Raw genomic sequence first — 60,133 nt, forward strand, 5'->3', positions numbered from 1 at the left:
ACAATTCAATGTAAGTACTGTCTAAAGAAGCAAAGAGTTATTATAAGACAACTAAATTCACCACTTCTGCTTGCATCCTGCCAAAAGTGTTAGGTGTTCAGAAATTCTTCATGTTGGCCTATGCTAGTGACAGATTTCTCATTGTTCTCAATAGCTGTTACAGAAAAAGTTGGGTATAAGCAAGTTAAAATTCGAAGGCCACATACTGAGATGATGCAAATACTTGTGAGGGAGGCAAGTGAAATTCAAGGAAGAAGAAAGCAGAACTAGTAAGATCCCTCTTTAAGTTTTCTTCTTTTTTTTTTTTTTTTCTTTGGTTGGGGGGGGGGGGGGTGTTAACAGATCCCTCTTAAAAGTTCAGAGAGACACTTAACTAAGTTATGCACAACCTAGAAAACTAACTGGATCAAGACAAAGTAGAGAAACAAAGTACGCAACATAATGCCCATACGATAGTAATGCTTTGGACATGCACCCGTAAACTGGTTGGCTCTACAGCTGCTTATCTGTGCTGCCAAGTTAATTTCAGAACGAATACAATAAAAAGCGGGAAGAGAGTGCAGTAAATGACAATCACATATTACAAATTGGGAAAATAACTACAAGAGTCATAGTTCTGTGGCAAGATACAATGAAGAATTTATCAAAGTTCCCACTGACAAATGTTTACGCTAGGATACTAGATATATTTTCTTCACAATCCAGCAAAAAGATAAACAACCCCCCCCCCCCCCCAAAAAAAAAAAAAAAAGAAAAAACCCTTGTCCCAACTAAATGAAGTTGCCTACATGGATTCTTGCCCTCCAATTAATTCTGTTTGAGGCCATGATAGATGCAAGACCTAAGCCATGCATATTCTTTCTCACCACTTCTCCTATGATCATCTTAGGTTTGCCCATATAGCTCTTCTAATTCCTTCAATTTAGATTATATTACTTCTCCGTCCCGGGGCATTTATATGCCTCCGTCAAACGTGACCGTGACCGTGACCATACCACCTCAAACGACTTTCTTATAGCTTATTGCATACGGACGGGAACAACTCCCAAACCAATTCTAATATGATCATTCCTTATCCTCTCCTTCATAATTTTGCCACTCATTCATCTTAGCATCAAAATGGATTCAACCAGCATCGAAATGATAAGAAGACCCAAATACTGCAGACAACTGGATTACTGCTTTTAGAATCTGCACAAAGAATAACTATGATATCCCTCCTCCATTGGTATATCACACTGTTGAAAGGTCCTTAACAAGTTGGATTTGGATTACATCCAAATGTATGTACACTCGGGCAGGGGTTAAACAAAGCATAATCTGAAATTAGACAGTTGTCAGTCTTGTCTCAGTCATGCATCATACAAGACACAATAATCACATTTCAGAGTAATTTAGGTTCTTTTCCTATGAGAAAGAGAAGAAACCATACTTGGGACCCCCTAATACTAAATCTTGTTCTCCTCCCACATAGAGGATAAGGGAAAATTTTAGCCAACTCAACCGGTAGCCAATTTGAGATCACACAAGCATGTGGGATGTGGGTTTTGTTCCACAGAACAGCAATCAGGTATACCCTTCCTGGGTTTTGTGTCAATATCTAGGCATCCTAGCATCTATTAATCACTACTTCACATAGATTTTTACCTCCTGAATTTTTGACCTTACCCATTTTCTAAATTCGAAAAGGCTACACGACAATTCTACGTCATTAAAATAGGTCCTCAGCACTGTGTGTCCCAGCCAAATCTTACCAAGAAGAAGGGGAAAAAAAAAAAGAGGGAGTAAAGAGAGAATACTCCCATCCACCAACTGGCAGTCATCATTGGCTCTTCAAAACATCACCAAAGTCGCTATGCAAATAAAAAAGATAACCATTGCATGAAAAATGGAACCACAAGAGACTAATAAACTGAATACACTACTTTTATCTGTTATTTATCTGGACCAGGAGTGGGGTGTATAGTCTAAGCCCGGAATCAGCATAACAAGCTCATGAACCATATCCAAAGTCACCAAGTTTATGCAGGCAAGCTAGTAATTATCAGTTTTACTGAATTAGCATCTAGAATATTCTAATGAAATGACTAACAACGACCAATATCATTGAATTAGCATCTATAAAACTCTAATGGGATGAATGCAACTACAAATTCATACCTTCTCAATAACAATAAAGATGCTTAAAGGCAAATGTCAAAAGTTTCCATGAAGCAGTATTCAAAATAAGATGGAAAATTATCCTGCCGCGAAGATAACCAGACAATGATGATCAGAGATGACCACTGTGACCTTTGACCCTTAACTATAAATTATGATAGGATATCTGCATCAAAAGCAGTAGGCGTAGGAGCAGTAACAGACATGGTAACAGCAGTAGTAATAGTAGTAGTGAAGATAATTGTGAAATCTAAGAAACAGAAAAATAGATCATGGGAAAAGCTTCATGTAATGCTTAGTAGGTGAGACTGATAACCAAAACTACACTTCTATAACAAAAGCAGCAGTTAAAGGATATAATAATCCTAAAATATGAAAAGATTCATCACGAAAAGAAAATATGCAATAACATCTTGTCTTAATATCTTAGGAAGAAAACAGGATCCACTATAGACAAATTATTACTGAATAGATCTCTACCTGGAAATGAACAATCGTTGATTTCACAAGCCTCGTATTGAACTGGAAATCATAGAATATGCTCCCCTTATCTATCTTCTTGCATTCCTGTCAATAATCCCAACACCATCACACAGGACCAAAATATCAGGCATCTGATACAGGATTTGAAAATGGGAAGTAGCCAATTCAGGCAGAGACGGATATGGTTCTTTATGAGTCATGACAAGCCAAAAAGAAATGCATTCAGGCACATTTGATGGGCAAATATGTTATATCAACTAAAAATTCACTGGAAGAGTAACAATGGAGGCGGCTGGGAATATATAAGGGATCTTAGGAGACGAAAGGCAGTGAACTCGCAATTCGAATTCAATTGGCCTGAATGAATTACACACAGTGAATCTCGGGGACCCACGGGAGAAACGCTAAAAACCATGGGATGACCAAAGGGTCTGTCGGTATAACCAAATTCAGACCACGTTGGATTAGAGGATGGCGCATTGGCAACAGACTTATCAATAAACGCTCAAGAACGGAATACCAGTCAAGACAAATGTTACTGTAGTTGAAATCCATCAACAGCTATGCAAGTCGAATTGTCATTAGGCAACTATCAGCCCAGCAAAAACTCATAATCAAGACCCACTCTGCATCTCAGACCCTTAAAATCACAGACTACAGGATTTTAAGTTCCAACGTCACTAGAAACATCACAAAGACACGGGTGGTTGAATGGTACACGACGAGAGCAGGGAGTGATAAAGATAATTCAGATTAATTCAATTTCAAAATTCAGTTTCCATGAACGACTCTCCTACTTGTTGAGGGCTAATACTAAGAATTAGGAAACCTCCACGAACAGAGTTTACAGAAGTTGGTAACAACAGAACTTTACAACAGTTAATCGTGGAGTACGGTGTCCTAATACTTAGCAACAACCCTCAACGTGAAGGAGACTCAGTCATTGATAACTTGAATTTTGAATTTACATTAATTTGAGTTATCTCTATCAGGAAGTACATGATAAGGTAAACAGTCTCCACTGCTGTCTGAAATCACTATCATCTCACATTAAAATACAAATTTAGTCGGGAACAGATCCAACCTTTTCAAGGTCTTCGCGAGAACGAGAAAGGTTCTCGTAATTCTTGTACTGCTTCAATCTCGTTTCACGGTACCTATACCTCGTGAAATTCAGCCTCTCCCAGGGTATTCCTTGAATATCCTTCCCATTCCGAGCCTCGACAGCCGACGTATCCGTCTTTGATTTGTTCTGCAGAGTTAGACCAAGCATTAAATTCCGTACTACAGTCAAATAGATTGATCTAGGAGATCTGAATAATCCTCTGAACATACCATGTCAAAATCGTCTTCCACATCCGAGTTTTCACCTTGTCTTTGCTGCTGAAATTCTTCGAATGGTTCGTCTTCAAAATCAGCCATGTCATAGTAGTCATCAACCATGTATTCCAGGTCGTCGTTCAGAAATTGTGCCATGATCCCTACAAAATCGGATAGCTCGCAATTATTAGTAAATAAAAGCGATCATTGTCACCATAAAATCTGTCAAAAAGAAGGAATGAGAACATGAAACCAAAGTTTCAACAGTAGCAGAAAGAGAAATCTTCCAAACTCGTCCACCAAACTTTACGCTTATCAAGATAAAACTGAAGTCTTTCAACTAAACTGAACTACAGGAACTGATAAAAGGAGACGGTAACGAATAGAAACAACAGAAAAATTAGCAAACAACTAGGGAACGATGACAGGATCCCATAAATACAACGGCAAATCAGTAACTGTAAACAACACCTCACTCAAAACTTGGCAAAGAAAAGGGATAATCGAACCATGAGGGGTACAGAGAAGCCTGAGAGTCGTCTAGCGCGGGAAATTACCTCCTAATCTCCAAGAAATAGCTCAAATAAGAAAGCAGTCACAAACAATGGATCTCTCGAGCAGAAGCTCAAATAACAAGCAAATGTTGACGGTTACTAAGTGTCCGATGAGTAGCAGAGCAGGTGAAGCTCACGAAAGCTTAATATTCGGAAAGAAACTCCGAAAGATCGAATGCAATAGCTGAAAACGAATGTAAACAGGCGAAGAGTGGAGAAGAAGAATCCAGAGGAGCGGTAAAGAGCGAAGACTGCTTAAACCCCAAGCCCTACTTATAGAAATGGGGGAAGTGTGAGCGGTCGAGTCTTAGGTGGTATCCGTGGGACCCTCACGGACCTAGAAGAGGAATCCGTGAGCGCTGTGGGGCTGACGTGAAACAAGCTGGTAGGTTACCGGGCCTACCGGCTACCGTTCGGTTCACCGGCTCAGGCGGTTTGGCTGGTGGAGTGTCATAAGAGTCTGGTCAAAAATAGCAGTTACAGTTACACCCCGTAATATTAGCTTCTCTTTTCCGCTAAATAAGTAGCGCCGACTGCCGCAGTGCCGCGTAGTTGCTGGTCTAATTTACTGAAATGGCCTTCGTAATGTTTAATCTAAGGCGGTACTATTCAATCACTGTCAAGTGCTAACGGCCCTGGGCAGTCCCGCACTGACTTGACCCACCCGTCTACAATTGTGTCGGGTTCTATAGCTGATTTTTTTCTGGTCAACGGTTCTATGGCTGATTAGCTAGCTGGGTTTGGATGCCGGGAAAGTGACGGGAAAAATATCTCTAAACGAGATAAGCCTCACATGGCAAGGAACTTGAAGTTCAGCTTAGTGGTGTGCATTTGATGCACAACCTTCAAATCTCAACCAAAAATTTGATGGGGTTTTACAAGGAATCCTAAAAAAGGAATAAAAAAAAGATTCAAGAGAAAAGGGAGGGGGAAAGCAAGAGAGAAAAGAAGGAAAAAAAAAAAGGCATTATGTCCTAATATTGTTATGGGTTTGGCCCCTCTCTAGGGAGAATATCTCTCAGGGAGTCCCCAGTAAACTCTAGGAAGATGCCAGATGTAAAATGCTAATCTGAAGACTTTGATAAAAACTTCTGTTTTTTACTTACTTGATCAAGCTATTCATCTTAGGTCATCACCACCTAATGTTTTCAATCTTTCTCCCTCTCATTCTCACTTTTATGTTTTTGCTCCCTCTCACGAGACGTGAGAATTGCAACGAAGACGAAACCTGGAAGCTAGGTTAAGAAGACAAAGGGAAGAAGCTTGAAAGAGAGAGAAACGTGGAAACAAAATCCGGTTTCAGGGAGACATTTGAGTCTCAACCTCTCAAGGTATTCGTGGATTTCAAGTAGGGTAAAAAGCTATAGATTTTAGCATAACCTTCAGATGAACATCTTACACGTGGCATCTTCTCAAAGCTCACTGGACACTTCGTGGGAGATATTCTCCTTGGAGAGGGGCAATACCCATACTGTTATGCTAGTGTGCAGGCTCTATCACTTACCATTGATTGGACCAAGTTGGTTCGTGAAGAATGGATTTGTTCATGAATGATTTTTTTTTTTTTTTTTTGGAGGGGGTTATTTCAAGGACCGTAAATGAGCTCAACTTGAAGTTCATAAGACTTAACATGAGGCCTTACCCAAAAAGAGGCTCAACCAAAGATCTCGAAATTTAGGATATATCATGACATATGAAGGCAAAAGTAAGTATTGTAAGAGACCACAAGTTGATGCTCCGGAACGTTAGGTTCTCTTGAGCGTCAATAGCTAAGTCTAGACCCCCTCCAATATAAACCACCTTCACCCAAGGCACTCCACAATCAGCCTTCCTTTAACATTTGAGAATGATCCTCATCCCCCTATTTGGGGCTTGTAGGATGTAATACGTTAACCTATCATCATATTTGCTTCAAATAGCGTATATGTTGGTAGAACCTGTCATGATGTTTCCATCGACATCGGACATGTCAAGTTGGTTGACATCAACATCCAACATATTGGCCAACAAAGAAATTAAGGCCAATTTGGGGTGTTTGTTGATCCACGTTTTTTCGGTTTGAATATAAGTATGTCTTGCAAACCTTATTTAATAATATATTCAATTACTCTCTCATTGATATTCTATTACCAAAGTTCATAGGTTTAATTAAAACTTCATTATTGGTGTGATAATATAATTGAATCTGACTTAAACTTTAGAGGCGAGTCAGACAATTGTCCAATTTCCCCTATGGGGATCCCGCTAGCATTTTATTTTTATGTACGAATTACGGATTACCGATTCCAGTCCGACCAACAGAGGTTCTACACTTCTACCAAGGTTCAACTAATGAATGGATCGGATTTGATCCCAACGTAGTGTAATTATTCTATTAAGTACTAGTGAATTGGAATCTACATCTTTTACTTTCCTGACACCCAAACACTTCGATTCTCCTACTAAAGGTAAAGGAAAAGGAAAAGGAAAAAGAAAAAAGAAAAACACTTCCGTTTGGTTTGGTCAGACAGAAGGGTATCCGAGTCTTTCTAAATTTTTACTGAAGAATGCAAGTGTCGTCTGGCCGTTATGCGTTAGGTTGACATTACCGTTACAGCGCAAGGTTGTAGTTTACTTAAAAGTTACGCAAATTCCCACTGAAGCCGCTTAAAGCGACACGTGCCAGTCCCAGTGCCGCTGACGCCACGACGTACGCAAGGGTAATTTCGTAAACATATGAAACCGCGGGAAGACTACAGAGTGAGTCTGATCATACCGTTTGACCGGAAACCGTCCAACCAGTAAAAGAGAACCACCTGAGTACCTAACCATAACTCTGGAAAAGACAAAGTTACCGCCAGCTGTAGAGAGAGACGAAGATGGGGTGGGGTCATTTACTTTTACTTTCTTTATTCATAAATTAATTGCTGCGGGATCCATTGATAGCACTTCTACAGTGCCACTACTCACTCCGCCGAGGCGTTTGAAGTTTGAACCGCAAAGATGCGTACGTGAAAGAAAGTCCACGTGGTTGGCTCTGAGGGCTCCTAGGTGCCAAATTATCAAAGCTTTGGAGGAACCTGGAGCAGTCACCTGGCCGACGCTAGCAGGAGCTGCTTCGTGGGAGAATAACCAAACGGCGCGTGCCTCGTTCGCGTGGACGCCGTTAGGGCATGACAAATAGATATAGGCACTAGGTAGTAACCGTCGTTTATTCAACTGGGGGGGGGGTTGAGGGTTCGGTAAATTTTTCCCCTTCTCCCTGTGGAAAGGATCCCACAGAAAGAAAAAAAAAAAGGTAGTAACCGTCGTTTATTCTAATTCAACTAGGGTTAGGGTTAGGGTTAGGGTTTAGGGTTAGTTGAGGGTTCGGTAAATTTATCCACTTCTCTCTCGTGGTTCGCAAAGTCGGTGGAGGAAAATGGGGCCAGATTCCAGAACGGCCACGGTCCCATCTGAGGATTAGCCACGTGCGTGGGGATCCGTTTCTATCTTACGTTTTCTTAACACTTCTCACCGTCCTCAATGAGTTCGGACTAATACGAAAATGTACCGCTACTTTTATTATATGCGTGTGATGTCTCTTAACATTACATTAAAAGATTGTAAAATAATTTAATTAAATACCAATTTTAGAAGTGGCCATATCAATAATATATACGGGTGCTAAATTGGTTAAGAATATTTTTCTTTGATACCTTACACTAGAAGCATGCTCGAATAAAAAAACTTATCAATATCCTTTTAAAGCAAACTTTTGTACAATAATTTACAACATTAATTATGAACATCATCTAAATTTTTACTTTAAGGAAAATAAATGCATGTCTCTAACCGGTCAACAATAGATTCAAGTTTGTTATTTGTCTATTCTTCATCTCTAGAGAATTCTAACATTATAAAATAAAAGAAAATTTGACAAATTTCCTTTTAAAGACAACAACAATAACAATAAGCTTTGTCTCAACTAAATTTCCTGAAAGACTATAATGCCTTTAAAGAATAGTAAATAAAAAAACAAAAAAGATGTTATTTAAAAAATGGTACTTCGAATAGATTAGATTTCTTTGTTATTGAGACTTGAAGTATTTTATTATGAACTAGCAAATACAATATCCTATGTTGCAAATATTACTCCAATGACTAAATGGGGTGAAACCTCGATTGTTCTATGAGTTGACAGTAGAAGGTATACTAATTAACTCTCTCTCTCCCCCCCCCCCCCCCCCAACAAAAAAAAAAAAAAACCTTCCCCCATTTTTCCATTTTCTTGTGAAAACAAAACAACTCATTCCATTTTATGCTCTATGTACTGCCATGGGACCCCATGCTGAACCGTTCAAGAAAATGGCATAAAAGATAAGAGACAAATTACCAGCTTGAGTGATTGAAAGAAACGAAGAGAACAATTTGAGATAGCTTGAGTGATTGAAAGAAACTAAGAGAACACTTTGAGCTTCACCTTATTATCTTCTTCATATTATTGCTGGTTTGAAAGAGATTTTGCAATGGGTAGATTCATTGGATTGTCAATTTGTCACCAATGGTCACTATCAATATAGACATCCCTACCTTCGGAGTGAAGATAATCCAACTCCCTCTGAAACTTCTACCCTTTCAAAAAAGAGATTGGAGAAAAGTGAAAAAAGAGATAAAGATCGCATTACAAGTTCTAAGATGGGAATGGTGTGTAAGTACAGAGTTCATAATAAGATAGGAATCCTATAGGAAAAAGTAAGTGGAGAAGGATCCAAAAACAGGGCCAATGTGTCCCTAGCATCCTGCATCATTATTTCTTTTGGTAGAGAGAGGGATTTTAAACCAATAAGGACCAAGACAATAGACAAAAAGCCAAGGATGAAGATAATGGCAATCTTGATTATAATAACATAATTGGTTCCTCTCAAGGTGGGAGATTATAATCTTTTAAGATTTTAACTTTGTTAGATGTATTGCAGATTAAGTAATTTTTAAGAACCTTATCGTTATCATAAACATTGCTAACATCATTATGATTATAATTTTCAATTTACAATAAAAAGATAGCACAAGCCTAGTCTCTAGAATACAAAGGGATCCATACACCCTCTCAAGCATGATTCATAAAGTCTACACTGCCACTTATTCTCTAAACATGCATCTGTTTCTCTTTTAACTAGATCAACATATTGCTGAAATGATGCAACAAAAACCCTAAGTGTGCAAAATCATAAAATAGTAATGTTGGATTGTTTTTTTCTGTCAAGAACAATAAATATGTCACATTTCATTGAATGAATGTCTCCTTGCCAACTCATTGATGGCAGGCCTTGGCTTAGGTAAATGGACATGGTTTTTTTTATATGCTTGTGTATCAATCCTTAAGAATAAGAAGTGGAGACTTCTGGAGGACCTTAATATCCAATTTCAGTTGTTTGGAGAAAATCAAAAGGCTCCCATTATTTTGTTTTGGTGATAGGAAAAAATAATATCAACAGTCTCCCCCCCCCCCCCCCCCCAAAGAAAGTGATAATAATCATAATACCAAAACTAGTCGTATAACTCTAGATTGAGAGGTAAGTTGCCTCCCTAGCCTGCCTGCAAGCAACTTTCCTTTTTTATCAGGGCATACATGAAAATTTTTGATACCCTCTAGCTAGTAACTTGGTCCACCTAAGTGTAGCCAAAGCTGAGGAGGTCTTAGCAGTGTAATTCAAATCCATTTTCTATTTCCACAGATTGTGTTGTTAACTATCCATAAGAGTGTTAATATTTGAATAATGCAGCCGTCCTGGTCAAATTGATTGATTTATAGTATGGATCAATGAGTCAAGTTTCCAGGATTTGAAGGTTTATCCAAGTGTTTGAAAATTTTCTTCGGCATATTTTATTGGAAGGACCAACAAGGATTTCATAGTCATTTAATCATAAGTTATCATGGTTTGACCATTGAATGCAACTTGGAAGTAAACCAAAACCCTTTCCTTTCACAGCTAAAATTAATCAAACTAAACCACAATTACTAAAATTCCACTTGGGTCAGCTAGAACTCCTTATAGTAAGCAAATTCAACAATCTAAAGAAACTCCAGATCTTCAGGAATAAAATCAGGGTTAATAATATGTAAAGGTCCTACACCTGCAAATCGGCCACCATCTGAACTGGGCCTAACCCCTAACCTAAAACAGTATATTATATCAGGCAAGAATAGAACTCCAATTGCATACCAACATACATGATGGATGTCAAGAATAAATTTCAGCCCCACCACCTGGAAACTTTTCAAGAGAAAAAAAATAAAAGGCAAAAAAGCCCACAGCTATAACTCTTACACTCAAATGTCACCGATGCTTTACTCATTGTCTCGGATGCAACATTACTTCTTATCCAAAGGACATGCATTAGTAATATCCAGTTCAGTCTTGCAGCTCCCTCTCAGTTCTTTCAAAGAGAAAAGGCTAGATTGCTGCCATGAAGAATATGAAAATTTTCATTCTTGGTAAACAAAAAGGATGAATAAATGAAAAGGAACAAAGCAGTAAAGCATCACTCCCTGTGGGTAAGATGGCCGAGGGTGCGTTTATCTAAGGAGGGAGGATTGGGGACTAGAAGGACAAAAGATTTCAGTAAGGCAGCTTCTATTAAATTAATCTGGAAGGCAGCAGCAAAGAAGAACACCCTGTGTGTGATGAATTTACTCTAAATATCAACAGAGGCTCCATCTGGACAGTTTGGTGATAAGTGAATTTCTCTTCAGCTAGGAAGAAAATGCTGAAACTCAGACACAATAGAAAAGGAAATGACAATAAATCTTGGCAATGGGTTGTCTACTAGTTTTTGGCTTAACGGTTGGCATCCTAAAGGTGTTTTGCAGGAGTATGGGGAGGATACTCGATTCATCCCGGTGTAGGGTATATTGGCTCTAGTGGAAGATATCCTGGACAGAGGTGAATCGGTGAGAACGTAACCTATTTCTAAGGAATTATGGGAGATTGTGGCAGGACTGGATCAGGTCCAGTGAGGGAGCTCTGTTGATGCTGATATTTTATGCTGGACCTGAGAGGGGTATGCTCTTTCAAAAAAAGCTTGGGAATATGTGCGCAATTAGAACAGTAATGTTTATTGGTGGAAGGTGGTGTGATTTGCTATGGAAAGTATTCCAGAAGGGTTTCCCAATTACTGATTTGCTCAACATAAGAAGTTTGGATGTAAATCCTAGATTCTCCATCTCTGCTGTAATGTTAATTGGTGGAAGGTGGCGCAATTTGCTATGGGAAGTATTCCAGAAGGGTTTCCCAATTACTGATTTGCTCAACAGAAGAAGTTCGGATGTAAATCCTAGATTCTCTCTCTCTGCTGGAATGGTATGGAACATCTTTATTTAGATGCCCAATAGCTGGCTGAACTTGGGAAGGTGTGGAGAGAAGATGTGGTGATGATGGTCTCAAGGTCATTTCACAGAAGTTGGAGATAGATCAATTGGGAATTTGCAGGTCATTCATTTACTGACAACGTTAGGAATTTAGCCTTAGCAGCTATAATTTACTACGCTGGCGGAAAAGGAACCTTTGGAAATGAATTGGGAAATCCAGGACTTTTGGCATGACTTGGGATTCTACTTCTTTTGAAATTGGAAGCCGTTTAGGTTTTCAAAGGGACATGTCCCTTTCTAACCCAAGAGACTTGCGCTGTAGGAAATGGCAGGGCTTTAATTTGTTGAAGGGGTGAGCCGGAGTGGACTTGTGTGTTGTTGCTGTTTGTGCGTTGAGTTTCTGCTTTAGAATCTTGAGGTTGTGGTTTCTTTTGGTTGATGAAATTATTGTTCATCCAAAGAAGAAAATGAAGAGAACAAATAACAAATTCAATTCAGTTAAAACAAAATTCCATAGCATGGCAAGTTAAATAAATTCATTTTGCATTTCTGGACAAACTGGGACTAGAGAATACAGGGAAAGATATGTAGACTCACAAGTTGATTGCTTTCACGAAGGAGGATGTTATCCGTAAGAAGGAAAAGTGACTTTGACCTTCCGATAAGATCCAATTCTAATTGTGGGGATTTGTTTAAGTTGTCCATGCCATTTTTGTCTGTCTCATGCTGATTCAAACTTCTATCCGCATGAAACTTAACTTCTTTTCGGCTCTTTTTTAATGCTGGAAAGAGGTGTGATGTTAATGAATACACATTTGATATTCTTGAAGAATTAACAATGAACAAACTATGCAGCTATTAAGAGTTGCTCTGAAAAAACACACTTCTGGAGGGCTTACCAGCAATCCGGCCCTTGATATCTTGGTAATGAATGTCCGACCAAATATATGCAGCTGTGATGATAGTGCAAGATGTCAGTATCCTTTGGGAAAAATCACTAGTGAAAATGCAAAATATCAAAAACTTAATCATACCTTTTAGACAGAAAGAACAAGAGCAAACACTGCGCATGTCTAACCCTTGATTGGCATTGAAACCATCTGCAACATCTGTTGCAGAATCGGCACACATCCCCTGTTCAGAGGCCGGGTGACTTGAAGACCCAGCAAGAGTATCCTTGATTGAAGCCACATCACCAGCATCCATCAACTCATCATCGTCCCCCATGGCATCAGCAGCGTCTAGTGCTGCATTTTCCAGTGTAGTTTTAGCGGCATCACTCCCAACACAAGCGTTTGCATGTTCTTCACCATTTTGGCTACCTCCCTCAACAATAACTGATGCAGAGTTCCCCATTTTATTGTACTGTTCAGATCCTGAAGACCCAGAACCACCAGAAATGCAACAATTTCTCCGCCCATCACCATCCAAATCAGTTGGCGGACCCTTATTTTCAATGGAACCTCCAACTGGACCAGTTCCACTATCAGATGATTTCAGTAAACGACAAAGCCCCATGGATTTCGCTAAGGGCAAATCCTTCCCATCATCATGATCAAAAACTTCCTGCTTGCATTTCCCTCTGACTAAATTCTCGACTCCCAGACAAACTTTCTGCACAAACTCAGAAACTGGTTCCTTGCCTTCCACATTGTCCAGGAATCGATTTTCCCGAACTAAACGGGGGCTGCTGGAGATGGATAATAGAGTTCTCTTACCGTGCTGGTTTGTAACATCAGCAAGAATGGGACGGTTCTTGTGCCATCGACCGGAAGAAGAGCCATTTCCATTCATTTTATGAAATAAATTCCAACTATAAAAGGCGGACTACGGGTTCTAGCAAATAAAATCAATTAGAAGACGATGATACTTAACAAGGGAGCAGAAGGGCAGAAGGGCAGAAGGGCAGAAGAAACCCTAAATAACCAGGAACAATGAGACCAATGGACTCAAAATAAGAAAAAGCTCTTAGATCACAGTGAAGCTGACCTTCAGAAGAACTAGTCTGAGAGTTTAATCTTTCGGGGAGAGAATTTTGGGTTATTTTTGTTTGGAACCATTCGGAGGGAAACTGAAAATATTTGCTGGGTTTCTCTCTTTGGATTGGCGCTTTCTTCCTGCAATCGCGTTTTTCCCCTTCTTTTGAAAAGGGAATCTCATTCAAACCGGCAAGCATGGTTTTTCCCCTTCTTTTGAAAAGGGAATCTCATTCAAACCGGCAAGCTTGCAAAAAACAAAAAAATCCGACCTGCCGGATTCGAACCAGCGACCTAAGGATATCTTTCGGGTTAACCGACTACAGTCCTCCGCTCTACCAACTGAGCTAAGATCGGTTTGTGAAAATATGCTGCATTTAATAATAAAGTAAATGTTGTTTTCTTCGTAATCTCAACCGTGACCCCAGTTCACAACCTGGGATCAAATTATCCGATTTTGGACGGAGAAAATGATATGTCCTATTTAATTCATTCTTCTTAATGGACTTATTTTGTCTCATTTTTTTAATCTGTTCCAAGACAAAAAAAAATTCCCTACACAACCATAGTTTTTTGAGTTTTGACCGATTCTAATTCATTTCAAGCAAAAGAGCGAAATATCGGCCACATTTCGCCGACAAATTCGGGGATAATTTCAAACTTTCGATCAATACACCGGAATGTAATTGCAGTTTGCAAGAGCTTTTCAGAGTTCACGTGAAGGGTATGGACGTATTATAGAAAAAAATATATAAAATAGAGTATTAAAAGGGATTTGTGGTGTCTATGCTTCCACACACTGCAGTGATGACATTATGATGTAAGCAACATTTATTGATTAATTTCAATTCATCTGTTGACATTTCTCCTGAGTGTTTAGAGAGTTCCACTCTTCCATACGTGATGATGTAAGCAGCATTAAATTCATTTGAACCATTTATAGACGTTTCCCCGGAGTTCACAAAGTTCGTCGGTGAGTGCTAAGGAGAGAGTCGTCGGTTTCCTTTCATTGGTATCCTTTCCTCGGCTTCCTTTATATAAGGGTGCAGTTTAATCCAATCAATTTGTGAAAGGAAGCAAGGCAAGGGAGGGGAAGAAAATAACATAAGCTGGTGGTGATTAGAAGAAAGTTGATCTTCTCGGTCTATTGGTTGATGATCGGCCTGAAATCCATTGTTCTAGTCTCTTACCATCTCTACTTATCTTCACTGATTCTACAATTCCACCTACTTTTACAGTTAAGAATGAAACTATCGAACTTGATTAGCTTCAAAAATAAGAAATTTATTTGGTTTCGCAAGGATATTTATTTTGCTAACTTCCGAAATGGAATTCGGTGATATTTCGCATAAATGTTTTACCTGATTTCAAGTCCAACTTGGTACATACCGATTCTACCCCCAATGCCAGGTTTAAGACCGTTGCGTGGACCACGGGAGAGACCCATGCCTAACGCCCATAACCTCATCCCTTAAAAGCGGGAAAATGATGGGAGCCCGAAACAAACCATTGACGTTGAAAGGCGCGGCAAGGAAGAGAAAGATCAAAGAGGGTTAACCGTTTGATCGCTACTCTGTCTTACCAATCTGAAGATGAGTTATCCACCTCATCGATTACTTTTTTGGAAATTATTTAAGCGTAATCGTATGTATCCGTAGAAGCTTTGTCGCTTTTGCGTGACTCAATCGCGCGAACTCTTTCTTTGTCTATCTTCGAGACCGCCATTACATCCGTCGTCGCAAGGGACGTTCTATCCTTCTCCGGCGGAATTCAGAGAATGCAGAACTCTAATATTGATCCCAATCTGACCGCCGAAGATGAAGAGGAGCGCATCTCCCGACGAGTCCGACGGCTCTCCCTGCACCTAACACCTCTTGTAGCTCGTCCGCTTCCTCTCGACGACAACCGTCAATTGCAGATGCTAACGTGTGCCAGGGCGGCGAAAATTAGTGTCAGTAAAGATGATCTCATTGATTACATGGGAGGAAACAACAGAGATATCCAAGAAAAGATCTTCGACTTCTTCAATTCCCGACCCGATCTCCAGACGCCGGTGGAAATCTCCATGCAAGAACACAGGGAGCTCTGTATGCGACAGATTCTCAGTTTAGTCAGGGAAGCAGGGGTCAGACCTTATAAATATGTCGTCGAAGATCCTGCAAAGTATTTTGCAATTATTGAAGCTGTTGGGAGCGTCGACACTTCATTCGGGGTGAAATTGGGAGTCCAGTACAGGTAACTTTATGTGATTCAGTAATTCAACTATATTTTGCATGAAGTTGGAAGTCAAGTACAGATAATCTTATGTGATTCAGTAATTCAATCATCCATGGTAACTTTCCTGTTGAGTTTCTTTTCGTTATTTTGCTCGAAATTGTGTATTGGTTACTAATTGGTGCGGACCAGCCTCTTATTTGATTGTGAGAAAGATCTCTTGGACTTATTGTGGACGTCTTTTGTACCTTATCATCTTGTCAGCTGTCAATCCATCATTTATTTTGAATGCTAAGTAAGGGCCGAGCTCTTCATCAATGTACTTAGAAATAGCCCCTCAATAAGATTGGGCAGGGAAAATTAGAATTTAAGATTGAGTTCCTCCATGGTTGACTTTTTTTTGGATGAATAAATAATTTAAATTACGAAAAAAGGAAAACAAAGCGGCCTTTAAGAGGAAGACCATAGAGAAGAGCTAAGACCCCAGGAGACAATTTCTCTCCTTTGGTAGTGAATTTAGTTACTCATCCCAAAATAATAATAATAATAATAATAATAATAATAATAATAATAATAATAATAAGACCCCCCCCCCTAGCAAGGTTTTGAGAATTCTCTCCTCATTTTCAAGTATTGTATGCAGCCCTTCTGATTAGGCATGGGATGCTTTAGGTTCTATTGATATGTGAGCCCATGTTCACTGTTGAATTTTAAGCTTCCAAGCAATTTCCTTTGGTCCATATCTGAACACCTTTTTCTTCTTCCCTCGACTTCCTCTCTTGGATAGATAGAAGAGTAATTTTATTGATAATGTCAGCATAAAGATCATGCATAGAGCATAAAAAGAACATAGGTAAAACCTACTCCACACTCCATAATGGTATATGTTGGGAAGAGGGTGCTATTTATGATTTCTGTTATACTGGTGATGTAACAAGAGAAGTGGTATTATAAATGTTTCAACTTCGGTAAAATCCTAGATTTCATTCAATTGGTCACTCAATGGACCTAGTATTGTAAAATATTAAAATAGTTTTGAGTTATTTATAACTGAAATGGGACTGTGAAGGACTTCTTATTCAAGATGTGCAGGAATTAGAAAGCTATATATGGACCCTGCATCTTTATGAATATAGAAAATAGTTTTTTTTAGTTTGTTTCTGATGATAAAGAGTGAGATCCATTAGCAGCTAATTCTAGATTATGTCAAGTTAAAAATGGGGATATGTGTTCATATTAGTTCTGGGTTTTCATTAAAGTCAGAATAAACTGAAAAGGGTATGCTTAGTGTTTAGACTTACTTATTCTTCTGCCTCTTAAATTTTTTATCGTTGTCTAACTTTGAAGCACTTTTACAGTCTTTGGGGAGGCTCAGTTCTCAACTTGGGAACCAAAAAGCATAAAGATAAGTACTTTGATGGGATTGACAACATGGACTACCCTGGGTGTTTTGCAATGACGGAACTCCACCATGGTAATCTTCTTCCCGACCTTCTGACTGTTACAATATTTGTTGAAGCAGATCCCACTGTTTTGTCTGTCAAATCAAGTTCCTTTGCACTACAGGATTTGTCTCATAAGAGCTATCACAAGTTATTCCTTTGGGGCAGCTGTTGTGTGCTCTGTTGCATTGTCGATTTTGTCTTTATTTGATTTCATGCGGCGTGTTCTTAAGGAGACTAAGATAGTTGTGGGAGTGTCTTCCAACAGTAGATTCTACAGATGATTCAAATTCTTGGGTGGCCACCTGTTCATTTATCCTGCCCCAAGGCTTTTAAGCCAAAAAAAATCCATCCAGATGATTGCACCATAGTTGCATTCATTTGGTCGGTCGGCACGAAAGGGGGCCAGGTCGTTTGTCTTTCCTACAGGACCCATCAAATAATCAGCCTTATCATCCACTGATGAGTGCTTTCAGTTTTGGTGGCGATCCACAAACAATTACTGATACTTTTCATCAGTTATTTCCTTCTCCCCCCCCCCCCGGCGAAATCACACTTTCATATTTGTTGTTACTTCATTAGTTTGTTCTCTGGCTGCTAACTGCTTCAGTTTGCCGGTTTAGGACTGTTCTTTCTAACCATGCATACACTTAATGGTCTTATTGTCTGTATTCACAAGGTTCAAATGTTCAAGGTCTTCAAACAAGGGCTACCTTTGATCCAATCACAGATGAATTTATAATAGACACACCTAATGATGGAGCCATCAAATGGTGGATTGGCAATGCTGCTATTCATGGGAAGTTTGCGACAGTTTTTGCAAAGCTGATATTACCTACTTATGATGAGAAAGGGGTTTCTGACATGGGTGTCCATGCCTTTATTGTTCCAATAAGGGATTTGAATACTCACCAGACACTTCCAGGGATTGAGATACAAGATTGTGGCCACAAGATTGGCCTGAATGGAGTTGATAATGGGGCTTTAAGATTTCATTCTGTGAGGATTCCTAGGGATAATCTACTGAATCGATTTGGAGACGTATCCCGTGATGGCAAATACACGAGCAGCCTTCCATCGATCAATAAAAGATTTGCAGCCATGCTAGGAGAACTTGTTGGTGGAAGAGTAGGCCTTGCATATTCTTCAGTTGGTATCCTCAAGATTGCTGTAACAATTGCTGTCCGTTATTCTCTGCTACGCCAGCAGTTTGGTCCTCCCAAACAACCTGAGATCAGCATTTTGGATTACCAGTCTCATCAGCACAAGCTCATGCCAATGCTGGCTTCAGCATATGCTTTCCACTTTGCGACTCTGCAATTGCTAGAGCAATATTCTGAGATGAAGAAGTCTCATGATGAAAGTGTGGCTGGAGATGTCCATGCCCTCTCTGCAGGCCTTAAGGCTTATGTAACATCCTATACAGCTAGGTCCTTGAGCGTCTGCCGGGAAGCCTGTGGAGGGCATGGTTATGCTGCTGTAAATCGCTTTGGTAGCCTGCGGAATGACCATGATGTATTCCAGACGTTTGAAGGGGACAACACTGTGCTGCTGCAACAGGTTCTAAAAAATCCCGAGCCTAAAATCCTCCTCTCCTCCTCCCCCTCATTCTCTTTTTTTCTTTCATTGGCAACATGGCCTGTACTCTATATGGAGCCTGATGGATCTGTAAAGACACTATACCAGCTTGCTGGGGCTGCTGCAAAGTAAATGGTGAAAATAGGGAAGGGAAGTATTGAATTGGAAGGATCTAATGATTGACCAATCTGAGTTAGGTTGGATGCTTGTTGTGCTAACTCAATTAAGCTTTGCTGGTTCAGGTTGAGCTGTATTTTGGGTCAGTAGGGATTAATCATGTCCCTGATATCAAATCGATCCTTGCAGTTGAAGCATTGTTACTGAGTGTTACACCCAGTGCTAAACATTCAACCATCACCTCTTGAGCAGTTGACCTTTAAAATATTTCCCTAGATTTGGCATGCAAGAACTTTAGTATCTATGGCCCTAGGCTACAGTTCCTTCAGTGTGTGTCGCTTTTACCATAGCATAGGGTTTCTTCTTTTGTTATTAAACTGACTGTGAGCTTGCTGATTTCATACAGGTAGCAGGTGACCTTTTGAAGCAGTACCAGCAGAAATTTCAAGGTGGAACACTGTCTGTTACATGGAACTACTTGAGAGATTCTATGGCTACATATCTTTCTCAGCCAAACCCAGTGACTGCTCGATGGGAAGGTGAAGAACATTTACGAGACCCCAGCTTCCAGCTAGATGCCTTCAGGGTGAATATCTAATCTATGTGATTTTGATGTTCGCTTTATCAGTGATCTGTATTTTTGGCCTAACTAATGTCTTCTTTCAGTATCGAACATCTAGGTTGCTTCATAGTGTTGCAGTGCGCCTCAAGAAACACAGTAAGACTCTTGGAGGCTTTGGTGCTTGGAATAGATGCTTGAATCATCTTCTGACACTTGCAGAATCCCATATTGAATCAGTTGTTCTTGCTAAGTTCATTGAAGCTGTGAGAAGGTACATCCCTTTTTATCTAGAAGCACTGAGTTTACTACAAGAAATGCAACTGCTACAACCCCAGGGGGTTGCTCGGTTGGTAAAACCAACGCATCATAGTATGAGATCAAGAGTTCAAATCTCCTTGAGGCAGGGACGAAAACCCGTATATAAAATAGTTATCTCCCCTTGTATAAAGCTACCGGTTCCAAAGAAAAAGGAATATAACTGCTACAATTACAGTTTATCTTGTCTGTTGTTTTTCTGATTAGAATATTTTGACCTGAGTTCTGCTGCAGGTGTCCTGAAGGGAATACACGTGCAGCTCTGAAGCTTGTCTGTGACCTTTATGCCCTTGATCGAATTTGGAAAGATATCGGGACCTACCGTAATGTGGATTATGTAGCCCCCAATAAAGCTAAGGTATACAAAATTGGAAGCTAACTTTTTTGTTGTTAAATCACTAGATATCTGGCATGGTGTAATTGGTGTCTATGATGTATTAAGATTGCAGTTTCATAATCCCTGCTTTTGAAGAGATTGTGATCTTTACCAGGCATAGCTTGCATATCTAGTAAAATATGGGGTCTGTGCCTCACCCTGGAGATTTGCCACACAATGATTCATGAGTAGCTGATGGTTGCTGAACCATCTATAAGGGGTTGCAGGTCTTTCTTCACAGGGTTTAGGGAGTTGTGTCCTGGACTCAGTCCTGACCTTTGGCATTTTTGCACAAATTAGCCTCCTCTTAAGGGTGGAAGCTGTGCATTTAAATTTGGTTTAGCTGTTTTGGTTTGAAGTGTGATGTGTCCTCTTCCGCTTTTTGCAGGCTATCCACAAGCTGACAGAGTACCTGAGCTTTCAAGTGAAACAGATTGCCAGGGAACTTGTAGATGGATTTGATCTTCCAGATTATGTCATACGGGCCCCCATTGCTATGCAATCTGAACCATATGCTCAATACACACAATATATTGGATTTTGACACCAGTATTTGTTAATGAGGTTCAGATGGACATGTTAGGAACAAGACTAATTTGGGGATATTGAATTGATGGGTGATGTTACTGATGTTGGTCTGTAAAATAGTGAATCTGAAGCTTCTGTAAGATCAGGAGAGCTGTATGCCCAACAATGGCGGAAAAAAAAATATTAACAATTATTTGACAAAGATAAATATAATAAATGACAATGAAGTCACCTTCTTTCTTTTTCCCCCTTCCTTCAACTTGGAGCTGCAATGTTTCCAATTTCTAATTTTTAGTTTTCTTGTGTTTTTGTACTCTGTTACCTTTTACATTGGAAGAAATTTGAGCCAATAGAATAACAACTGAATATATTATTTAGACAAAGAAGATTAGTTCCTACCTGGGGGGAGGTTACTGGTTAGGATCTGAGAGGGGGGATTTAGTCCACCAAAGAGGTACCCTCCAGTTGAAGAATGAGCCCTCACATTGGGAGAGCAAGGAATAAACAAAAACACGACCTGAGAAAAAGCACATCCAATGAACTTTAAGATCTCAGCAATTGCATGAGTCGCCCAGTGTAGAGAAGCTGGGGAATGAACTAAAAAGAGAAGATCACAGGAGACAGAACTCCATCCTGGATTTGTCCCTCAACTCCACTAGCGAATTTAGTATGAGCTAGCGAGAATATGAATTAAAGTTACTAATGATATAATACGAAATACTCTTGACTGTTGCCATGTAATAACTAAGCAATAGAGAACTTCTAAGCAATAGAGAACTTAGGAAGAAAAGGAATACAGTTTCTAGGGGTAAAATTGAAGGGGAATAAAACCTCAATGAACTTTATTAATCACAAAATTTTACAGATTCCTATGGTCCTACCAAAAGATGGATCTCTTTTATCTTTTCAAATTTCAGTTTAGAAACATCCTAGAAATCAACCCTTACTTTATTCAAATAATTCTCACAAGTCTGTTGCCCCTATAACTTAATTACAACACCCTTCCATAGTCAAAAAGTCCTGCAATTAGTATATGCTATCCTTGCTGCATCACTTTCCTTTCTGATGTCTTCATACATTTTCAGGGAATTCTCTGCAAACTTAGTCAGACGGTCAAGTGCCTTCATTAAACCTGAGTGAATGCAGCTGAGGTTTGAATTATTTTCATGCCTCTCAGACTCTCTATTTTCTGATCCACCACTGTTATCTGAACCCTGCAGCTCTTTTTTCTTTTGTTGATCCTCCACTTGCTGCTCTATTGAATTGTGCACGTCAGATGCTAAGGCTTTGATGGCATCAGTAAGCTCTCCAGATGGCAAGGCCTTGATCTTAGCTGACCAGTCAAGACACAGAACAAAAATCGGTGGGGCCAGATCCCGACGAGGGCAGAAGCCTCTCCTCACCCTGGAGCGCTCTTGAGGTAGCAAAATGCAGTTCTGGAGCCATCCATTGAGAGCTTCTACATAAGATCTGTGAGCTTCAATCCAGTCCACAAAGCTTGAGCCAAAGCACTCGATCTCATGTTGGAGGTGAGCCAACACCTGTCTGTGAGAATCTCCTCGACCAGGCCCCGGTGTTGAGTTCTTTGAATGGTAGGCAAGTGAAATTGTGATATACTGAGCATGGTGGCATTCAAGCATCGCTTTCCACATCCGGATCAATCTGTGCAGGGCCCACCAGTCATGAATCTGATTTTTGTTATAATTAGATACACATCTCATAGATGTCCAATCTATAATAACTAAATGCAGTTGGTTTGAAAAGCAATAGAAATAAGAGAAATCAACTTATGAACAAAAGCTCAAGATGAAAAGAGAATCAACTTTACCCCTGTATCAGCTCTACAAGCTGTGGTTGCAACTCCTCGTCTCTCAATTTCTCAATTCGCTTTGCTATTGAATCAACTGCATGTATAGCCACTCTAATTCGTGAATGAAGATCCTTTACAACTGCCCGAGTTGTGTCAATCACTTTGGGGCTCATATCTCTCGCAAATTGGTGCCTGAGCTGGTCACACTTCTGATCATACACCTTCTTGATGGATTCACTAGCCTACAAAGGACAAAGAGGTAAACTTGCTTATGTTCACTTTCATGGTGTAAATAATGTTGATCAAAGTGAAAACGGGATGGGGGGTTCAATCATTTGTACACCACAACAAAGGCCACAAACCTCAAGATATTCTACAATGATTTTAGCAATGGCTTTGGAGACCAGCAGAATTAGGATCAAGTACTCATGCAACCAACTTTCTTAATCCCAATATAGTAAGAATTGCACGGAAAGGAGGAAGATTTTATTTGGAACCCTCAAAAAATTCAGGATAAAGACTAGGTGTGTTTTTTTTTGGGGGGGGGGGGGGGTGTGAAATGGTTTCCAAGATGTAATCACTTCACAAATTGGTTAGTTTCTTGTTTCTATTGAGTGAAGAGATAACAGGGCCAGTTCAACCAGGTTGACAGAAAGAGCACCCTTGGAATGTCTACATGTCAAAATGTATAAGCCATTTCAACCATGACCCACCATTTAGTGATTTTCCCTCCTAATTTTACCCATGTAGGGTTGAGATAGCAATACCCTGTTATTGGGTAGGTAGAAGCAAAGGTGATGATGGGTAACAATTCAGCCCCTAAAAGCATACAAAAGGAAGCATTGTAAACTGCATGGCTCTAATTTTAATTTGACACCAATGTGAAGAAGTGGAGTCAACTTGGGAGACTGGGTGATAATGGGGTTTTCAAGTAGCTATTTCGTGGAGGGTATCTTTTTTTTATTTTCAGCTCAGGTATTTTGCAATTTTACTCCAGGTATAATCTTAGTATTACGCTTCTAAGACTTGAGAGTCCAAATAATTTAGAGGTCAAGTTTCTATTAGTTGCAACTTAAGGAAAAAATTGATATAGATGAAATGCTTCTCTTTCCAAATCTAAGACAATCAAAAAAAATTTGACAGGATATGGATGTATGATTACTTCCATTTCTAAGTGTGATTGCCACAAACTTACCCTGCTTCATGTGGTGGTGTTATAATTTTCAGATGGAATTCACCATGTAACTAAAGGAAACATGAGCAACAACTAAACTGCCACCAGGCAGACAGAAGTCTTATACTTGAGTAGGGGTGCTTGCCAAATGTAATTGCAATACTACAATTTAGGTGATATTCTAGAGCAATATAGTTAGGAGAAAATCAGAAATAGACAATGCAGCATACTGTATGAAACAGAAAATCCCACTATTCAATTCAGTCATGTCATTGCCCCCAGTGTTTGTTTCAAGGGTTATTGACTAAAATCAACTACTTCCCCCCCAACAAAAAAAAAACCACTGCAAGCCAATTACCCACCACACACCCATAAAGAAGAAAATGGGGTAAAAAGAAGAAAAAAGATACCAATTATCCTTAGATTTCAAGAAGCATTTGCAATGGTTTGGTCATGGAACTTATTTGTTATATACTTCTTTTTGTTTGTCACACACCAATGATCATTTTGACAAATACTGTGGACCTATATTCATGGCGAATTTTACATTACGAGCCATTTATATACTTCTGTTATCATTTCCATCTGTTCACATCTGCGACACATTGTTTACTAAAGTAGACAGTCCCCTTGGTGAGCAGAGCTCTTTGCACAAGGAAATGACATAAAGTAGCCAATTGAAGTGCACCCAGAAGAACTAAACAAAAAATGGAATAACTTGTGGACTGGATGTATCAAATCAAGTACCTTAACTTCATCATAGAGTTTCCTCTCCCATGCATACAGCCGGTCTAAGGTCGAGGAATGGCTACCTGAGATCATGCAAAACTCTTCGAGGGCTTCACTCCCACTGTCATCAATGTCATCTTTTGATGCCATTGCAAGAGGATTCCTAGATGACGATGATTGAGATGATATCAACCGGTTCCATGTAATAACTTTTGTTGTATGCCCTGTGGTTCCTACACAAACATCATGACATTAAGAGGCCAAATGAAATATAAAAGAAGCATTTTTCTGACATTGTTTGCATCCGTTAACCGTCCTTATGGTACCAATAGACACTAATACTGTGCAAAAACAACTCATAAGTAGTAAAATTCTAGAGCATTATTAATCCTAATGAGCAAGAAATATAATTTGATCGGGGCAAAGAAAACAAAAATAAAAAGAAAATGTCGCAGGACTATGGTTAATGGAAGATCTTCTGTCTATTTGTCAATGAAGACATACCATTAGTGATAAATGTGTTTTCACGCCAGCAACAAGCTAGATCAAATGCTGCCGTAAGGATAGAATGAGGTGAATTTCCTGCACATCCATTTAATTGTAATTAGAAAAGATATGGTAAATGTTTAATTGTAATTAGAAAAGATATGGTAAATGTTTAATTGTAATTAGAAAAGATATAGTAAATGTAACTCAACGGTATCCCAAAAAATAAATAAATAAAAATCCAAAGGAACATATTCTTTCAGCAGTAAAACAAAATTAGCCTATACGAAAACTTGGTGGAATACCTTTGGGCTCATAACAACTGAGACGGATTTTATTTGCTTCAAGCATTCTAGCGACCTCCTTGCCAGAATCAGATGCTCTGAGGAAACGATGCTCAATATCTTTTATGCTCGACAGAAAATCCTTAGCTCTGTGGGTGATGAACTCAGAAGGATCCTCCCTATCTGGACATAACCCTTTCTCTGGCTCTATTGGTTGTGCTTCCGAGGTAATACCATTTAAGGATCCTGCATTTTGCATTGCCAATTTGCCGGTAGACTGACTTTGTGATGGGGTGCCTGAAACACCACAAGTAGTTTGTCTCCTCTGTTCAATTCCTGGCATTATTGGTCCTGTACAGATTTCACCGTTCATTTTTGAATCAGCCTTCTCCGATGTCTCCTCTTCATCAATAAAAGGAACAACTTCCTCCCCCCTGGATTGTTTCAACTCAGACATGTAGAAATTCCTATCTATTCCAGTCTCAGCCATAAACCTAAAGCTCTCTGCTTCATCACCAGGATTAAAATAGTCCCACGAAAAGCTAACCCCGGGAGGCGGGGGAGGTGGTGGTGGGGGGAAGCTTATGGGCTCGTCCTCCGAAAAACCATTCAAGGACGGATTAATACTAACAGAGACTGGAGCCGTTCGTCCCAGTCTCATGTAACTCAAGTTGGAGACTGGAGGTGAAAAGGGACTTTCGTTGTGTAGTGGTGAATCTAAAGTCTCAGCAATGTGGGAAGGAGATGGAGAAGGGTAAGAGGAATGAGAAGGAGTTTTATCAAGTTCAGTTGCAGAAGTAGACAGGGATGATTCCATCGATACCTCGGACTCTGCATATCGGCGAAGAGCAATGCCAATGTTTCGGAGAGATTGAACATAGCAGAGGTGAGCGGCCGCAAGAGAACACCTTGAATCGATTGCTTGCTTGATAAATCTCTTCCGCTCTTTACAGAGCCGAAGCGCCTCGTTCTTATCGCTTTTAGAGCTTGAAGAACCCATCTCGCACTTGCAGAACCCCACTTCAGTAAACGAAGTCCATGTTCGAAACTTCCCCTTAAATTGCCGCTTTTTAACTGCCGTGTGTCGTGGTTGCTTCCCTCAAACTCGAAATGTCGAAATGTTGAAATGCTGAAGATTGAGGGCCAGTCAATCGTAACCAAACTCCGCAAACGACGACTCAAGTTTCTTCGACCCTTGACTCTGTACCGAAGGAGGCAATTACTCAAACAAATCAAAAGGGTGGGAAAAGAGACCCCAGCTGGACGACATTCATCTACAGAAACCCAACCCAGAAAAAGTTACGGGACATAAATAATCAATGCAAACGGATGGATAGCTGCGTATCGTAGCTTTGCAAAGTCTGATGTGCTGGGTGTGAAGCAGAGGAGATTAAGCTGAGACCCTCGTGCTCTTCAGCAAAGTAGCTGAGCAGTAATGAATCTGTTACCGAAAATAGACAAGCTGAATCAATGAAGAAAACGAAGTGCGGTCCCTGAAGCCAAGTCTATTTCCTGGTTAGAAACTATAGAGTTGCAGAAAGGGGCACAGCACAGCAGGAACAGAGGGGGGGAGAGAGAGAAGGAAGTGAGGGGGAATCTGGAGCAGGCGATTCTGGGAAGGACATCGTAATGTGGTCATGAAGTATCAGCTTGACAGCTTTAGAGTTTCTCTCTCTTCCTTTAGCTAAAAATAAAAGCGAAGAGAATGGGAATGGGGGGGATTGTCAAAAGCCAAAAGCGAAATAGGTTTCCATCGCATTCGCTTGCTTGCTTGCTAGCCCAGTCAGCGCTTCTTGTCTTTGGTTTTCCAAGTTCAAAGACCCTGTGCGTCCCACTCCAACTCCCTTGTCTTTCTTCTGTGCCAACACAATTCCAGCAATGGAGCTCTCAGCCTCTCACTGGGTGCGAGAAAAGGAGAGCGCGTTAAACCATTAAAAACAAGTAAATCCTCGCAGCAGTGGCGCTGTCAGGTCAGGCTCAGCTAAAGAGGAGAGACTGTGAGAGAAGAGAGAGATGAAGAAAAACGCGAGTGTGAACCACTAAACCCGTTTTCGGTGAAAAGCAACTTTTATTGAATGACAAAAATACCCTTATGTATCCCTGAGGACCGCACTATCGGCCCCTTTAAATCAATCTGGTCTGTTGGGGGAATGTTGGATTCTTATGTGTAAATTCCCAGCAGTGGAGGAATTGGTGCGTCTGGTGCTGCGGCGAGCGGAGGTTTATTTATTTATTTATTTATTTTTAGGTACGGTATATATTTATTTTCTGAAACCTTGCATATGCTTTAATACAAGTACAATTAATTATGCCATTTCTTTTTTTGGTAGCGGTGTCAAATTTTTCGCCAAACCGAATTAGCCCATTATAGCCCCGATAGAATCAAATCGGGACTTTTTTAGACGGATGCGCTAAGGCGGGTTTTGATTTTTTTTGGATAAATTTTCAAATAAGTGTCAAACGAATGATAGGATTCAATGAACATCATTAATTGGGAGATTTTTCCAAAGACCAAATGGTTTTGGGGTGGTTTAGTCCAATATATTAGTCGCCCATTAAACCAAACTAAATGCATCGAATCACTACCCAAAGCAAACCGTTATAACTTCGTTGTAATTACGTTGGTTTATTAACTTTGTTAATATGATAGTTTGTTTTTTATGTTTATACATTGATATCTAATATGTTAGATTTCTAATAAGATTTTGAATTTATTTAGTACTCTTTAAAGAGATCGGTTTGTTTACACAAAGTGTCTTGCACACATATTCCTCTAAAATTCTTTTATGGAAAACTCAAAGGGTTATTGATAGTGGAATCAAAAGAAACTAGAAAGTGAAGTAAAAAGAGTATACTTTCCGCTATCAATAACCCATCAAGTTTTCATAAAGGATTTTAGAGGAAAATGTGTGCGAGACATTTGGCATTTGGTCTATGCTTTTTGTTTGAAACATGTCCCATGTAGGAGCAATTACTCTTTATATCGTTATAGGATCATCAGCTCTTTTTCTAATGTGGGATTAAAATATAAATGTAACTTAATTTACCTTGTATAGATAAGATAACGGGAATGTATTAGAGCGAAATATTTCAATCCACAAGAGTCCTAAAGACAATCAGAATTGTAAAAATACATATATAATGAAAACCTTGAAGAGCTTTTTATATAAGGAATAGGGATATAACGTGTACCATCAGCAAGAACAAACTCACACAACCTATCTACTAAGAAGTGTTGATCATTACCAATCCAACAATTCTGTCACGGTTTAATATATAAATTTACAAAATCAATCGCTTATATACACTTGACCATTTTAGATTTGTTTTTTTCTTCTTTTAGAGAAAGATTCAAAGGTTTGAAGTATTTCTTCTCTGCCAACCTCATTCTATTAGTATTTTTTTTTTCTTTTTCCCTTTCTTTTCTTGGGAGATCCTCCTGCCAGGTACAAAATCCAACTTCCTTATGGATCTAATATTGTGACAATAATTAGAGTAAGTGTGATTGCAATAGAGATACATGATAGTTTTGTTATTAATATTTAATTTAATTTGTGAGATGGTGAGGTCAAGTCAGTCAATCGATTAAAAATGCCTGAGCCCCACTCTAAATAACTGTCATTCTTTTTAACCTAGAGATTTGAAACGTTAGTCAGGTCTCTTCCTTCATCAGTTCTTCTTCTTCTAGAGAACCTACAAGTCACGAATACTTGTAGAACCTCTAGTCGATTTCCACCGCTGTTCTCCATCTTTTGTTTGTTTTCTCATCTTCCATTCCTTCTATGAAATTAGTTGGAATTGCCAAATGGGAGGGTTCCTCTATTCATTTCTGCCTCAATTTGCAAAGCATTCCTATGATATATCCAACTAACACAGAATGATCCCACAACAACCTTAACGATGCATCTAACCACGGCTGCCGTGGTAAATATCTCCTGTGAACATGAGACTGACGAGTGATCGAATGAAGGATTGTATGATCACCATCACGATGAAAAGCTAAGCCTACTGACAGACAAAAGAAATAATAATTCAACTAAATCATTTTGACTTCTTGAGCATGAAACTCATTAGTACACATTCTCTATCAAACTTAGTAATTTGAGAATCTTTACCCACAAAAAACAACTATATACACGCCTTGATATCAAATAATTTAGTTGGCAATTCTTAAAAAGAAAAAACAATAATTTATCTAATAATTGACCCTTTTTAAAACTGATAATCTCTCTCTTTTTTTTTTTATTTTTTATAATGATAATCTCTTACATGATAAACACAACTTTTGTTTTTATAATAATATTCTCTTACATGATAAAAACAAAATCAATGGAGGATCCCTGCAAATGAATTCCTTTTTCCAAAAACATTTAAAAGCAAATAAATTCCTTTTAAATAATCACATTCTCATCCGTAATTTTTACATTTACACGCAATGACTCACTCACCACTATGAAACTGAATACCCAATCATTTTGGGCATGTTTGGTTACATGAGTTTGGAAATTTCAAATCTATGAAATTATAATTTATAAAATTAGATGTTTGGTTGTGAAATGAAATTTGTGGATTCATCCAAAAAAAAAAACTATTTGATTGACGTGATCTTTATGAATATGCAAATGTATAGCTTTTTTGAAATCTCTGGATTTCACCCCTTACCCATAAATCTACAGATTCATGTTTTTAGTGTAAAAATGTGAATATCTAGATTTCATGAATCTAGAGATTTTTACAACTAATCGAATATAATTTGTGGATTCATGTAACCGAACAGGCCCTAATAGGTATTATGTGACAAAAAAATTTACTCCCCGATAAAGGGAAGAAAATATTGTTAGACATAAGTGAAAGATAAGAAATTATTATACTTACAAAGGAAAAAAATCGAGGGTGATGGTGACCAATTTTTTTGCTATTTTTATTCGGTAATAAAGTGCAATCTTATCTTTCTTTTTTTCCTTTCGTTTTTTCATGGGATATATTCTAGCAATCACGTCATCGTTCTTACCCAGTCACTTGTTATAAGGACCAAAGCCAGCCCAGCTTTTCCATGCAGCATGGAGTGAGCTAGAGAGGAAGAGAGGAACTGAGAAATCCAGGCCATCACCATCATCATTTGCGATGTTCAGCAAGATGAGACTCGACGACAGAGTGAGAGAGTCTCTTTTCTTGTTCGTTCCTTATCTGCTAGTATTCCTCGCCTTGACTGGTGTGAATGTGATTGGGGCTCAGCAGCAACAACCTCCATTCGGATGTGGTTCACCCAACAATAACTTCCCCTTCTGCAAGGTATCCCTACCCATCAACGAAAGAGTGCGAGACCTCGTCTCTCGTCTCACGTTAGACGAGAAGATACCCCAACTCGTGAATTCAGCTCCTGCGATTCCTCGACTAGGAATTCCCCATTATCAATGGTGGTCCGAGTCCTTACACGGCCTTTCCGGTTCGACAAAGGGTATCAATTTCACTGGACCTATCACCTCCGCCACCAGCTTCCCTCAAGTCATCCTCACTGCTGCCTCCTTCGACGCCAATCTCTGGTATCGAATCGGACGGGTGAGTTACTACTTACTACTGAAGCTTGAGGATGTGATATATTATACTCTGTTGTTTTAAATAATTAATTCTAGATTCACCAAATTAATTAACTGGGTTAACTGTGTTTGTGTCGACGACATCGATCTGCATTCTAATTAAGGCTATTGGAATGGAAGCTCGAGCAATGTATAATGCAGGGCAAGCTAATGGAATGACTTTCTGGGCACCCAACATTAATATCTTCAGAGACCCAAGATGGGGAAGAGGGCAAGAGACACCAGGGGAAGATCCAGTTGTAGCTGGAAATTACGCTGTTTCGTACGTGAAAGGCCTTCAAGGGGATTCTCTCGAAGGTGGCTCTCTCTTGGGTATTAATCAACAACTCCAAGCTTCGGCTTGTTGTAAGCACTTCACTGCTTATGATTTGGAAAATTGGAACGGCACCGAACGATATACCTTCGATGCTAAAGTAAGTATTAATTTAACTGACGAAAAAAAAAGCTTTCACTTTTAATTCAATTTATCTCTTGAGGGTTTATTTTTTTTAATTTTATTTGACTTGTGCATTGAAATTAGAAAAAAGTGTACACCATTAAATCGATGAAACAATGTATTGTAGGGGTTTCGCCTTTTCAAGTTTGTAACGGCATTAAAATCGGAACTTGGTCGCGTTACACAGGTATCGTTGCAGGATTTAGCAGATACATACCAACCTCCATTCCAGAGCTGTGTCAAAGATGGCAAAGCTAGCGGGATTATGTGTGCTTATAATCGTATTAATGGAGTACCAAACTGTGCAAATTCCAATCTACTAACCGAAACAGTCGGAAAACAATGGGGTTTCCAGGGGTAACCACGAACACCACCTTGTTCCTGACTTCCTGTAAATCTACTCCGTCAATCTAGAAGTTTCAGATTAACTTATATATATGATGTCTCTTGCGTTTTATCAGGTACATCGTATCGGACTGTGGTGCCGTCTCGTTCATCCACGATAAACAAGGATATGTCAAAGAACCAGAGGATGCGGTAGCAGCTGTTCTCAAAGCTGGTATGTTCTTAAATGTAGCTCTGCATGGTGTCACTAAATCATACGCTACCAAAAAAAAAAACTTCTTGGGTGTTTCTTGTTTTGAAAAGTAAAATTATGACGAAAAATTGTAGGATAAAACTGTTTATATCAGTGTTTTTTTAAACATAAATTAAAACTTATAAAAATCTATGCTTCAACAAACAATCTTAATAATTACGGTTATATTTCTGAAATAAAAGTTTGGCACAAGTTAAGTTAAATTGTAGGTGTTACGTACGTAGGGGTATTCATAAAATTTGATATACTATTCATAAGAACTTGCTAAAAATCTTACTTATAGCGTTTTAGTTTTAAGAAACATTCTCAACGCAAGAAAAATAATTATAAAAAAGAAGAAGTAGAAAAGTGTTTCTACTTCTGAAAAATATAAAAACTTTTTGATGTTTTCTTAAGGACTTGGTGAGTTATTAAAGGATTCTTAGTATTCCAATGCAATTGAGGTGTAAAGCTATCAATAGGGTTGATTTTGGTTGGTTTACAGGTTTTTGTACGTCTCAGGTTGGACCAGAACTAGACCAACATATATGGTGGGTGTTGGTCGATCTAATTTGTCCGTCCACAATCTAGATCTTTAAAGAATTTGAAACCTAAAATAAATATTCAAAAACTATTATGAATTTAATGAGCCAACTGGTTGATTTCTTTCTACTTTTTGTATTTCCTGCTTTTCCTTTTTCTTTTTTTCTTGGATTTTGTTGTGGTAGCCGTATAACTCTGAAAAACATGATTGCAGGGTTGGATGTTGACTGTGGTCACTATTTGAAGGAACACACCAAATCAGCAATTGAACAGAAAAAAATTTCAGAAGCTTATATAGATAGAGCTCTCCATAACCTCTTCTCTATCAGAATGCGGTTGGGACTATTCAATGGTGACCCAAAGCAACTGCCTTACGGCGATATAGGTCCCGAAAATGTGTGCTCCCAGGAACATCAGGATCTAGCTCTTGACGTTGCCCGTCATGGCATTGTCCTGCTAAAGAACTCTAATAAGCTACTCCCACTGCCAAAAACAAGATCTATTTCTCTTGCCATTATTGGCCCAAATGCTAATAATGCAACAACTCTAGTTGGAAACTATGCTGCTCCTCCATGTAAATCAATTACACCACTCCAAGCATTGCAGTCCTATGCCAAGAACACTCAATATGAAATGGGTTGCGACTCTGTTGCATGTTCTTCAGTTTCGATAGATAAGACAGTACAACTTGCAAAAACAGCAGATTACGTGATTCTGTTCATGGGTTTGGATCAAACTCAGGAGAGGGAGGCGGCGGATAGGGCAGACTTGGTACTCCCTGGACAGCAACAAAGTCTAATCACCAATGTTTCCACAGCTGCAAAAAAGCCAGTAATCTTGGTGCTCCTAAGTGGTGGTCCTATTGATATCTCATTTGCAAAGGATGACAAGACAATTGGAAGCATCTTGTGGGCTGGCTATCCAGGTGAAGCTGGTGGAGTTGCGCTTGCCGAGATTATATTCGGAGACCATAACCCAGGTACACTTATTAACCAGTGTTCTACTTTGGATAGCAGAACAATTCTGATTAGCAAAGAAACATAAAACCCTTAAGTTTGTCAACAATAAAAATACATAAACAGTAGAAGAAGAAAACAATTATTACACCATTTGACTTAAGAGATTCATCAGATGAATGAGCTGACCTATATCTTCTGTCATGTAGGGGGAAAGTTACCTGTCACTTGGTATCCACAAGAATTCACCAAAGTAGCAATGACAGATATGAGGATGCGACCTGACCCAGCATCCAATTATCCTGGAAGAACTTACAGATTCTACCAAGGAAGTAAGGTGTTCGATTTTGGTTATGGCCTTAGCTACTCAAAGCAGTCTTATGAGTTCATCTCTATAACCAAACAAAAGTTCTACTTAAACCAATCTGCCAACCCTGAGGCAATTCGGAAATCAGATTTTGGACGCTACGTTTTTGTGGCAGAGATGGGGAATGAGCTGTGTGAGAGAATGACATTTCAAGCTGTGATTGGGGTTACAAATCATGGGCCAATGTCAGGTAAACATACAGTGTTGCTATATGCAAGGAACGCGAAGCTCCAACATGGTAGCCCAATGAAAAGTTTGATTGGATTCCAGACCTTGCACTTGAATGCTGGGCAAAAAACTAAAATCAAATTTGCTTTAAGCCCTTGTGACCACTTCAGCAGAGCTAATGAAGGTGGTTCTTTGGTGATGGAGGAAGGATCTTATTTCCTAGTAGTGGGAGAAGAACAATACCCTATAACTGTTATTTGAAACTTTGACTTCATAAGATTTGGAGCCAAATGCTCTTGAATTGTTTTTTATACGTTAATAATTTTCTTCACTATTTATTTTCCTTTGTATTTATTTTAGTAGAAAATATAGAAGAGTGTTATCATATGTCAAGTAATTTTTTTTTTAATTATAAAAACAAGAAAATAAATCCAAAAAATAATTTAATCCGATCATTTTATTGGCATCCAATTAATAAAAGGACTGATTAAGATACTCCTAAACGGATATGGATGCAAATTCACATGCAAATTTTGGTTATTTATTTATACCCCTGTTTGTCAATTTAGAGCTATTTCGAGATTGAGAGTAAGCAATGTGGGAGAAAGAAAGGAAAGCATAATGAGTAGATTATAAAGAAATAATATAATTCTTTGTTAATGTCAACAATTATCTGTAAATTTCAAGAAATGGTAAAGGCTAGTTTGGTTATATGAATCCAGAGATTTCAAATATTTGGATTCATAAATGCGAGATTTATACCCGTTTGGTTGTAAAAATTCATAGATTCATGAAATCTAAAGATTCATTTTTTTACACTAAAAACGTGAATATGTAAATTTATGCTCCACTATAAAAGCTTTAAAGGTTGGCGCATATACAAAAATCACATCTATTAAACAGTTTTTCATAATGAATTGACAAATTTCATTCCACATATACAGGTTAACCAAAGAGTTAATTTATGAATTATAACTTCATAGATCTAACCAAACATGTCCTAACAAAATTAATTATGAAGGATAAAAATCATATAAATCCAGGGTGTCGTTGACCGACTTTTTCTGACTTTTTTTTTTGGGTGAGAAATTGTAATCTCATCTTGACGACAATCCCACCAATGACGTCATCCTTCTTACCGGTCACTTGCGAGGACGTGAGAACCAACAAAGAGTCTCTTTGCTTGTCCGTTTTCCCAATGGTTCGGATGCGATTCACCCAATAACTTGTATTTCATTTTTCACTAGAGCTGCCGGCTTACAGATATAAGTTTAGACGTGCATAGGTAACAGATTTTATCAATTATGTTTAAGAAATGCAACCAGAAATTCAGCAACTAAGCTTGTAGCCTCGTTGATGGTATTACTACTATTATGGCTGACTTTGTGGTTGAAAACCCTCAACATTAGGATCTCAAGTGACCTACCTGTTTTAGAAGTAAAAGCATTGTTAATTTCTTTAATGTTGATCGTAGAAGCTTTGATGATTATTATGAAGAACTTATTTGAATCACCATTCTGTAGTGTTTTTCGTCACTGCTTTCCAAAATATCTTTCGAGATACCGGATGCATCTGATAAAAATTGAAATATCCTTTCAAGAAGCTCCATACTTGCTCGGCTTAAGTGATTCCGATAACTCATGGCCATTAGAGTTGTTTATAGGAGACCTAAAATGGCCTTAAGTTGTATGGTGCTTCCTTGGCATATAGGGGATGATATCATGGTCTTCTAATCCACGGAAACCCTACTCTCCATTGCATTGTTTGACATCACACTTTCGTAACATCAACTTGTAGTAAATATAAAGAACCCTAATCATCTAAATACACCCTACAATTTTTTGTTGACAAATAAAGGAAGCTCTACAATGATCTAGGAACTCACCAAGTATGTCAAATCATGTTGTCAACCATTAAAACTGAGTCACATGATAATGTCCAAAAGATTTACAAGAAGCACATAGACCTAATATAATCTGTGTCTTAGCTAGATCTAGTTGATTGACCACTAAATTGAATCTAGTACTCATATGTTTCTGTTCAAGTTGAGGGTTTATGGAAAAAACGATAAATCACAATGGATTAATTGGTTATTAAAATACTGAGATAAGACTACAGGGGTAATTAACCTAGTAAGAAATTGATATCCATAATGAAATCCGAATTCAAGTTTTTTTTTTTTTGTTGGTAATCTAATTTAAATTCAAGTTAGACCCTACCCAATAGTATTTCAATCAACCATATCCAATAGGATTGTGCTTCTCTAATATATTTCCACAATATATTTAAGAGTGAACCCTATCTATGAGTATCAACAAGATGAACCTGCTACTTTCTTAAACATGCCATGAAAGAATGAGATTTTATTTTATTTTTAATTTTTTTTCGCTTAGTTTGATTTGCATTCATGATACGATTAGATGTTTGCCCCATCATCACGAGTATATTTAACAACTCACATCAAAAGTGCCAATGTATTTGTAAATATATATTTTACTTATTTACCTTAGAAAAGTTGCTCAGGATAGTAATGATTGACATTTGTTATTGAAGAAATCACGAGTTTGACGCTCTCTATGGTATATTTAATAGTCTTCACCACATCTAAAGATTTCAAAATTTATAAAGTCACAAAATCAACTTTTAATAAACACATTTTGGAAGAAAGAAATAGGACAGGTAAAGTATTAGTTTCCTAAGAGGATGCAATATTGGACAATATTTACAGTCATTCGGAAATAGAGATTAACCGACGTGAGAGAAAAAAACAAAAGAAAACTATGATAGAATTGATTTTAACAAACAATATAATTCTATATTAATCTTTTTTAGTCGATAATTCTATATTTATCTGGATCTTAATGATAATCATTGAATATTGTATACACAACCATCTGTGAATTTTCAAGAAATTGTAAGATTCAGAAAGAATCAGGGTGGCAGTGGCCAATTGTTTTTTGGCATTTTATTTTATCTTTGGTAAGAAGGTGCAATCTTATCTTGACATCGCCAGTCACGTCAGAACCAACTACTTATAATGGAAGACCAACCCAGTCTAGCGTTTTCATGTAGCTTTTCCTTTCCGAGTCTCCCTTTTTACTTGAGTAGTGAGGAGTGAGCAGAGCAAGAGAGGCTAGGAACTCATATCCCATCACCATCACCATTTGAGATGTTCAGAAAGATGAGAGTCGACAAAGAAGAGCCTCTTCTCTTCTTCATTCTTCAACTTCTGCTGCTCGTATTCCTCTTCTCTTTTTCTCATCGAATTGGAACTTGGTCAACACGTTGCACAGGTATCGTTGCAGGATTTAGCAGATACATACCAACCACCATTTGAGAGATGTGTCAAAGACGGCAAAGCTAGCGGGATTATGTGCGCTTATAATCGTGTGAATGGAGTTCCAAACTGTGCAGATCGCAATCTACTGATCGAAACAGCAGGACGACAATGGGGTTTTCATGGGTAACCTAGCTTGTCCCTTTCATTGAATAATTAATATTTTAGTATTCCTGCAAATCTATTTCCAAGAGGAGTTTCAGATTAAAAATATAGAGAGAGAGAGAGAGAGTATGGTCACTTTTGCGTCTGATCAGGTACATCGCATCGGACTGTGATGCGGTTTCGATCATCCACGATGTTCAAGGATATGCCAAAGAACCAGCTGATGCGGTAGCAGCTGTTCTCAAAGCTGGTATTTTGTCAATCTCTTGTTGTTATTTGTTACTAATTAATAATTAAAGAGGGCTTTTTGGTCGGGTTCACCACAATTTTGAACACGAATTCAAATCGTATTTTTCTGCTTTCGGAATTGCGTGGATTTTATGACTCATGTAGTGTGAACAGAGATTCTCTTAATGAGTCGTCAATTGGTCGGTTTTAAATATGACAAGGAAGCTCTGTGTCGATTTCTTTCTCCTTCCTGCATTCTTTTCATTTTTGTTGTTGTCTTGTGCTCTAACTAGTGAAAAATGCGATTGCAGGAATGGATGTCAACTGTGGTTCCTATTTGAAGGAACACACCAAATCAGCAATTGAACAGAAAAAAATTAAGGAATCTAATATAGATAGAGCTCTCCATAACCTCTTCTCTGTCAGAATGCGGTTGGGACTATTCAATGGTGACCCAAAACAACTACCTTACGGCGATATAGGTCCTGAAAATGTATGCTCCCGGGAACACCAGGATCTAGCCCTTGACGCTGCTCGTCATGGCATTGTCCTGCTAAAGAACTCTGATAAGCTACTCCCACTTCCAAAAACTGAATCTATTTCTCTTGTTGTTATTGGCCCAAATGCAAACAATGCAACAACTCTAGTTGGAAACTATGCTTCTGCTCCATGTAAATCAATTACACCACTCCAAGCATTGCAGTCCTATGCCAAGAACACTCAGTATGAAATGGGTTGCGACTCTGTTGCATGTTCTTCAGTTTCGATAGATAAGGCTGTACAACTTGCAAAAACAGCAGATTACGTGATTCTGATTATGGGTCTGGATCTAACTCAGGAACGGGAGGAGTTGGATAGGATGGACTTGGTACTCCCTGGACAACAACAGACTCTAATCACCAGTGTTTCCAAAGTTGCAAAAAAGCCAGTGATCTTGGTGCTCCTTAGTGGTGGTCCTGTTGATATCTCATTTGCAAAGCATGATAAGACAATTGGAAGCATCTTGTGGGCTGGTTATCCAGGTGAAGCTGGTGGAGTTGCACTCGCCGAGATTATATTTGGAGACCATAACCCAGGTATATCTTCTTAACCAATGTTCTTCTTTGGATAGCAGGACGATTCGATTAGCAAAGAACCATAAAATCCTCAAGTCCATCAACAATAAAAATGCATAAACAGAAGAAGAAGAAAACAGTTATTACACCATTTGATTCAAGAGATTCATCAGATGAATGAGCTGACCTATATCTTTTGTCATGTAGGGGGAAAGTTACCTGTCACTTGGTATCCACAAGAATTCACCAAAGTAGCAATGACAGATATGAGGATGCGACCTGACCCAGCATCCAATTATCCTGGAAGAACTTACAGATTCTACCAAGGAAGTAAGGTGTTCGATTTTGGTTATGGCCTTAGCTACTCAAAGCAGTCTTATGAGTTCATCTCTATAACCAAACAAAAGTTCTACTTAAACCAATCTGCCAAACCTGAGGCAATTCAGAAATCAGATGCTGGCCGCTACGTTTTTGTGGCAGAGATGGGGAATGAGCTGTGTAAGAGAATGAGGTTCTTGACTGTGATTGGGGTTACAAATCATGGGCCAATGCCGGGTAAACATACAGTGTTGCTATATCTAAGGAATGCAAAGCTCCAACATGGTAGCCCAGTAAAAAGTTTGGTTGGATTCCAGACCTTGCACTTGAATGCTGGGCAAAAAAATGAAATCAAATTTGCTTTAAGCCCTTGTGACCACTTCAGCAGAGCTAATGAAGGTGGTTCTTTGGTGATGGAGGAAGGATCTAATTTCCTAGTAGTGGGAGAAGAAGAGTACCCTATAACTATTATTTGAAACTTTGGCTTCATAAGGTTTGGAACCAAATGTTCTTTTATTGTTTTAATATGCTAATAATTTTCACGGAAATAATTAAGTGTTTTTTTCCCCTTGATTTTATTTTAGGAAAGTGTTTTTCTCCAGTCACATCGGCGAGACTGAGGAGTCAGAATTCCAGGGTTTCATTCTTTTTATCTCTCTCTCTCTCTCTCTCCCTTTAAAAGGTTATTTGTATTAAACTATATTTTCAGAGTAGTGATCTCTGCCTTCTACACTTCTATAGTTCTACCCCCTCACCTTTACAAGAATATCAACCTAAAATAATTTAAAATAAAAAACTCATTTTCCTTTCAGAATAGCCAATGATCTAAATTTTGTTGTGCATTCCATTGTTTTCCCTCTCCATCAAGTTAATCAACTTTTGTTTGTTATTGCTTTAAAAGCAATCTCCCATTGATTACTATTTGGGATCTCCATGTCTTCATTTAGACATATAGATACTAAGTGAGGCTAATTCTTTCACCCTTGTACACTAAGTTGCCCTAATTTTTCCCCCTCGATTAATTAAATAATTTGTATAAGAACGTCTTGGTCTCACTATATCATCCAACCAAACCATTAGATCAACCCTTAAATCATAAGACACTTTATCAATGCCCAACTCACCTTCCACATGTGGACAAGCCTCCACGTTGGCCTCTCAATTATATTTGTGGTAGACTCCAAGTTTTCCCATAATTCAAATTCTGAGAATCCCTTTCTCATGCAAATTGCTTTGTACGGCCCCTTTTGTTGGTAACGTGTTTACCGCTCTAGTATTAACCAAAAAAAAAAATTTGTTTCAAAATTTGAAGTTCTGGAATCTACTTACTTGTCCATCTCTTCTATGAATTATTAAAGTACAGTTGAATTAACCTCCTCCCTTAGATTGGCATCAACCCTTTCTGAAGATAGAGCCATTACCAGTCCCCTCCATGCTTCTAGGGATGTGAACCCCCTTATAAGCTTGCGATAAGAGGATTAGAGTTTCTGTTGATGACATACCCCGACTTCCTTTTCTTTAAGCACTCATTGGAAGATTTCTCCTTAAAGATCCAAACCCAGATAACAAACAAACCTTGGTATCAAATGAGTTACTTGACATTTCTTACGAAAAAATCATTTATTTGATAATAATTGACTTTCTTTATATAGTAAACATGAAAATCAATGGATTGCAAATGTATTTCTTCCTTTACCAAAAAAAAAAAAAAAAAAAAAAAAAAGCAAATGTATTTCTTCTTTGTCAGATGGGATGCAGATGGATCAGATAGTGGTGGTAATATATCCGTATCCTATTGTTTTTGGACAGATTCTAATAATATGTTATCGGCTTTTGGACGGATTTAGCTGGGTTTGGATGATATTTGGATATTAATTTTTTAAAAAGATTTTTACTAAATAAGTATGAATACAAATTGAATACGAGTTTTCGACTACCTATTGACATATTTACCATTTTATTTATGTGTATTAAGTTTGAAATTTAAGATTTTAGTAATTTTCCTTTTCTCTACCCATTATAGTCTTAGATTTTCTTGAATTTCTTCACAATTGGTTTTCCTTTGTATTTATTTTTGTGAAAAATCTAAAAGGGCGTTAACATATCTCAAGTAAAAAAAATATTATAAAAACAAGAAAACAAATTCAAAAAAGTTATTTAATCCGATAATTTTATTGGACGAATAATAAATGGTCAAAAGGGTAATACCTTATCCACATTTTATTAATAAACAGACTAATTTGAATACCCCTGAATGGATATGAATGTGAATTCAAATGCAGATTTTGATTATTCCATTTACTCCCTTGTTTGTCAATTTATAGTTATTTCAAGATTGAGACTATAAGCAACGTGAGAGAAAGAAAAGAAAATATAATAAATAGATTATAAAGAAATAGTGTAACTCTTTATTAATCTCAACAATTATCCGTAAATTTCAAGAAATGGTAACAAATTAATTACAAAAGATAAAAATCGTAAAATCTAGTTTTTCGCTGACCCACTTTTCCCGATTCTTTTTTCTAGGTAAGAAATTGTGATTTCATCTTAGAAATCTATCCCACCAATCACGTCATCCTTCTTACCCGTCACTTGCGAGGACGTGAGAATCAACTATTTATAAAGACCAAGCAATGAGGATCGAGTGAGCAGAGTTCAAATTACATATAGGTCCCAAAATCTTTAATCAATTATATCTATTATTTTTGAGAAGAAATTAATTATAAATACTCCCTTATTGTTAAATAGTAAAACTAAATGATGATAGGAGAAGTAACGAGGTATTTGTAATTTATTTTCTTTCATGAGTAATAAATTTAATTGATTGCAAATTCAAGGAGTCCATATGTAATTTGCCCCCCCTAAAAAAAAAAAAGAATTGTGAACAGAGCAACTGAGATATCTCATCATAATTTGTGATGTTCGGAAAAGATGATACTCGCCAAGTGTGTCAAATCATGTTTTGAACCATTAAAACTGCAGTCACATGATAATGTCCAAAAGATTTACAAGAAGCTAATCGATCTCATGCGATTTGTGTCAAATCTTAGCGAGATCTAAGTTGATTGAGCAAGTAACTAAATTGAACCTATTACTCGTACGTTACAGGTCGAGTTTATGGTTAAAACAAAAACCAAAATGATAAAACATGGCAGATTAGATATGAAAGTATTGACACGAGACTATAGGTAACCTAGTAAGAAACTGATATCTCTCCCAATTCAAAGAATTCAAGTTAGACCCTACCTTATTTTAATCAACCATATCAAATAGAATTGTGCTCTTTTAATGTCTTTCCACTATATATTTAAAAGGGAATTCTATCTCAGAGTATCAATAAGATAAACTCAAGAGGAACCTCCCACCTTCCTAAATATGCCATGAAAGAGTGGGATTTTTGTATATATTTTTTTACTTTTGTTCGATTGCAGTCATGCTACCGTTAGATGCTTGCCCCACATCACGAGTATATTTGATGACTCACATTAAAAGTGTCAATGTATATATATATATATATATATATATATTTTGCTTATTTACCATAGAATAATTGCTCTGAGAGTAATGATCGACACTTCTTATTGCAGAAGTCACGAATTTGACACTCCTTGTTGTATATGTAATAGTCTACACCACATTTAAGGAATTCAAAATTTATAAAGTCACAAAATCAGTCCTTAACAAACACATTTTGGAAAGATAAATACAAGACATTCCTCACTTGCAAAGGTAAAGTATCCAGTTTCCTCACGGGATGCAATATTGGACAATAATTACAGTAACAATGTGATAGAGATGGAGTCACTTACAACACCTTACATGTCATGATGGAATGAAGGATTGTATGATCAACTACAAACTCACTAATGGGAGAAAGGAAGTAATAATTCTATCAAATCATGCATGTATATTGCTCATGACAGCCTAGATCTTTTGAGATCTGATGAGGAGCATTGGGTCGGGTTGGTGGGAGATGAACACACAACATGCTATTGCTACTCATGAAAGCTGATCCAATACACTTTTTGAGCATCGAAGTCATTGGTACGTTTTCTTTATCAGAGTTGAGTAATTCGAGAATCATTACCCTCTAAAAATAAAAATATATACCTAAGAAACAACCTTCATATCAAATAATTTACTTGACAATTCTTATCAAGAAAATCATTTATTTGACCCTAAACTTTCTGTGTATAGCAAACACGAAAATCAAATGGATTGCAAAGGAATTTCTTCTTTATAACCACAACCTCATCCTCATTGCCTTGTCAATTTACAGTCATTCAGAGATTGAGATTAGCCGACGTGAGAGAAAGAAAAGAAAAGAAAAATATGATGAATAGATTCGAACAAACAATATAATTCTATATTAATCTTTTTTGGTCGATAATTCTATATTTATCTTGATCTTAATAATAATCATTGAATCTTGTATACACAACAATCTGTGAATTTCAAGAAATGGTAAGAAAAAACCAGGGTGGCAGAGGCCAAGTTTTTGGCATTTTATTTTTCCTTTGGTAAGAAGGTGCAATCTTATCTTCACGTACATCTATCCCACCAGTCACGTCATCCTTCTGACCGGTCCCTTGCATGCGAGCATCTGAGAACCAACAACTTATAAAAGACCAACCCAGTCTAGCGTTTTCATGTAGCTTGTTCTTTCCCTCCCCTTTTACTTGAGTAGTGTGGAGGGAGTGAGGAGTGAGGAGTGAGCAGAGCAAGAGAGGCTAGGAACTCATATCCCATCACCATCACCATTTGAGATGTTGAGAAAGATGAGAGTCGACAAAGAAGAGTCTCTTCTCTTCTTCATTCGTCTACTTCTGCTGCTGGTATTCCTAGGCTTAACAGCTGTGAATGTGATTGTGGCTGCTGATAAGCAACCTCCATTCGGATGCAGTTCACCCAACAATGACTTCCCCTTCTGCAACGTGTCCCTACCCATCAGGCAAAGAGCGCGAGACCTCGTCTCTCGTCTCACTTTAGAAGAGAAAATACCCCAACTCGTGAATTCAGCTCCTGCGATTCCCAGACTAGGAATTCCGCTTTATGAATGGTGGTCTGAGTCATTACACGGCGTTTCCTATAAAGGAAAGGGTATGCGATTCAATGGAACGATCACCTCCGCCACCAGCTTCCCTCAAGTCATTCTCGCTGCTGCCTCCTTCGACGTCAAACTCTGGTATCGCATCGGACGGGTGAGTTATTACTACTACTGATGACCATATATGAATTACACTCTTGTTTTAAATAATTCTACTTCTCACCGTTATTCACCAAATTAACTGGGTTAACTCTGTGTGTGTGTCTGTTTCTCATCTTGCGAAGGCTACTGGAAGGGAGGCTCGAGCAATGTACAATGCAGGGCAAGCTAAAGGAATGACGTTCTGGGCACCTAACATCAATGTCTTTAGAGACCCAAGATGGGGAAGAGGGCAAGAGACACCAGGGGAAGATCCACTTGTAACGGGTAAGTATGCTGTTTCCTACGTCAGAGGCCTTCAAGGAGATTCTTTCAAAGGTGGGCGCTCCCAAAAAATGGGTCACAATCGTCGACTCCAAGCTTCGGCTTGTTGTAAGCACTTCACTGCTTATGATTTGGAGAATTGGAACGGCAACCATCGATTTGGCTTCGATGCTAAAGTAAGTATTAAACTGAAGAAAAGAAAAGAAAAGGATCCTTTCATTTTCAATTGATCTCTTGAGTTGAGGTTTTTTTTTCTTTCTTTTTTGCATTGAAATTAGAGAAAAGTATTACGATGAGACATTTGCTTTTAATGGGTTTTTTCCGTCTAGTCCATGACTTTCAGTTTCGAGCTTTTCTTGGACAGTTTCTCATCGAATTGGAACTTGGTCACGTTGCACCTACAGGTATCTTTGCAGGATTTAGCAGATACATACCAACCTCCATTTGAGAGATGTGTCAAAGATGGCAAAGCTAGCGGGATTATGTGCGCTTACAATCGCGTTAATGGAGTTCCAAGCTGTGCAGATCGCAATCTACTGATCAAAACAGCCGGGGAAAAATGGGGTTTTCATGGGTAACCATGACCGCCACCTTGTTCCTTTCATTGAATAATAATAATAATATTATTAGTGTTCCTGTAAATCAATTTTCTCGAGGAGTTTCAGATTAAATGTATACATGGTCTCTTGCGTTTGGTCTTGGTCAGGTACATCGTATCGGACTGTGATGCAGTTGCGATCATCCACGATGTTCAAGGATATGCCAGAGAACCAACTGATGCGGTGGCAGCTGTTCTCAAAGCTGGTATGATCTCTTGTTGTTATTTTGTAACTAAGAAGGCTCTTTGGTCACCATAATTTTGGATTTTATGAGTTATGACTTAATGTTAGCTTCTGTTTGATAGGATATCAAACAGGTTTTTTAGTATTCCCATGCAACCGGGATGTTAAACCGTTAGTCGGGTTAATTCTGGTTGGTTTAGTGGTTTTTGTACATCTCAGGTTGGACCTGGACTGGACCAAAATGGTCAGTGTTGGTGTTGCTCAATGTAATTGGTTGCTTCAACCATCTGGATCTGTAAAGATTTTATAACTTAAAAAGAGATCCTTCTAACCTATTAGGAGTTTAATGAGTCAATTGGTCAGATTTCAAATATGACAAGGAATTAAGCTCTGTGTCGATTTCTTTCTCCTTCCTGCAGTCTTTTCCTTTTTTAGTCTTGTGCTCTAACCAGTGACAAATACGATTGCAGGAATGGATATTGACTGTGGTTCCTATTTGAAGGAGCACACCAAATCAGCAATTGAACAGAAAAAACTTAAGGAATCTAATATAGATAGAGCTCTCCATAACCTCTTCTCTGTCAGAATGCGGTTGGGACTATTCAATGGTGACCCAAAGCAACTACCTTATGGCAATTTAGGTCCCAAGATTGTCTGCTCCAAGAAACATCAGAATTTAGCTCTTGACGCTGCTCGTCATGGCATTGTCCTGCTCAAGAACTCTGATAAGCTACTCCCACTACCAAAAACGGAATCTATTTCTCTTGCCGTTATTGGCCCAAATGCTAACAATGCAACAACTCTAGTTGGAAACTATGCTTCTCCCCCATGTAAATCAATTACACCACTCCAAGCATTGCAGTCATATGCCAAGAACACTCAGTATGAAATGGGTTGCAACACTGTTGCATGTTCTTCAGCTTCGATATATAAAGCAGTGGATCTTGCAGAAACAACAGATTATGTGATTTTGATCATGGGTCTGGATCAAAATCAGGAGCGGGAGGAGCTGGATAGGATGGACTTGGTACTCCCTGGACAACAACAGACTCTAATCACCAGTGTTTCCAAAGTTGCAAAAAAGCCAGTGATCTTGGTGATCCTAAGTGGTGGTCCTGTTGATATCTCATTTGCAAAGGATGACAAGACAATTGGAAGCATCTTGTGGGCTGGTTATCCAGGTGAAGCTGGTGGAGTTGCACTTGCTGAGATTATATTCGGTGACCATAACCCAGGTATATCTTCTTAACCAATGTTCTTCTTTGGATAGCAGGACGATTCTGATTAGCAAAGAAACATAAATCCTCAAGTTTGCCAACAATACAAATACATAAACAGCATAAGAAGAATATAATTATTCCACCATTTGACTAAAGAGATTCATTAGATGAATGAGCTAAACTATCTCTTCTGTCATGTAGGGGGAAAGTTACCTGTCACTTGGTATCCGCAAGAATTCACCAAAGTAGCAATGACGGATATGAGGATGCGACCTGACCCATCATCCAATTTTCCTGGAAGAACTTACAGATTCTACCAAGGAAGTAAAGTGTTTGATTTTGGTTATGGTCTAAGCTACTCAAAGGAGTCTTATGAGTTCATTTATGTTACCAAACAAAAGCTCTACTTAAACCAATCTGCCAACCTCGAGGCAGTAAAGAAATCAGATTTTGGCCGCTATGTTTTAGTGGCAGACATGGGGAATGAGCTGTGTAAGAGAATGACGTTCTCGGCTGTGATTGGAGTTACAAATCATGGGCCAATGTCCGGCAAACATACAGTGTTGCTATATGTAAGGACGGCGAAGCCCGAACATGGTAGCCCAGTGAAAAGTTTGGTTGGATTCCAGACCTTGCACTTGAATGCTGGGCAAAAAACTAAAATCAAATTTGCTTTAAGCCCTTGTGACCACTTCAGCAAAGCTGATGAAGGAGGTTCTTTGGTGATGGAGGAAGGATCTTATTTCCTAGTAGTGGGAGAAGAAGAGTACCCTATGACTATTATTTGAAACTTTGACTTCATAAGGTTTGAAGTCAAATGCTCTTGTATCGTTTTTAATACGCTAAAAATAATAATTTTCTTCGAATTAATTAAGTCTCTTCCCCCCCCCCCCCCCCATTTTAGGAAAGTGCTTTTCTTTATTCTACATCTTAGACCTTCCGTGAATTCAAAATTCCTTTGTTGTGCACATTAGTGCATATAGATACCAAACAATAAGGTGAATTTAAAAAGTTCAAAGTAGACTTGTAATTTTTTTGCTTTTTTAGCCTATTGTTTGGATTTACGTGCACTACTCTACACAGTAGATGATGTTTTCTCCAATGAGTAAAATCAATAGTAACAAGTAGACAAGATAAAAGCAACTTTCCTAGATATACTTGGATGTTGCAAGAAAAAAACAGCTTTCAGCCCCCCCCCCCTCCTTTTTTGGTGAATGGCTTTCTATGGCTTTCCTAGTTATTTGTTGGATAACTAAAGCAAAGAATAAGCCAATAATGAATATTTGACATTTGAGCGGGATGAAGTTTTGGTAGTCAAGATTTTCATTTTGTTGAGTTGGCGGCACAAGAAGACACGACATGCTATCCGCTACTAATGGAAACTGACGTAAAAATCCATATAGTGTTGAAGCATGTTGACTTTTGACCATATAATTCATTAGTAATAGGAGAATTTTACTACAAAAGAATAAATAAATATACTTTAGAAACAACCTTGATATCAAATAAGTTACTTGACAATTCCTACAAAAAAATATCATTTATTTGACAACTGACTTTTTTTGTAAACATGAAAATGACTGGATTCTAAATGAAATTACTCATTTGTACAAATTCTTTATCAAACTTAAGCAATTGGTGAATTTTACTACAAAAGAATAAATATATACATAAGAAACAACCTTGGTATCAAATAATTTACTTGAAAATTCCTACCAAAAATATCATTTATTTGACAAATGATTTTCTTTGTATAGTAAATATGAAAATGAATGGATTCCTCAAATAAATTTCTACTTCATAATCACATCCTCATTCATTTGTAACAATTACATTTATGAGTAAAGACTCACTCACCAATATGAAAATCAATAGACAATTAATTTACTTATTCATTGCCTTCTCAACTCCTTGAGAAAATGAGACAATGAGATTAACTATCATGAAAGAAAAAAGAAAATATAATGAAGAGATTTTAAGAAGTAGCATAATTCTTTATTAATCTCAACAGGTACGATATCTATGAATTTTTTACTAGTGGTCTGTTTAAGTGGGGTGAAATTATAATTTTTATCCTTTAAGTGAGAAAAATTATTGGTGATCTACTTTATACAAAACTCAATATAACTCATTATCTTAATTTTGTTAGTAATTTCAAAATTTGAAAGTTGAATGACAAGTTTGCCCTTAATGATGTGTAATGGTCATAATGTCCCTCTTCTATCCAACCCTTAAAGGCCTTAAGTGGGTAAAGAGATTTTCCTACATCTTTTACTACGTACATCTGGTAAAAAGGGGTGGGAGAAAAAAACTTGTGAGCCCCATGTGTAGTGGGGTGAGGGAGAAAGAAAGAAAATGATTTTGCAGAAAAGTGATAGTGGTGAGTCCCATTTTTTATTTTTCTAAACTTTTTCACAAATTCCTACAAAATTTGTGGAGATTTGAAAATACTTGGGTGAGAAAGTTGAATTGCCATTTTATCAAACAAGTTTTTTTATTATTATTCACTTTCTCACCACCTCAAACAAACAAACAATCTACAATTTTAGGATTGAAGGAAAAGTAAAAAATCTACATTTTTTTAAAGAATTTTTCTACCCCACCTTTATTCCAACAAACAAACTTAACCTAAGAGTTGAGTAAAGTTATACTTATAACATTGCTTTATGGGCATAATAATCATTTTAATTTTAACTTAATAGAATAAATTACAGTAATTTACAAGTAATATTAAATTTTATTAAAAGTGAATAATCTGTAATATTTTGCAGTTAGGAGCTAGGAGGAGAGTTTTACTTTTACCTTTACGGCTTTACCCCCAATTAAAGTAGCCACGAATAAAAACACTCGATAAAAATCCAGCGAGGTTTTTTGCCATTTTTTAGGGGTAAGAAAATGTAACCTTATCTTGGCATCTATCCCACCAATCACTCTCACCGGTCGGTCCGGTCCCTTGCGAGCATGTGAGAACTGAGAACCAACTACTGCTTATAAAGACAAAGACAGACCAGGCTGCTAGTGTACCTTCCCTGTGTAGCTTTTACTTCAGCAGTTGCAGAGCAGGAGAGCAACTGGGGTTTGAGATATCTCATCACCATTTGCGATGTTTAGAATAAAGATGAGACTCGACAAACAAGAGTCTCTTCAGTTCTTCGTTCTTCTGCTGCTGCTGGTATTCCTCGGCTTGACTGGTGTGAATGTGATTGTGGCTGATGATCAGCAACCTCCATTCGGATGCCGTTCACCCAATAATGTCTTCCCCTTCTGCAACGTAGCCCTACCCATCAGGCAAAGAGCGCGAGACCTCGTCTCTCGTCTCACTTTAGACGAGAAAATACCCCAACTCGTGAATTCAGCTCCTGCGATTCCCAGACTTGGAATTCCCAGTTATGAATGGTGGTCTGAGTCTTTACATGGCGTTTCCGGTTGGGGAAGGGGTATCCGATTCAATGGAAGCATCAGCTCCGCAACCACCTTCCCTCAAGTCATCCTCACTGCTGCCTCTTTTGACTCCAATCTCTGGTATCGCATTGGAAGGGTGAGTTACTGATGATCAGGATGGATACTCTGTTTTTAATAATTTCAAGTTTTAAGTCTAGCTAGCTCCCCTGTTATCTTTTCACCAAACTGGGTTGTGTTTGTTTCATCTGCAAAGGCTACGGGAATGGAAGCTCGAGCAATCTACAATGCTGGGCAAGCTAAAGGAATGACGTTCTGGGCACCTAACATCAATGTCTTCAGAGACCCAAGATGGGGAAGAGGGCAAGAGACACCAGGGGAAGATCCAGTTGTAACTGGTAACTATGCTGTTTCGTATGTCAGAGGCCTTCAAGGAGATTCTTTCAAAGGTGGAAAAATCGGTCATAATCGTCTCCAAGCTTCCGCTTGTTGTAAGCACTTCACTGCTTATGATTTGGATAAGTGGAAAGGCACCACTCGATTTGCCTTTGATGCTAAAGTAAGTAGTATAAACATAGAAAAGCTTTCATTTTCAATTATTTTTCTTGAGGCTTTCTTGCATTCAAATTAGAAAAATTAGGTATACCATTGAATCAATGTTCAAATCTCACCGTCAGTTTCTCAATTGTTAATCTTTTTCCACTGCTTTTGGGGGGAAATTAAGTGAGCTGGACGAGAAATAAAAGCCTTTGATTGAGGCACTTTAGTGGGTTTTTCTGTCTCCTCCATGACTTTTTGAATTTGGAGCTTTTCTTGGAGAAGTTTTTCTCATCGAATTGGAACTTGGTCAACACGTTGCGCAGGTATCGTTGCAGGATTTAGCAGATACATACCAACCTCCATTTGAGAGGTGTGTCAAAGACGGCAAAGCTAGCGGGATTATGTGCGCTTATAATCGTGTTAATGGAGTTCCAAACTGTGCAGATCGCAATCTACTGATTGAAACAGCAGGACGACAATGGGGCTTTCATGGGTAACCAAACACCACCTAGCTTGCTTGTCCCTTTCATTGAATAATTAATATTTTAGAGTTCCTGCAATTCTATTTCCTAGAGGAGTTTCAGATTAAAAATATAGAGAGAGTAGGGTCACTTTTGCGTCTGATCAGGTACATCACATCGGACTGTGATGCGGTTTCGATCATCCACGATGTTCAAGGATATGCAAAAGAACCAGCCGATGCAGTAGCAGCTGTTCTCAAAGCAGGTATGTGATGTGGCCCCCCACATAATCTCTTGATGTTACTAAATCATATTGTTTAGTCTATAAGGGCTTTTTGGTCAACATAACTTTAGCAAAAGGAACTTATTTTTCGGGAAGGAACACTAATTCAACTGGCATTTTTCGGCTTCTGTGTCGGTATTGCGCGGCAGCTTTTGGATTTTATGTTGTTTTTTTACGTCGGAACAGAGATTCTTTTACGCACAGCCCATAACCCGGGGAAAAAGGTACCATACGCTGGGTCCCACATCTAAGTATTTGTTGACCCGGCATGGGGCCTTTTTAGAGAATCGAAGCAGACCAGTTATCTATTGAAAAAAAAAAAAAGCATAGCCAGATAATTTTATATTGAGTATCCGTTTGGTAACCCATTCATAAATACTTTGATGAACTAGAAAAATGGTTCAGAACTTATTCTGTTTTGGATGATTTTTGAAATATAAATTACAATTTATGAAAATTTATGCTTAAAAGAAGTTGACGTGACAATATTTCTTTAAATGGCGTAAGTTAAGTTTTTGTTGATGCGGTTCCGTTATACACACCAGCTGTTCTTCTGCCACACTTTCCCCTCTCCCTGGCTCTGTGGGACGCCAGCTGCATTACTGGTTAACTGTTTCTGCTTCCTAAAATAATCAAAAATATTTTTGATGTTTTTGAAAGTTGAAACAGAAACACTTGATGGTTGTCAAACTGGTCTAGGCAGTTGGAATGTGAAGTGAAGCTAATAGTCTGGTTGATTTACTGGTTTTATACTTCTCCCTTTCGATTGGAAGTGGACCAAAATGGTCGATGTTAGCTCGAACTAATAGGTTGGTTCAACCATCTGGGTCCTATAAAGATTTCAAACTTAAAAGAGAGAATACTTAACGATTAGGAATTTAATGAGTCAATTGTTCAGTTTTCAAATATGACAAGGAAGCTCTGTGTGAAATTCTTTCTCCTTCATGTCTTTTTTTCCCCTTCTTCTTCTTCTTGTCGTCTTGTGCTCTAATTGTGACCAATACGATTGCAGGGATGGATGTCAACTGTGGTTCTTATTTGCAGGAACATACTAAATCAGCAATTGAAACGAAAAAAATTATGGAATCTGATATAGATAGAGCTCTGCATAACCTCTTCTCTGTCAGAATGCGGTTGGGACTATTCAATGGTGACCCAAAGCAACTGCCTTATGGCAATATTGGTCCCGAAAATGTCTGCTCCCAAGAACATCAGGATTTAGCTCTTGACGCTGCTCGTCATGGCATTGTCCTGCTAAAGAACTCTGATAAGCTACTCCCTCTTCCAAAAACTGATTCTATTTCTCTTGTTGTTATTGGCCCAAATGCTAACAATGCATATAATCTAATTGGAAACTACGCTGGTCCTCCATGTAAATCAATTACACCACTCCAAGCATTGCAGACCTATGCGAAGAACGCTCAGTATGAAATGGGTTGCGACTCTGTTGCATGTTCTTCAGTTTCAATGGATAAGGCAGTACAACTTGCAAAAACAGCAGATTATGTGATTTTGATCATGGGTTTGGATCAAACCCAAGAGAAGGAGGAGCTAGATAGGGTGGACTTGGTACTCCCTGGACAACAACAGAGTCTAATCACCAGTGTTTCCAAAGCTGCAAAAAAGCCAGTGATCTTGGTACTCCTCAGTGGTGGTCCTGTTGATATCTCATTTGCAAAGGCTGATAAGACAATTGGAAGCATCTTGTGGGCTGGTTATCCAGGTGAAGCAGGTGGAGTTGCCCTCGCTGAGATTATATTCGGAGACCATAATCCAGGTATATCTTATTAACCAATGTTCTGCTTCAGGTAGCAAGACAATTTTGCTTTCCAAAGAAACATAAAATCCTTTAAAATCTTTTCTTTTTTCTTTTTGTCTTTTTCATGTATCAAGTTTATCAACAATAAAAATACATAAACAACGGAAGACCTCACCATTTAACCAAAGAGATTTATCAAATGAATGAGCTTAACTATCTCTTCTATCATGCAGGGGGAAAGTTACCCGTCACTTGGTATCCACAAGAATACACCAGAGTAGCAATGACGGATATGAGGATGCGACCAGATCCAGCATCCAATTATCCTGGAAGAACTTACAGATTCTACCAAGGAAGTAAAGTGTTTGATTTTGGTTATGGTCTTAGCTACTCAAGCCAGTCTTATGAGTTCATTTCTGTTACCAAACAAAAGCTCTACTTGAACCAATCTGCCAAACTTGAGACAGTTCATAAATCAGATTTTGGCCGCTACATTTTTGTGGCAGACATGGGGAATGAGCTATGTGAGAGAATGACGTTCTCGACTGTGATTGGGGTTACAAATCATGGGCCAATGTCAGGTAAACATTCAGTATTGTTATATGTGAGGAAGGCGAAGCTCCAACATGGTAGCCCAATGAAAAGTTTGGTTGGATTCCAGACCTTGCACTTGAATGCTGGGCAAAGAGCTGAAATCAAATTTACTTTAAGCCCCTGCGACCACTTTAGCAGAGCTGATGAAGGTGGTTCTCTAGTGATGGAGGAAGGATCTCATTTCCTAGTAGTGGGAGAAGAAGAATACCCTATAACCCTTATTTGAAATTTTGACTTCATAAGGTTTGGACCCAAACGCTCTTGTATTGTTTTCAATATGCTAAAAAAATAATTTTCTTGGAATTAATTAAGTGCTTCCCACTTCCCCCCCCCCTCTCCCTTGACTTTATTTTAGGAAAGTGCTTTTCTTTAGTCACACATTCGACACCGAGAAACCAAAATTCAAGTTTATTTAATGGTACTTATCATTCGTAAGACCAAAGAAATCATATTCTACTCGTGGAAGAGTATGATTAATTTAAAAAGGGTGGTAAATAGAATGTATGTCCATGATATCTGTATGGTAAAAGTAGAACCTTTTATATTTGAAACTAAAGGGGTTGGAAATAGGTAAGATGATGGTATCCAATTCTACATTAGATGTCATTTAGAATATTTATCCCAAATTTTCTGATTTTCAGAATGGATGAAAAAATGGAGCAAAAAGTAAGGTATAGATGCTTATCAAGCATTTGGAAATTTGGTTGACATCCAAAAATAAGATCATGTTATTCAGTTCATTCTATGTTTTGCAACAAGGAAGGGAAAGAAAAAGATATCATAATCAACAAATTCTTTTCATGGCATAATCAAATGGTGTATTTTATTTTTCACTTAAGCTGCTGGCTTACATATATAAGTTCAGACATGCATATATAATAGATTTTTATCATTTATGATCTAGAAGTGCAACCAGAAATTCAGCAACCAAGCCTGTTGCCTTTTCGTTGGTATTACTACTATTATGGCTGACTCTCTGGTCTAAAACCCTTGATATTAGGCTCTCAAGTGACCAACCTGTTTTAGCAGCAAAAATGTTGTTAATTTCCTTAATGTCGATTCCACATCGTGTGATGATTATTCGAAGAAGAACCTCTTTGGAATCTCCATTCTGCAGTGTTCTTCGTAGCTGCTTTGCAAAATATTTTTCAGGGTACTGGATGCATCTGATAACAACTGAAACATCCCTTCCAAAAGCTCCACACTTGCTTCGCTTAAGTGATTTGGATAACTCGTGGCCATAGAGTTGTTTGTAGGAGACAAAAATGGCCTTAAGTTGTTCAGTGCTTCTTTGGCTTATAAGGAATATCATTGTCTTCTGATCTAGGGAAACCCCACTCTCCATTGCTTCGTAAAGTGTCTTGGCATCACACATGGCCATGCTTATATCAGCTTTGCTGCCATAGTGGTTACTTGACTTCACTACTGCCAATAGAATCTAAAGAGAGCAGCCAAAGAAAATTATGTCAACTGAGATGCTAATAAGATCATCTTCTTCATGCCTCCTTCATCTATCATTTAAGTGAAAGTTTACCTCTTTAAAGCCACCCTTGATATTAATGGAGAGATCCTGTTCCATATCTGAATTGTATAGAGAGCGATATGCTTGCTTGATATACTGAAGCTTTGAGGATGGACGTGTGCAAACCACCTCGATAAGACTCTTCATGTCCACATCTCCACCGATAAGTAGAGTTCTTACGATCTCAGCATCTCGAGCTTGTGGTTCACTCATATGAAGATACACTGCCCTCTGCAGATTCACCAACAGAGACATAAAACAGAATCACTGCCATTATATAAATTTTATATGATATAGGTTGATATTGTTAGTTGCTGAATTTGGAGGCAGGCTGAAAGCTTACAGCAAATGGGTTGTTTCTTTGAGCATTGTAAAGGATATTCAGAAGATCTTGGTTGTAAAGTGCAATGTAAGTTTGACAAATAAGCCTGAGCTCTTGCAAGTTCCTACTTGCAAGGATTTCCACAAGCTTTCCTTTGTCAGTTGCAGCATTGCCTGCATTTTTTTTTTTTTTTTGGTCATTGTCAAACAACAGATTAAATCCTACTAAGCAAACATCTAAGGACATTTCATCTAACAAAGAGATGGAACAATTATTAGCTTATTGGTTGCAACACTGATGCTTATTTCGAAATGCAGAAACGAAAGTTGGCTCTGTTGCTAAACCATCTTTCTTTGTGACAGAGACAAAGTGAGTCAAGACAGTTGATCCCAGAAACAAACAAATCTAATTAATAAAATTCAAGTTATTCTACAAACATTCAATCTTGGGAAGGAAGACGAGAATGATATTTCTCTGAATGAGATTACCAGAGAAGCAAGAATGAAGATATTGACAATATAATTCACATCTCTTAGAGACTTGACTACAACTGTCCATCTCTTCAAATCTGTACTCAGCTGTGTTTGCAACTGCCACAAGGTGCATCAGTTATATTTTATAAGGTTAAGATGACCTCAGGTACCACCTGAGGAAATATTTTGCTTTTCTCTTTATTTCTTTTCTCAAAGAAAGCATTATAAGCCATCAACAGGGGATGGAATAATATGTTAACTCTTTGAGTCAAGGAACATATCCTCAATTCCAATTTCGACCGCAATCTGCTTACCACACTTCACTTTCTCTACCAAACTTCCCTTTTCAAGTATTAGATAAAAGAAGCCGCTGACCTCATGCTTTCAATGATCATAGTTAAAGGGAAACTTCAAAAAAGAGATCGAATATCACTGATGTCAACCATCAATTTTGTTCTTCTATTGGGTGGAGGGGTTTGGGGAAGAAGGCAAAATTCTGTATACTCCCCATGAGTCCCCAACTCCCCATCGTATTACACATGTCTATGCTTGATGACTCAATGGGCTGGAAACACTAAATAGTAAAGCTTTTTCAGTATCACATTACCTTTTCCAAGTATGAATGGCTAGGAAGTTGTCAAGAATAAAGCAGCTTCCTAGCAATACTAGCAAGCTGACAAGATAAAAGCAGCTTTCCTAGTTACACTTGGAAGTTGACAAGGAAAAAGCAGCTTTCCTAGTTACAGATTGGATTACTAGACAAAGAATAAGCCTGCAATACACATTTGGCATTTGAGTGGTAGGAAGTTTGAGCAGTCAAAGATTACATGGTTGATTCTATGTTAATTAATTACTGTTACTGTCCCAAAAACCAGGTTAAAGCATTGCACTTCACTGATTAACGATCAACATTGTTTCAGGGTAGGGCCAAAGTAGTGGTCTACATGTGTTCTGACTTCTGAGTAGTTGGTTGCTCTCTACTCTTTCTAATGAAGATAACTCATTTCCCAAATTCCAGATTAGTACCATGTGAGATTGTTAGAAAACACAGGTTCATATCAAATGATCTGACTCTAGAGGGAAGAACGCATATTCTGGACTGGGAAACAGATCATGTATGCCACTTTTCTCCATAGCCCTCAATTCAAAAGCATCCATTACCCACTTCCTGTATTTTGGCCATGTTAGACAGTGCCTCTCATCTTCCACAAATCTAAAATTCTACCTCAAAATCATGTACCATCGTGTCTGTTGCTTACGAGTTTTCAGTCCTAAGTTCCTCAAGTATGCTGTACGGAACCGATCCTCAGAAGTGTTTCTGGCTCCCTACATTTCCAGCCACTACTGGGAAGGCTGGAAACGTTCAGAATTCTTTCACACCATTTGCAAGCAGCCATAGAGTGTCTATGAGTAGAACGACTCTACTGATCAATTTGAACAAATCCAGGAGTATATATAACATGCTTCTTTGTCAACCACAGACAGCTTCACAACTTAGGCTGGGGCAGTCAACCCTGGGGTCCCATCTGAGCATGGTCACAGAACCCCAGAGTAATGTGCACTGAGCACAACTATCCTGTAGAAATGGGTGGTGAACAATCAGCAAGGACATGAAGCAGGACAATGAAGGTTTACCCAAAAAAAAAAAAAAAAAGAAACAGGACAATGACAGAATTCATTTTTATGCTTAATACATAAATAAAAAATACAAGCTTCTTCATCATTAATCACCTCCTACCAACATTTATATTGCTGTACTGATCGGCAACTTGAAATCAACTCCCAACAGGATTTCTGACTGGCAGATTTATGGTTGATGGGGGAATAACAAAAGGACTTTTATACCAATTGTTTTTCTTAAACTTTTTCATACAAATAAAAGGTTGACACCAAGAGGCTGGTAACTTCCCTCATCTTTGCAGTAAGAAGCCACAGTTGAGTTAGAATAACGATATATATGTCATTTACACTGAAAAAAGCAAAAGAGTGGGCACTCTGTTCAAGTCAGAATATTGACTGAGTTGGTCTCTTTGGGAGTCAATTTGATTGCAGATGTAGCCATGTAGGGCACAACGTTTTTATGCATGGTAATATGGTTTAGGGCATGCCCACTTGATGATCAAACCTGTCCAATAATAAACAATCTAACTACATGGAAAAGAAACATTAATGACAAGAACCCTGGATTTCCTACCATCATAAGGGGTCACTCTGGACAACGAATTCGGAAGCCATCACAGCAGCAACACCGACACGGTTCCTTAAATCTGCAAATTTTGGTGGTGGTCCATATTGAAGCATCGAGAACTTGATTGGAGTGGGCTTTACCGACATGGAGACTGTTTTTGTCTCATCAGTGATTTTAGGTATAATCGACCCACTTCTGGGGATCAACCTCTCTTCAACGAAGACAAGAAAATTGTTGCAACTGTAAGATTACCAACTTCACTCACAATTTCTATTTACGATAGGAGATTATGAGACAAGTCTTTCTTTCGACAAAAATAAAAATATATAAAATACATGAATTGGTTGAGAAAGTTGTGTCTGAGCAGGTTAATGATGAGATTTACAGCCATGAAGAGCTGAGGAAGCACTTGCAGAATCACGAGATTAGAAATGGTAGTTATTGTGAGGGTTAAAGCCCATTTGGTGAGTTTTTCTAACCACTTACCTTTGGTTACCTGTGGTCTTGGACACCTGTTTCGGGAAACTGATCATTAAATCAGTAGAGATGACGATGAACTGTATTAAGCTTTCCAGTTTTAGTTTGAAATTTATTGAGTTCTTACTCTTCAGAACTTACTTCTCAATCAAAGATGAAGGCCCTTCACCAAAATGATTGTTCCAGTGCTGATAGAGCAACTTCAGCTTGGGGTTCAGAAGCTCGAATCCCTTTCTTGACTAAGGAACAACGTTGCAATGAGTATTGATCGAGAGAGGAAGATGGTATGTGGATGGAGTTAATTATGCACTTGTTAATTCAAATTCCTCAGCCTTCCCTGCTCTCTCTTTATGCACTTCAAAATTTCTGGAATTTTTATTTAGTAGATTTCTCTGATTTTTCCTAATCTGTATACATAAAAAAGTATCAGGGACAGATTGAGAAATGGGTTCTCAGTAAGCCTTCGATGATGAACATCCTTACCTGCCGAGGGCCTTGAATAATGATTAGCTTACGGCTTTCATCAGTCATGCACTAATCTGAATTTCCATAGAAGGAAAATTTGGGCAATTAGTTTGTTTTTTTTCTTTTCTTCAATTCTCCATTAAAAGACTTCTCTTTTTCTATTAATCAACTTGATAATAGCCTCATTGTCACTCTCAATGATAAGGTTTTGGTGTCTTGATTAATAAACCAAGAAACCTTCATAGGGGTATCACTAGTGAGTAGAGAACTGGGATCCATTTGTTAACATCGAATCCCTAGTTTTAATAACTGATTTTCATCCCTAATATGCATTATGATTTATTTTGGCCTCAAGAAAATCACTATATTTGAAGTATTTCTCTTTCATAAATCTAAACCAGATAGAGTTCTTTCCCAAAAGAAGTTCCCAAGCTCTCTTGGCAAGGAGAGTCATATTCCAAGCTTCCATGTTTTTAATATTCAGTCCTCCTAATCTCTTAGGCAAACAGATTGTGCTCCAATTGATGGTATGAATATGAGATTTATCACCATCGAAAATTCCTATTTGCAATTAGTTAGCATAAAAAGAGTCTATATATTCAATATACAGTAGTTACAACTTGCATAATAGCACAACAGTAATAAATTGCAATGCAGCACAAAACAAATCTATGTATTCGATATGTTAAATTGAATAACAAGTTCTTTTAATCTTTCTTGGTGTAATTTTTTTTTTTTTGGGTATAATTTCTTGGTTACAAATTAGCATAAAACATTGTTGGACGATTTAGATTAGCAAGTGTAATCACTTAAAGCCACATTAGGAGAATAGACTAACAAAAAATAATATTAAGAGAAAAGTTTTTTATTTTTGTATTTTTTGTCAACTTTGATTTTACTAAGAAAAAGGACAATAATGTACGAATCTTGGTTAAATTCCAGGTGCTCTTTTATTTTATTCCTATAAAATTGTGTGGGCATAAATTTGTTATATTTTTTAATTGCAATGACCTCATTTAGTAGATTTAGAAACAATATTAATATTTATACAGA

The 60,133-nt window shown here is 38.1% G+C and overlaps 8 protein-coding genes, 1 non-coding gene and 1 pseudogene across 12 annotated transcripts in view; 5 read left to right on the forward strand and 5 right to left on the reverse strand.

Moving 5' to 3' along the window:
• LOC149026785 (putative WD repeat-containing protein C2A9.03) overlaps nucleotides 1-4,766 on the reverse strand; it is an 8,908-nt pseudogene extending 4,142 nt beyond the window's left edge. The window contains exons 1-4 of the transcript XR_016173527.1: nucleotides 4,521-4,766; nucleotides 3,979-4,124; nucleotides 3,728-3,895; nucleotides 2,641-2,727 (exon numbers count right to left, since the gene is read on the reverse strand). The product of XR_016173527.1 is annotated as a putative WD repeat-containing protein C2A9.03 (transcript). The remainder of the gene's footprint in view (nucleotides 1-2,640; nucleotides 2,728-3,727; nucleotides 3,896-3,978; nucleotides 4,125-4,520) is intronic.
• A 5,384-nt stretch (nucleotides 4,767-10,150) lies between these two features.
• On the reverse strand, nucleotides 10,151-13,969 carry LOC149026786 (uncharacterized). Of its 2 annotated transcripts, XM_089156222.1 has the most exons (4): nucleotides 12,882-13,969; nucleotides 12,747-12,800; nucleotides 12,445-12,629; nucleotides 10,151-10,941 (listed from the first exon to the last, which is right to left on the reverse strand). In XM_089156222.1, exons 1-4 carry the CDS (start codon nucleotides 13,639-13,641, stop codon nucleotides 10,852-10,854), a joined length of 1,089 nt encoding a protein of 362 aa, XP_089012348.1. In that variant the 5' UTR covers nucleotides 13,642-13,969; the 3' UTR covers nucleotides 10,151-10,851. The 2 variants fall into 2 exon arrangements, with proteins under 2 accessions (XP_089012348.1, XP_089012355.1); XM_089156229.1 differs by lacking the exon at nucleotides 12,445-12,629 and having other exon boundaries at nucleotides 10,853-10,941.
• A 120-nt stretch (nucleotides 13,970-14,089) lies between these two features.
• TRNAY-GUA (transfer RNA tyrosine (anticodon GUA)) lies at nucleotides 14,090-14,180 on the reverse strand. The gene is given in 2 exon segments: nucleotides 14,090-14,125; nucleotides 14,144-14,180. It is a non-coding gene; the product is annotated as a tRNA-Tyr (tRNA).
• A 1,157-nt stretch (nucleotides 14,181-15,337) lies between these two features.
• On the forward strand, nucleotides 15,338-21,216 carry ACX2 (acyl-CoA oxidase 2). The gene is made up of 7 exons (XM_089156240.1): nucleotides 15,338-16,058; nucleotides 17,396-17,511; nucleotides 18,159-19,039; nucleotides 19,581-19,760; nucleotides 19,841-20,007; nucleotides 20,286-20,409; nucleotides 20,816-21,216. Exons 1-7 carry the CDS (start codon nucleotides 15,601-15,603, stop codon nucleotides 20,969-20,971), a joined length of 2,082 nt encoding a protein of 693 aa, XP_089012366.1. The 5' UTR covers nucleotides 15,338-15,600; the 3' UTR covers nucleotides 20,972-21,216.
• Nucleotides 21,217-21,785: 569 nt separating this feature from the next.
• On the reverse strand, nucleotides 21,786-27,436 carry LOC149026789 (bZIP transcription factor, putative (DUF630 and DUF632)). 2 transcript variants are annotated; one of them, XM_089156249.1, is made up of 5 exons: nucleotides 25,460-27,436; nucleotides 25,173-25,250; nucleotides 24,687-24,901; nucleotides 22,784-23,007; nucleotides 21,786-22,617 (listed from the first exon to the last, which is right to left on the reverse strand). In XM_089156249.1, exons 1-5 carry the CDS (start codon nucleotides 26,436-26,438, stop codon nucleotides 21,966-21,968), a joined length of 2,148 nt encoding a protein of 715 aa, XP_089012375.1. In that variant the 5' UTR covers nucleotides 26,439-27,436; the 3' UTR covers nucleotides 21,786-21,965. The 2 variants fall into 2 exon arrangements, with proteins under 2 accessions (XP_089012375.1, XP_089012383.1); XM_089156257.1 differs by having other exon boundaries at nucleotides 22,529-22,643.
• Nucleotides 27,437-30,562: 3,126 nt separating this feature from the next.
• Nucleotides 30,563-34,343, forward strand: LOC149026790 (putative beta-D-xylosidase 7). Its single transcript, XM_089153646.1, has 6 exons — nucleotides 30,563-30,997; nucleotides 31,140-31,448; nucleotides 31,659-31,828; nucleotides 31,933-32,030; nucleotides 32,806-33,570; nucleotides 33,757-34,343. Exons 1-6 carry the CDS (start codon nucleotides 30,563-30,565, stop codon nucleotides 34,341-34,343), a joined length of 2,364 nt encoding a protein of 787 aa, XP_089009772.1.
• A 3,722-nt stretch (nucleotides 34,344-38,065) lies between these two features.
• On the forward strand, nucleotides 38,066-39,601 carry LOC149026791 (putative beta-D-xylosidase 7). Its single transcript, XM_089145803.1, has 2 exons — nucleotides 38,066-38,828; nucleotides 39,015-39,601. The coding sequence occupies exons 1-2, from the start codon at nucleotides 38,066-38,068 to the stop codon at nucleotides 39,599-39,601; spliced, it is 1,350 nt and encodes a 449-aa protein (XP_089001929.1).
• Nucleotides 39,602-43,876: 4,275 nt separating this feature from the next.
• LOC149026792 (putative beta-D-xylosidase 7) lies at nucleotides 43,877-47,385 on the forward strand. The gene is made up of 6 exons (XM_089145814.1): nucleotides 43,877-44,326; nucleotides 44,457-44,771; nucleotides 45,000-45,169; nucleotides 45,302-45,399; nucleotides 45,848-46,612; nucleotides 46,799-47,385. Exons 1-6 carry the CDS (start codon nucleotides 43,892-43,894, stop codon nucleotides 47,383-47,385), a joined length of 2,370 nt encoding a protein of 789 aa, XP_089001940.1. The 5' UTR covers nucleotides 43,877-43,891.
• Nucleotides 47,386-49,626: 2,241 nt separating this feature from the next.
• On the forward strand, nucleotides 49,627-53,956 carry LOC149026793 (putative beta-D-xylosidase 7). The gene is made up of 6 exons (XM_089156269.1): nucleotides 49,627-50,135; nucleotides 50,253-50,555; nucleotides 50,860-51,029; nucleotides 51,165-51,262; nucleotides 52,293-53,057; nucleotides 53,273-53,956. The coding sequence occupies exons 1-6, from the start codon at nucleotides 49,701-49,703 to the stop codon at nucleotides 53,857-53,859; spliced, it is 2,358 nt and encodes a 785-aa protein (XP_089012395.1). The 5' UTR covers nucleotides 49,627-49,700; the 3' UTR covers nucleotides 53,860-53,956.
• Nucleotides 53,957-54,522: 566 nt separating this feature from the next.
• LOC149026794 (annexin D8-like) lies at nucleotides 54,523-56,035 on the reverse strand. Its single transcript, XM_089153658.1, has 4 exons — nucleotides 55,966-56,035; nucleotides 55,499-55,650; nucleotides 55,168-55,386; nucleotides 54,523-55,071 (listed from the first exon to the last, which is right to left on the reverse strand). Exons 1-4 carry the CDS (start codon nucleotides 56,033-56,035, stop codon nucleotides 54,523-54,525), a joined length of 990 nt encoding a protein of 329 aa, XP_089009784.1.
• Between the last annotated feature and the right edge of the window lie 4,098 nt (nucleotides 56,036-60,133).

This window comes from Hakea prostrata, chromosome 1 (genome assembly GCF_041222555.1).
Source record: "Hakea prostrata isolate BN-2017 chromosome 1, UWA_Hpros_2, whole genome shotgun sequence".
In the NCBI taxonomy this organism is placed as follows: domain Eukaryota; kingdom Viridiplantae; phylum Streptophyta; class Magnoliopsida; order Proteales; family Proteaceae; genus Hakea; species Hakea prostrata.

Excerpts from the sequence above, each read along its gene's own strand:
- LOC149026792 (XM_089145814.1), top strand. The coding sequence starts at position 43,892 with ATGTTGAGAAAGATGAGAGTCGACAAAGAAGAGTCTCTTCTCTTCTTC. Across the intron at positions 45,170-45,301 it reads GAAAAATGGGGTTTTCATGG|GTACATCGTATCGGACTGTG; the intron begins GTAACCATGACC and ends GGTCTTGGTCAG. Across the intron at positions 45,400-45,847 it reads GGCAGCTGTTCTCAAAGCTG|GAATGGATATTGACTGTGGT; the intron begins GTATGATCTCTT and ends ATACGATTGCAG.
- LOC149026789 (XM_089156249.1), bottom strand. The coding sequence starts at position 26,438 with ATGGGTTCTTCAAGCTCTAAAAGCGATAAGAACGAGGCGCTTCGGCTC. Across the intron at positions 25,251-25,459 it reads CAGTTGTTATGAGCCCAAAG|GAAATTCACCTCATTCTATC; the intron begins GTATTCCACCAA and ends ATGGATGTGCAG. Across the intron at positions 22,618-22,783 it reads CTTGTAGAGCTGATACAGGG|ATTGATCCGGATGTGGAAAG; the intron begins GTAAAGTTGATT and ends GGCCCTGCACAG.
- LOC149026786 (XM_089156222.1), bottom strand. The coding sequence starts at position 13,641 with ATGAATGGAAATGGCTCTTCTTCCGGTCGATGGCACAAGAACCGTCCC. Across the intron at positions 12,801-12,881 it reads TTGTTCTTTCTGTCTAAAAG|CTGCATATATTTGGTCGGAC; the intron begins GTATGATTAAGT and ends CTATCATCACAG. Across the intron at positions 10,942-12,444 it reads TTCGTGAAAGCAATCAACTT|CAATCTAGCCTTTTCTCTTT; the intron begins GTGAGTCTACAT and ends TCTTCATGGCAG.
- LOC149026793 (XM_089156269.1), top strand. The coding sequence starts at position 49,701 with ATGTTTAGAATAAAGATGAGACTCGACAAACAAGAGTCTCTTCAGTTC. Across the intron at positions 50,136-50,252 it reads TCTGGTATCGCATTGGAAGG|GCTACGGGAATGGAAGCTCG; the intron begins GTGAGTTACTGA and ends TCATCTGCAAAG. Across the intron at positions 51,263-52,292 it reads AGCAGCTGTTCTCAAAGCAG|GGATGGATGTCAACTGTGGT; the intron begins GTATGTGATGTG and ends ATACGATTGCAG.
- LOC149026791 (XM_089145803.1), top strand. The coding sequence starts at position 38,066 with ATGGATGTCAACTGTGGTTCCTATTTGAAGGAACACACCAAATCAGCA. Across the intron at positions 38,829-39,014 it reads ATTTGGAGACCATAACCCAG|GGGGAAAGTTACCTGTCACT; the intron begins GTATATCTTCTT and ends TTTGTCATGTAG.
- LOC149026794 (XM_089153658.1), bottom strand. The coding sequence starts at position 56,035 with ATGGACAGTTGTAGTCAAGTCTCTAAGAGATGTGAATTATATTGTCAA. Across the intron at positions 55,387-55,498 it reads AAAGAAACAACCCATTTGCT|AGGGCAGTGTATCTTCATAT; the intron begins GTAAGCTTTCAG and ends GTGAATCTGCAG. Across the intron at positions 55,072-55,167 it reads TCAAGGGTGGCTTTAAAGAG|ATTCTATTGGCAGTAGTGAA; the intron begins GTAAACTTTCAC and ends TGCTCTCTTTAG.
- ACX2 (XM_089156240.1), top strand. The coding sequence starts at position 15,601 with ATGCAGAACTCTAATATTGATCCCAATCTGACCGCCGAAGATGAAGAG. Across the intron at positions 19,040-19,580 it reads ACACTGTGCTGCTGCAACAG|GTAGCAGGTGACCTTTTGAA; the intron begins GTTCTAAAAAAT and ends GATTTCATACAG. Across the intron at positions 20,410-20,815 it reads TAGCCCCCAATAAAGCTAAG|GCTATCCACAAGCTGACAGA; the intron begins GTATACAAAATT and ends CGCTTTTTGCAG.
- LOC149026790 (XM_089153646.1), top strand. The coding sequence starts at position 30,563 with ATGTTCAGCAAGATGAGACTCGACGACAGAGTGAGAGAGTCTCTTTTC. Across the intron at positions 31,449-31,658 it reads GATATACCTTCGATGCTAAA|GTATCGTTGCAGGATTTAGC; the intron begins GTAAGTATTAAT and ends CGCGTTACACAG. Across the intron at positions 32,031-32,805 it reads AGCAGCTGTTCTCAAAGCTG|GGTTGGATGTTGACTGTGGT; the intron begins GTATGTTCTTAA and ends ACATGATTGCAG.